This window comes from Hemiscyllium ocellatum, unplaced genomic scaffold (genome assembly GCF_020745735.1).
Source record: "Hemiscyllium ocellatum isolate sHemOce1 unplaced genomic scaffold, sHemOce1.pat.X.cur. scaffold_1191_pat_ctg1, whole genome shotgun sequence".
NCBI lineage: Eukaryota > Metazoa > Chordata > Chondrichthyes > Orectolobiformes > Hemiscylliidae > Hemiscyllium > Hemiscyllium ocellatum.
Genome location: NW_026867702.1, coordinates 44475 through 116107, shown reverse-complemented (window position 1 = coordinate 116107; position 71633 = coordinate 44475). Strand labels below are relative to the sequence as shown.

At 47.6% G+C, this 71633-nt stretch overlaps 2 protein-coding genes and 1 long non-coding RNA gene across 3 annotated transcripts in view; 1 reads left to right on the top strand and 2 right to left on the bottom strand.

The window, feature by feature from the left end:
• The first annotated feature begins 15766 nt into the window (after positions 1–15766).
• LOC132809438 (zinc finger protein 271-like) lies at positions 15767–52971 on the top strand. Its single transcript, XM_060822557.1, has 4 exons — positions 15767–15793; positions 22835–24172; positions 39514–39534; positions 51300–52971. The coding sequence occupies exons 2-4, from the start codon at positions 23157–23159 to the stop codon at positions 52399–52401; spliced, it is 2139 nt and encodes a 712-aa protein (XP_060678540.1). The 5' UTR covers positions 15767–15793; positions 22835–23156; the 3' UTR covers positions 52402–52971.
• Positions 52972–57069: 4098 nt separating this feature from the next.
• LOC132809440 (zinc finger protein 239-like) lies at positions 57070–57698 on the bottom strand. The gene has a single exon (XM_060822558.1). It carries the CDS (start codon positions 57696–57698, stop codon positions 57276–57278), a length of 423 nt encoding a protein of 140 aa, XP_060678541.1. The 3' UTR covers positions 57070–57275.
• A 2493-nt stretch (positions 57699–60191) lies between these two features.
• The window catches only part of LOC132809436 (uncharacterized), a 13356-nt gene continuing 1914 nt past the window's right edge, over positions 60192–71633 (bottom strand). Inside the window, exon 2 of the long non-coding RNA XR_009642311.1 lies at positions 60192–62000. This is a non-coding gene — a long non-coding RNA (uncharacterized LOC132809436). The remainder of the gene's footprint in view (positions 62001–71633) is intronic.

Sequence of the window (71633 nt, the reverse complement as noted above, 5' to 3'; positions counted from 1 at the left end):
ATGTTAGTAGTACGAACCATTCAAGGAAGTGGGCAAAATCACTTCACTACGCTGTGCCAGAATTATGCTAAACAAGAGGGACTTGCCGACTGTTGGGTCTGTGCAGAGGTCCCACACCATGGCGAATCTGGAATCCCCACCTCAGTAATACTGCTCACTAAAAAGAAATATACGATGTACAATAATTTGATGTGGGTTCAAATAATACAAAGTGGAGATCTGAAAGGAGCAATTATAACTTTGCGGGATGGTTCCCAAGGCCAGCCCCGAAAAATCAGGGTGCTACTGATAGTCTTAGAGTTTCCCCACCGAAAGGAGCAGTGAATCCCACCTGTTTCTGTGATCAGAATGATGCTGCACCTTTCCAACTGGGAACATCATCTTGTGTCCACACCAGTTAAGCCACTGCCACGACCACTCCCCGAATATTAAATGGAACATATTGGGTATGCGGTCTGAAGGCCTATCCATTTATTCCCGGGGAAAAATATGTTGGTGTGATTGAATGTGTCATGTTATGAAGTTGACGAAACACTTCCTCAAAACCAGAAAGGTTGGAGTGGCTGCTGTTACCTCGCTTATATAGTCCCTCACCTCCGAATAGGAAAGCATGAGCCCAACCTGAGAAAGGAGACGGGGGATAAGACATAAGACCCGAGAGGTCTCAGAAGGAGACCGTCTACTGTGGACACTACTCCCAAACTACGGCACTACAAGGGCAGGGGTGGAAATACAGAAAGTGGCGGCTGCCATCGGTGTGATGGGAGAAACTCCATCCCAAATATCGGCCATAACCACCGAAATGATTGCCACAAGACTGACAGCTTTATGGAATTGAATGGCTTTAGACTATCTTTAGGCCAAAAAGGGGGAACCTGTGCTCTGATTGGTAAAGAATGCTGCACCTTCATCCCAGACACCTCTTCCATAGTGGAAGGTAAGGCAGAAATAGTAAAGAAAAAGATAAGCAATATAAGAGAAATTGGAGATGAACTCCGAAAAGATGAAGGATGGGTATGAGGTAACCCGAGATTGACCGGGTGGGAAAATGGTGAGTGAATTTAGGCATTTATGTGCTTCTCATAATTGTAGGTTTACTGATAGGGTTTAATGTGTTAAAATGGATAATGACTAAGCTAGTAATGTCTTTGGGAGGACAACAACCAATAATGATACAAACTTAGAAGGACAGAAATGACGAGATTGTGAACCTTGACGCCATAGGGTGAAAAGAGGGCAGAAAATAAGATTGCAAAAACAACAAAGGGTTAAGAAAAGAAATGGGAAAATTGTTAGAAATGGAGTAAAGTGTTGTTTTTGCAGATATAGAAAAAGCATACAGAAAAGAGGTACAGCAAGAGAACTATTAACCCTGCAGGTATTGAGGGACTTTTCAGTGTATAATTGTGGTTAGTTAAATACTAACTTTGGTGTGTAATTACGATAACAAAAAGTTCTTTTTGTAAAATTATGCTTTCAGCAAAAAGCTGAGATAACCGAAATGCTTGAGCTATACAAACCGATACAAGTTAATGAAATGTCCAAGGATGGAATGTACCAGCAGAATTGATACAAAATGTTAAACCAGATCTTGACAAAATAAATGTGTATGTCAGCATTTACAGAAAGGAAGGTTGCCAATCTGGGGAAGGGGGAAGTAATAAGGGTGGAGCGCAGCTGGGCAGTGGTCTGGTACAGTAAGAGAGACTGGGTAATTAGGAGTCTGGAGAAATGATCTCACTCAGCTCAAAGGGTATAATTGTACGCCCTTTCTTGCAAGATTGTAGAATAAATTGTCTTGTTTCCAGTTTTGGTGGTCTTGTCTAAATTTTATTAAACTTGTTTTAACAATACTAACGCTCCTGACTAATACACCTAACCTGCACATCCCTGGGCACTATGGGTAATTTAGAACTGCCAATCCACCCTAACCTGCACATCCCTACACACTATGGATAATTTAGCATAGCAAATCCCTCCTAAAATGGATAAAGTTAATAATCACACCACACCAGGTTGGCGACCAACAGGTTTGTTTGGAAGCACTAGCATTTGGAGCCCTGCTCCTTCTTAGGTGGTTGTAGAGAATAAGGTCATAAGACACAGAATTTATGGAAAAACATGACAGTATCCTGCCACTGAAATGACATGTTAAACAACTCATTTTCGAATGGGTTGCAGGCATCATTAACATGCAAATCCCAGAACTACATGTAAGGCACCTTCTCAAGAGAACTTAAAGTTTTACAACAAAAAGTGACATTTCAGCCCAGCTTTGCAATTATAATTTTGCAAACATACACAAACAAGTCACTGGAGTGAATGTGTGTGTGTGTGTACATGGCAGAGAGAAAATGGCTATTTCCATCCTGTATGTCTCTACCTATTTGAGAACAGATGCCTTACTTCTGTTGGTGTAAGTATAGTGTAAATCATAGCTGGGTACTAATAGTTAGATACAAAGGGGAAGAGAATTCCTCAAGTAGGGCAGTATAAGAATCCTGGGAGAGCCCCATTTCTGGTTTACTTCCTAATGAACAAACATTAAACACAAGCACCTATTTATTTCAAATTTGGTTTCATTTTTCTTGTGTGATTCCTTACTGTGACGACACTGTGCCTGGATGGTTGACAGGCTGGGAGATTGTGGGTTGGGCCTTGATTGACTGAATGTTTTATTGTTTCAGAAGGTGTAGAATGGAACAGGGAGATCAACAGAGGACAGAGAAATCAGAACCTGAAATCCAAGCTGAACCAGACTACCCTGTGGTCAGTGCTTTGATGAGCAGTGCCAACCCTCCACCTTTACCGAGCTTCCCATTTGGGGACACCCTCAATATTAAAGATCCAATCCTTGTCATTCTGAAGCCATGTCTCTGTAGGGAGTGTCAGATTGCAATTATTCACTTCAATGTGTGTAGTTAATTCCTTCACTTTTGTCACAATGCAGCACACATTCAGACACACCATTTTTAGTTTCAATTTTTGTGATGTTTAGAATCCAGTTTTGATTGCTGGTACATTTATTCCCCTTGTCCCTTTCAATTGTTCTCTGATGTTCATTTCCCACATCACTACATTACTCACTGGCCTTGAGTTGGATTGGCCATAATATCCAGGGGCATGCTGGTTAGGTGGGTTAGCCATGGGAAATGCAGGGTTATAGTTTCAGAGTAATAGAAGCAGGAGTTGGCCATTTGGCCCATCCAGCCTGCTCTGCCATTCATTAAGATCATGGCTGATCTATCCATCATCTCAGCTCCTCCTCCCTGCATTGTCCCAACTACCCTTAATTCCCCTACCATTGCAAAAACCCATTCAACTGTGTCTTGAATATACTTAATGAAGCTGCCTCTACTGCTTCTTTGGGCAGAGAATTCCGAAGATTCACTATTCTCCAGGAAAAGCAGTTCCTCCTCATCTCTGTCCTAGACTTACTCCTCCTAATTTTGAGGCCTGGTTTCATTCACCAGCAGAAACGACTCAATAAGTAGAGCTTCATCCCCACAGTGCAATGAATTCCCACTTTCCACCAAAATCCTGGATGTACTCACTCACTTAGTTGTTGTCTCACAAATGCAGGATTTCATTGTAACTTCTTCTGCTCCCATTAAGGGCAAAACATCTTTGAAAGCTGCTCTGAAACTCCAGCCTTCACAATCACACTTCTGCTTTCACTGAAGAAGATTAAAGTCATACAGCACGGAAACAGACCCTTTGGTCCAAGTTGTTCAGCCAAACAGATATTCTAAATTAATCTACTTCCAATTTGCCTGCATGTGGCTCATATCCCTCGAAATCCTTCCTTTTCATCTACCCGTCCAAATGCTTTTTAAAATTCCCCCTCACCTCAAACATATGCCTTGGACTCTGGGGAAAAGACCTTGGATATTCACCCTATCCATCTATAAGGTCACTCCTCAGCCTCCAGTGCTCTAGGGAAAATATCCCCAGCCATTTGAGCCTCTCCCTGTAGCTTGAACCCTCCAACTCTGACAGCAGCCTTATAAATCTTTTCTGACCCCTTTCAAAGTTTCACAACATCTTTCCTATAACAGGGAGACCAGAAATGAATGCAGTCTTCCAAACATGGACTAACCAATGTCCTACACAGCCACAACATCACCTCCCAATTCCTGTATTCTCTGCTCTGACCAATAAAGGAAAGCCTACCAAATGCCTCCTTCACTATCCTGTCTACTGGTGACTCCACTTTCAAGGAACAATGAACCTGCACTCCAAGGTCACTTTGTTCTGCAACATCCCCCTTAACTGTGTCAGTCCTGCCTGGATTGCTTGACCAAAATGCAAACCACACACTTCTCTAAACTAAACTGCTATTCCTTGGCCCATCAGCCCACCTGATCAATTCTCATTCATAGTGAACTTTCTTTCCTCTCTTATTCCTTTGAAGGTGAAAATCTCCACCCCACACCCTCTCCCTCCATTCTCAGTTTGCTGAACCTAATCCCTGCTGTAACTCATCCTGAAGGGTCTGCTTCATGCTGATTAACAGGCCCACACTCGGTGGGGGACCTAATTGAAACAAGGAATACCGAACAGCTGGGACAGAGTGGAAGTTGGAAAGGTGTTTCCATTGGTTGGAGGGACTAGAACCAGTGGGCACAGCCTTAGAGTAAAGGGAAGACCTTTCAGAATGAAGGTAAGGAGAAACTTCTTCAGCCAGAGAGTGGTGAATATATGGAATTCACTGCCACAGAAGGCTGTGCAGACCAGGTCACTGAGGTTATTTAAGATTGAGATGGATACGTTCTTGAGTCTCAAGGTGATGGAGGGTTACGGAGATAAAGTGGGAGAATGTGGCTGAGGAACCTATCAGCCATGATTGAATGGCAGAGCAAACCTCGAATGTAACAATTTCTGCTCCGATGTCTTATGTTCTCTTGCTGTCCTGGACACACACACAGAGCACATCAGAAGCAGGAGTAGACTGTTTGGTCTTTCAAGCCTGCACCAACATTCAACAGATTGTTGGCAGATTCACAACCATCGAGATGAATAGGTTGGGACTTGTTCACTGGATCACAGGAGGTTGAGAGGTGACCTGACAGAGGTTTATAAAAGCACGAGGGGCATAGATGAGGTGACCATTGGGTATCCTTTCCCTAAGGTGGGGGTTTCAAGATTAGGCAGCAAATTTGAAGGTGAGAGGAGAAAGATTTTAAGAAGGCAGGGAGGGGCACTTTTCTTTTTACACAGAGTGGTTTGTATGTGGGATGAATGTGGACGCAGGTTGAGTAACAACGTTTAAAAGACATTTGGATAAGTATATGAGTAGGAAAGGTTCAGAGGAATATGGGACAAATGCAGGCAGGTGGGACTAGTTTAGTTTGTGAATATAGTCGGCCTTAGACTAGTTTGACTAAAGGATCTGGTTCTGTTGGTGTCTGACTCTATACTGGTGTTAAATCATTTACTTGCCTTCCCCCAGAAACACCCACTTCTTTGGTGTTCAAAAATCAGACGAACTCAGCCTTGGATAATGTTCAATGAGCCCCTAACGCAGGGAGACATCCCCACTTCTGAACTCAATTCCTCTCGCTAATGTACCCCATGCCTTGCTGATTGCTTGCTGCACCTGTCCAGGCAAAAGTGAGGACTGCAGACGCTGGAAATCAGAGTCTAGATTAGAGTGGTGCTGGAAAAGCACAGCCGGTCAGGCAGCATCTGAGGAACAGGAAAATCGACATTTCAGGCAAAGGCTCTTCACCTGCTCCTGTCTGACAACTGGCAGTGACTGGTGTAGAAGGACGCTGAGGCCCCTTTGCACATCCACATATCATTCCTGATGGAATGCTCGGGACCGAAATGTCGACTCTCCTGGTCCTCGGATGTTGCCTGACCTACTGCCTTTTTCCAGCACCACACTTTGACTCTAATCTCCAGCATCTGCAGTTCTCACATTCTCCACATCCCAATATATCACCATTTAAACAATACACCGCCTTTCTGCTTTTTTTTCCACAGCAATGGCTATAACTTCACATTGAGATACTGCATTTGCCACGTGTTTGTAAATTGTGGTCTTCTCTACATCGGGAAGACCGAGTGTAAACTTGGGGAACAGCTGGCACGCGATGGGCATCCCCCAGAGTTTTGCTGACACCAGTGGGCATGCGTACTGTGTTACTGACACCGGATAACATGCGCAGTATGCTCACTGGGCATGCAGGTGTTCGTGTCAGATTTTAAGAGTCCAAATGCCAAAAGGTAAAAAAGGGGTAGAGCCACAATTTGTTTTTCCCTGTGGTTCGACACTTCATTACTTTTGCATTCTGTCTGGCTGCTCAACTTTTGTATGTCTTTTCCCCACGTTGGGGGGCGAGTCCAGAACTGGAGGGCATGGGTTTAGGGTGAGAGGGGGAAGGTTTCTGAGTGGTAATCTTTTTGCACAGACGGTGGTGTGTGTCAGCCAGAGGAAGTGGTGGAGGCTAGTACAGTGATAATATTTAGAATGCATCTGGATGGGGATATGAATAGGACAGATTGAGGGATAAGGGGTCAAATACTGGCAAATGGGTCACTGGATTAATTCAGGATATCTGGTCGGCACAGGATTTCTGGTCGGCATAGACCGAAGGGTATGTTTCTGTGCTCTGTGACACTATTTCTAGATAGTTGGAACAACTTCACTCAGCCATTCACCCCTTACAATCAAGATCAGAGTGGTGCTGGAAATGCACAGCAGGTCAGGCAGCATCCAAGGGAGCAGGAAAATCGACATTTCAGACAAAAGCCTTGAATGCTGCCTGACCGGCTGTGCTTTTCCAGCACCACTCTAATCTCCAGCACCTGCAGTCCTCAGTCTCGCCCATTCACCCCTCCCAGCCTCTCCTGAGCAGTGGCCTGACTGCGCTTATTTCAGTGAAAGTTTCAGAAAGATTTCAGCAGCTCTTTGAAAAACTTGAACGTGCATTCTGACTTTAATGATGTTTCTGAAGATATCATTTTAGGTATTCTCAATTTTGAAGATCAGCCATTTCTCACCAATCCCGACTCCCAGGTAGAGTCATCATCATCCATTTTGTGTGTGTGTATGTGTGTCCTTTGAAGGGCTTGATCCAGCGGTCAAAGCTGGTTCGAGGCACGAGAAAGGACAAGTGTGGTGGGGGCTGTGGAGAAAAGAGACAGAATGGATGTGGGACAGAGGGGGAGAAAATGGACGGTGTAGAGAGAAACTGTGTGTGTGTGTGTGGAGGGGTGGGGAAGAACAGAGAGAGAGAAAATGAGTGGGTTTGATAGCGAGATTGGGCAGGGGAAGAGAGAATGGACGTGGCGGAGAAGTGGGCGATGGCACAGGGCAGGGTGACACTAGGCACACGGATACACAGGATGGCCACTGAGCCATCAGTTGGCCAACTTGACACACAAGATGGCCGCCGGATCACAATACTGACAGAAACAGCAGAGCAGATACAGACACTGCCTGGGGGCCACCAGAATGCCAGCACAATGGACTCACAACCCAGGTGATTAGTTTAAGGCGGGTGGGGGAGAGAATACACATGAGTATTGAACACTGCCCGACGAAGTGAATGGGTCCGGCCAACACCTCTTACAGAAATGCTAACACCTTGATACAGACTCAATCCCAAATGCTAATAGCCAGGGCTGCAGGAATCCTCCTTCTCAGGAAGAGCAATGAGCGCCCATTACTACAACAATGGATTTCCATGCAGACATTGAAATGGACAATGTCTTCACTGAAACTGACAACGACTGTGCGGAAATTAACAAAGGCTGTGCCTGAACTGACAATGATTGTATCAACTATCAACGATTCTGCAAGGACTACTATAAACAAATCATGTTACAAAGACAATAATCTCATCCCTGACCGATTGTATCACAAGATGTGTAAAAGTTTCTTGACGTGTGCTCCGGGTCGAGAGAAGTCTCGCTGCTGACACTGTGCTGTTGGTGTCTTTCTCTCCCCGGAGCCCCGGGATTTCCTTGTGCAATCAACTCTGTCATTGAACCGCAATTCTGACTCCGAGCCTGGTGTTTTTCCCCACAACAGGGGAGAGAGAATGGGCGGGGGTGGCAGATGGTGGAGGGGTCGAGAGAGAGAGAATGGATGGAGAGAAGATGGTGGGGGCTTGGAAAAATAGAAATGGGTCAGAGGGTGTGGTGGAGAGAGAATAGATGGGGGCAGAGGGCGTGGTGGTGACAGAGAATAGATGGGGGCAGAGGGTGTGGTGGAGAGAGAATAGATGGGGGCAGAGGGTGTGGTGGAGAGAGAATAGATGGGGCAGAGGGTGTGTAGAAGGACTGGTCAGAAGTCAGAGGGTGAGGAATGAAACGACAGGGTTGCAGAGGGTTGCGTGAGAGAGAATGGACAGGCTGTTTGGAGTATAGAGGGAGAATGGACAAGAAGCTGGGGATGGAGAGAGAATGGACAAGGGGCGCTGTGGATGGCGGGGGAGAATAGACACTGGGAGCTGTGGGTGATGGGGGGAATGGACAGGGGGAGCTGTGGGTGATGGGGGGAATGGACAGGGGGAGCTGTGGGTGATGGGGTGAATGGACAGGGGGAGCGGTGGCTGGCCAAGATCAAAAAGGTTGGTGACAGTCAACACTTATCAGATTTTTTCTGTTCCAGAAACACTTACACTGGAGTCTCCCAGAAGAGGGGAGTCTCGTATGTATTCCTTCAATTTGTTTTAAAATAATTGCTGTGTATCTTAATTGTTAAGGTATATCTGGCACATAGAAAGGTGGCTGTGGTTGTTGGAGGTCAGTCATCTCAGTTCCAGGACGTCTCTGCAGGAATTCATAGGGGAGTGTCTTAGGCTCAACCATCTTCATCAATGACCTTCCTCCATCATAAGGTCAGAGGTGGTGATATTCACCAATAATTGTACAATGTTCAGCACGGTTCACAACTCCTCACAAACTGAAGCAGTTCAGTTTGAAATGCAACAAGATCTTAACAATACCCAATGGGCTGATGAGTGACAAGTAACATGTATGCCACGCCAATGCCAAACAATGACTCATCCCCAAAAGAGATAATCTGACCAAAAGAGATAATCTGACCACTGCCCCGTGATATTCAACAGTGTTACTGTCACTAAACACCCCACTATCAACATCCTTGGGGTTTACCAATGACTAGAAACTCAACTAGACTAACAACAGACACGATGGCAATAAGAACAGGCAACAGGTCAGGAATATTGTGACGAGGAACTCCCCAAACCCTGCCCATCTTCTACAAGACACAAGTCAGCAGTGTAATGGAATACTCTCCCACCAGCTTGGATGGGTGCAGCTTCAACAACATTCAAAAAGCTTGATACCATCCAGGACAAAGTCGCCTGCTTGACTGACATCATCTCCACATACATCCATTCCCTCTGCCCACTGTTAAGAAGCAGGAGTGTGTACGGTGTACAAGATGTACCATGGAAATTCACCAAAGATACTTAGAAAATACCTTCCAAACCAACAACCACTTCCATCTAGAAGGACCAGGGCAACAGATACTTGGGAACACAACGTCTTGCAAGTACCCCTCCAAGCCACTCACCATCTTGACTTGGAAATATATTGCTGTTCCTTCAGTGTTGCTGGGTCTAAATCCTGGAATACCCTCCATAAGGACATTATGGATCACCTTACAGCGTGTGGACCACAGCAGTTGAAGAAGGCAGGTCACCATTACCTTTCCAAGCGGAACTAAATGCTGGCCAGCCAGCAATGCTCATGTACCATGAGTATCTTTTAATAAATGGTTGGAATCTGCAAACTAAAAAAAAACAACGTTCAGTGGAACAGACGTCGGGCTTTGATTTGGTCCTTATTTGAAGACGGACAAAGAGCGATATGCTGAAACTGAATTGGAAATAGAATTTCGAGTTAAAAACCTGTAGTGTTTCACTCAGTGGATCAATTGAAAATCGATTAAAGATTGGCTCCTGACGTGTACGTCATGAACACATGAAAAAGGACGGTTAAGAAGGCATATGGGACTCCTGATTTCATCTCTTTCATGACTGATGTAGTACCCACAAGCCCATGCGACCCAGATACTGCTCTATCGGCTGTGAGCAATATTCGTGGTGCGCATGTGTGAGATCGGCATGGGGCCCCGCCCCTCGTCGTTCTGATGGACGGTGCGATCAACCTTTGGGAATCCCAGGAGGACCGGAAGGAGTCTGGTCCTCCTGCCAATTAAAACCCCCGCCATTGGCTGAATGCGGAAGTTCGACCATGAGCTTCTGAAGTTCTGTTGCTTCTCTCTCTCTCTCTGAATGAACTTCAGTACAGACTGCAACTTCCTTCCTCTGTTTAACATCTGGGAGTACCGCCCTCTCTTTTCTCGCCCACTTTCCCATTTCTTTTCTCATCCTTGGGTTCAGCTGTTGGTTGTAGGAGCTGAGGGAAAAAGGAAGTCAATCGAGGTGAAGGGACAGACTCTGGAAAAGGTTGGTTTAGATCTGTGCCTGTTAATGTTTGACAGGCTTTGTTTCCTGAGCTTGATACATTTACTTGTCTGGCAAAAAAAGGGTGGCCTCTTAATCCATGTTGGGGATGGAAGTGGATTATGCTGTGGGTGACTTGCTCGTAGTAGTCCAATAAGTATTGGATAAGTAATCATGACACACAGACCTTGACTATTTCTTCGGGAGCTCACGGGGAGAGTCAAGTCGACCTAACAGTCACAAGTCACTCCAACGAGAAACAGAGTTACGTGATTTATATAGGCCACAGTCATTTAACAATTTAGCAAACTGTTAATTGCAGGATATTGAGCAACAAAGTCACTTTGCCCAGCGACGTAGTGTCTGGATGGTGTTGCTTAGTAGCTGATAAGTGTGCAATAGGTCCTTGCAAAGAGAAGGATATTCCCATGGAAGGAAAGAATTTGTTTATCAGGTAGCAGTACAGCTGCAAGTCCGAGTGTCTCTGAGTCTAGGAATTAAGGGTAGTTGGGACAATGCAGGGAGGAGAAGCTTGGACAATGGATAGATCAGCCATGATCTTAATGAATGGCGGAGCAGGCTGGAAGGGCCAAATGGCCTATCCTTGCTTCTATTACTATGAAACTATAACCATGCATTTCCCATGGCTAGGAGGAGAAAGTGAGGTCTGCAGATGCCGGAGATCAGAGCTGAAAATGTGTTGCTGGAAAAGCGCAGCAGGTCAGGCAGCATCCAAGGAACAGGAAATTCGACGTTTCGGGCATCAGCCCTTCAGGAATGAGGAAAGTGTGTCCAGCAGGCTAAGATAAAAGGTAGGGAGGAGGGACTTGGTGGAGGGGTGATGGAGATGTGATAGGTGGAAGGAGGTCAAGGTGAGGGTGATAGGCTGGAGTGGGGTGGGGGCGGAGAGGTCAGGAAGAAGATTGCAGGTTAGGAAGGCGGTGAAGCCTTCCTAACCTGCAATCTTCTTCCTGACAACTTCCCATGGCTAACCCACCTAACCTGCCACATCCCTGGACACTGTGGCCAATTTAGCATGGCCAATCCAAATCATGGCTGGTGAGCAATGTAGTGACGTGGAAAATGAACATCAGAGAACAACAGAAAAGGACAAGGAGAGTAAATGTATCAGCAATTGAAACTGAATACTAATATCACAAAAATTGAAATAATACATGGTGAGTCTGAATATGTGCTGCATTGTAACAAAAGTGAATGAATTGACTGCACACATTGAAGTGAATAATTATGATCTGAGACTCCTTACAGAGACATGGCTTCAGGATGGCAAGGATTGGATCGTGGATATTGAAATGTAGTCAGATGGGAAGCGAGGTAAAGGCAGAGGGTTGGCATTACTAATCAAAGCGCTGAGCACATGGTAGTCTGGTGTCAGCTGGGGTTTCAGGGCCTGATTTCTCTGTCCTCTGATCTCCCTGTTCCCACAGAGTAAGATGTCGGTCTGTCCTCAGCTTTGCTGGACTGCTGCTGAAGCTTTCACGCCTCTTTTACAACTTCCAGAACAAGAAAACATTCAGTCAATCGAGAGCCAACCCACAATCTCTCAGCTTGTCACCCATCCAGGCACAGAGTGTAGTCACAGCAGGGAATCAAGCAAGAAAAATGAAACAAAATCAGAAATAAATAAATGCTTAACGTTTGTTCATTAGGAAGTAAACCAGAAATAGGGGTCTCCCAGGATTCTGAGAGTGCCCTACTTGAGGAATTCTCTCTCCCTTCGATGTAACAATTAGTATTGTTGGGACAAAGTAACTCGTGTGTCAAATCGTTTAAAGCAAAGTAGTCAGGAGAGGAGACCTTGAGTAATTAACTAGCTTTATTCGTTGCCATGGGGAATACCTCTTTGTTCAAAACAATGTCTGACTTATTCTAATAAAAAACTGAATGTTACAAGTTTTATGCTAAAGCACAAGCCCCACTCTCCATTAATCATGCAACTGAGGGGCAGTTGTAAGGTTCACATACATTGTCCAGATGTTTACTTTCTAATGTCTGCAAAACTGAATGTTTTCTTATACTGCAGGTTCAGCTAGGCTCGAATTACTAATAAGGGACAGAGAGAACCAATCCATCATTCTATGAAGCAGCACAGTCTAATGGCCTGAGGAGGAGAGACAGACTGCAGCTACAAGGTTAGGCTATCAAAACAGAATTCCTTAGCCAGGGCTCAGACAGCATTATGTTAACAGGCTACATTTTCCTCTAAACATTGCTTTGTGATAAAATGGCTTCCATGCAGTTTTGTGTCAATTTTGATCAAATTCTCCCACAATCCCTCCTTTTTTATTAAAAATAGGAGATTGTGGGTGTCAGCAAAAGGGGGATTATACCCAGAGCAAGGGGGATTGTCAGGAGGTGGTGTTTGGAGATCGGACTGTTAGTCCTCTGGTTCAGTAAGGACAGGGGCATAAGGCTCCTGGGATTGGAAATCATCATCAGGGGTTCCATCAGGAAGGGGAAATCTCGGCAACTGGGAGTTCGCTGGAGAGGAGGGCCACAACAGTGAACTGAGCTGAGCACGGGATTGTCTGCGGGGTGACTTTGATTTCCAATTGAGCAGTTCCAAAGGCAGGGGGAAAGAAAGCTTCAAGTCACTCAAATTGCATAAGGGCTCGCTTGGTCCGAGTTCAGGATGGATGGGGATATAGGCACATAGCCAGCAGCTGGAGTGGTTGACCTCTGTGCATAAAGAAAAGTATTAAACTGTAATTTCTGTTTACTAGAGGTTATCAGGCCCAATCAAACATAGTTAGTGAAAGAAAGATAAGAATGAGTGCAGTAAAAGGCAGAATAATCAGGCTAAGCCATTCATGGATGAAGGCTGAAAACGTGGCCCTGGTGTTCCTCCAGGAGGCAGTGCTCATTTGCATTGTGTTGTGTGTGTCCATGCGGCCTCCCCATGACTAGATTAGATTACTCAGTGTGGAAACAGGCCGTTCGGACCAACGAGTCCACACCAACCCACCGAAGCGCAACCCACCCAGATCCATTCCCCTACACCTAACACTGCAGACAAGTTAGCATGGTCAATTCACCTAACCTGCACATTTTTGGACTGTGGGAGGAAACCGGAGCAACCAGAGGAAACCCACACAGACACAGGGAGAATGTGCACACTCCACACAGTCTGTTGCCTGAGGTGGGAATTGAACCCAGGTCTCTGGCGCTGTGAGGCAATAGTGCTAACCACTGTGCCACCATGCCACCCATGACCTTGACTGCTGAACGAGTAACCAGTAGGACTAGGAATGGGCCGTTCCATCTCAGCTCCAATATGCCCCAGTCCTAATGCTGAGTCTTGGCGGACCCGTGAATGTAAACTCTGAAGAGTTTTGGTTAACTGATGCAAATATTTCCCACTTGTCCAACACTAGAGTGTCAGCTGTTTCAGCCATTGGGATGGTTTTGATTCATCTACGAAATACATCTACTCTTATTAGACAATATTCATAACAATGTACGTGAGGTGATTCTATAAAAGCAGGTTGTAGACATGGAAAAAGGCTGACCAGGCAAGGAGGTGGTTATCTCTCTCTCTCTCTCTCTCTCTCTCTCTCTCTCATGCGCATATGCACACATAGAAGTCCAAAGCAGTGAATGTGTATCTGCGATACATTCTATTTTGCTCAAAAAATGCACAATCTGTAAGCAGTCAATACATGCAATATTTTGTGAATTTTGCTTTGGAAATAGAATCAGTCTGACTCAAGACCGGGACAGAGAAGACTCTGACCTCACACCTTTAATGCATTGTCTGAGTTGAGATGTCACATTTTGCTGTAAAACCTTGAGTTACCTTGAGAAGGTGACAGACAGAAAATGTGGGATTTACACAGTAATGATACCTCAACCTATTTGAAAAGATGAAAAATTTAGCAATCCAGGTTTGTTCCATATATCATTTCAGTGGCAGGATACTAGAATGTTTTGCTATAAATTCTGTGTCTTGTGATATTATTCTCCATAACCACCTGATGGAGGAGCAGCACTCTGAAAGCTGCTGGTTCCAAAGAAGCCTGTTGGACAAAACCTGGTGTTGTGTGGTTTTTAACTTTGTCCAGATTAGGGTGGGTTGACCCTGCTAAATTACCCATAGTGCCCAGGGATGTGTAGGTTAGGGTGGATTGGTCATGCTAAATTACCCATAGTGCCCAGGGATGTGTAGGTTTGGGTAGATTGGTCATGCTAAATCACCCATAGTGCCCAGGGATGTGCAGTAAAGGGTGGATTGGTCATGCTAAATTACCCATAGTGCCCAGGGATGTGCAGTAAAGGGTGGATTCGTCATGCTAAATTACCCATAGTGCCCAGGGATGTGTAGGTTTGGGTAGATTGGTCATGCTAAATCACCCATAGTGCCCAGGGATGTGCAGTAAAGGGTGGATTGGTCATGCTAAATTACCCATAGTGCCCAGGGATGTGCAGGTTTGGGTAGATTGGCTATGCCAAATTCCGCATAATATCCAGGGATGTGCAGGTTAGGTGTATTACGCAGGGTTAAATGTAGAGCAATGGGGGTGGGGGAATAGGTGTGGGAGGGTCACCCTTGGGAGGGTCACCCTTGGGAGGGTCACCCTTGGGAGGGTCACCCTTGGGAGGGTCACCCTTGGGAGGGTCAGTGTGGACTCGTGGGACAGAATAGCCTGCTTCTACACTGTGCGGATTCCCTGAAGGGACGCTCTCTGGGCGGTCCGAAACCTGTTGATCTTCCAGCTGAAGGGGCTGACCCCGAATGAGTGTTGCAGACTGGCACATTCCAAGGTCCAGGACGACGTGTTGAGGGACGCACTGAAGCTTGGGGCAGCTGCCGCCAAGGGACGGTGGGGAAAGACCACCGTGTAACATATGCCTGCCTAACGAAGAACAGGGGGCCCACACAGTCATTTGGGCTCTGCTGACGCCTCAGCTAATTGTATGGGCATATGATTGAAAAATGTACAGACCTGTATAAAATGATAAATTCTGATCTCTGTATGTAAATGTTTACATATGTATGGCATGACCAATTGTACAGACCATCAAATTATTTTATGAATAAAGTATACCTTTGAAATAAAAAAAGTGGGGATTCCCTGAAGGGAAGGGATTCTCCTCCCCTTCTGCTGCAGGGCCGCGCAGGTGCAGTGAGGGGGCCCGCTGGCAACCTCGCCCCGCCACTTTCCCGCCCCTTTAGTGACGTCACGAGGCGGAAGTGGCCCTGTCAGTTTGAGTGACACCCCCTCCCTCTGGGCAACTCCTCATCCTGGGAGGGCCGGAGAAACGGCAGGAGGGGAAGTGTTGCAACTGGAGTGAATTCAGGGAGGGAGCAGCCTCTGCAAACTCAGGTCGGTTTCTTAATTACCCCAGTGAAGAGGGACGGAAGGATAGAGGTTGGGAAGGGAGAGGGCTGGATATCTTTTCTGTTTTGATGTTTAAAATGCACCCGATTCCCACCATTAACTGCAACAGGTACAAGTACAGCACATGCAATATTCCTCATTGCAGCTTCAAGCCGGTTTTGCATCCTCTGTTCTTCCTCCACCTTGGCTCCAGCACATTCAGCTTCCTTTCCTCATTCCCATCCCCCCGCCTGACGTCCAAGCTGACCCGTAAAAGTTCCTCCATTCTGTCTCCAGTGTCTTGTAGGTTTTGAAAACTTTCTCAATCCTTTAATTGAGTAGATGAGTTGGGAAGTTATGTTGTAGCTGCACCAAGTTAGGCCACTTTTGGAATGTTGTGTGCAGTTCTGGCCTTTCTGCTAGAGGAATGATGTTGTGAAACCAGAAAGGATTCAGAAAAGATTGACAAGGATGTTGTCAGGGTTTGAGTTGAACAGGGTTGGGCTGTTTTCCTTCGAGGGCCAGAGGCTGAAGGGTGACTCTACTGATTTCTATAAAATCATGAGGGGCATGGATAGGATAAATAGACAAGGTGTTTTCCCTGGGATGGAGGAAGTCCAGAACTACAGGGTAATAGGTTTAGGTTTAGGGTGAGGGTGTGGAGAAGATTTAAAAGAGACCTTTGGGGCAACGCCTATGTTGAGGGCAATGCATGTAAGGAATGAGCTGCCAGAGGAAGTGGTGGAGGCTGGTATGATCACAACCAGATTTAAAAAGCATCTGGATGTGTAAATGAACAGGAAGGGTTTATTATTTTTTATTAATTGGCAGCTCTGAGTGAACAGGATGTCTGTCACTCCTTTTTATTTTTAATTTTTTTTTCCTTTTAATCCCCACGCTACCGCCTAATTGCAGTAGTGCTTATTTTTTCCCCAGCACCCATGTTGTGTGTGTGCAGGTGTGAGACACAAGGTGTACGAATCTTTATTCAATTTCCAACACCAGGAAGAAAGGAAACACCCGAGTGGCCAGTGACGAGCAGTGCCCTTCACAAACAGGAAGGGTTTACAGGGATATGGGCCAAGTCCTGGTAAATGGGACCAGATTGATTTAGGATATCTGATCGGCATGGATGAGTTGGGCCTGTTTCTGTGCTGTACATCTGGTAGACAATGGTCCTCAGAATTCTGTTCCCATTAGAGTCTCCCTTAGCTCTATTGCAAGTGATCTTGGTGACGTTATGAGCTCTGAAAAGAAAAATGAAGCATAAATGCGCAAGGGAAGGATTCCGTTCCGAGTCCGTACATGGAGATGGGTAGAGTTACTTATGCCGCATAAGACCTGCTGTATCCCAGCCAGTGGAACGCAAGCTGTTTGTCTATACGGGCAGGAGGTATATGGCCCCTTTGTCTTACAGGAGTGGGTGAGACAAGTCTCAAATAGGCAGGAGATGTTATGTGGAACATGTACACCCATAGCTGGTTCCATTAAAGCAATTCTCATACGACCCTGCAGTAGAGTTAAAAAACATCAGCAAACAGGTGGCAGGAGGGCTCATACAGTATTGCAAAAGTTATCCTTTAACATTTTGACTAAAATGTTTAATTTTGAATTATACAACACATTTGCTGCACAATAGAAAATAGGCAGGAAGAGTAAGACAATTAAGAATGTTTGCCTGAACATCAGTGAATCTGTACAAACAGGACACCGAGTGATAACATACACGGCTGTTCCTTTGTGAAATTAATAACAATGTTTGATTCTGACCTCAAAATGGAACTCCCTATCAATTGACTTCTCCCTTGAATTATTGTCCTTCACTATTATCTGTCTAGTTCAGAACATGCAGTGCTTTTGTTAACTTTTTGTGTTTGTGACAGTACAGCCTATGTAAACTTGTGTATAAAGGTAGTCTGGTTGTGATAGTACAACAGAGTAGCCTGCCAGGGCTCTTGAAGGAAGAACAATGTCCTACTCTCCTGGGTTATTAGAATCCAGTTCGCCTGGCTTATAGGTATCAATGTTGTGTTGTAACAGTGATGCTGTTGGTAAATGAAGGGGATGATTGAAATTAAACTAAAACTGTCTGCAAGAGTTTTTTTAAATTCCAGACTACCAAAGGTATGATCTCCAGGATGAACCAAGAGAGGCTTGCAAGTTGAGTTCATAAGGAATTCCTTGGGCTGTCTCAAATCTGTACTTTATCAAGAGTTCTTCATTACTATTACCAACAAAGTGCGGTCCATTGTCCAAGCTAATGCACGCAGGTATACCGAAGCAGGGAATAATTTCCTTAAGCAAAATCTTCACCACAGTCTCAGCAGCAGTGTTAGGGGAAGGGTAGGCTTCAATTCACTTAGAAAAGTCATCAACAAGAAGCTAAACATATTTATAGCACTGACATTTCTGAAACTCAATGAAGTCCAGTTGAATTGTCTCAAAGGGACCCTCCTGCAAGGGAGTTCTACCCGGAGTGCAAGGCAAGCCTTTTCTGGGGTTATGTTCCTGACAAATAAGACACCGGCGGCTAACCCTTTGAGCTCGTTGTTGGAGGCGAGGATGTCACCAAGCCGTCAGGTGAAAGTCGGCGACCAAACGGGCGCCACTGTGAATTGCATAATGTACACAGTCAGTATCCCATACAGCGAAATCATCAGACATACAAGTTTAACTGACGGGAGGAGTCCAGAGTTGGAATTGTCTTCCTGCCTATCAGACCCCCCTTCTATTGTCTAAAAAGAAAAGTTGGACCATGAGCTTCTAAAGCTGCCATTGCTCCCCTCTCTCTCTCTGAATGAAGATTGAGCTTCACCCCAGACTGCAAAGCCCCTCCCCTGTCCAACATCTCTGAGCACGGTACTCTCTTTTCTCACCACCTTTTTCCAGAGTGGTGAAGGGAGGTGATTTGAAATTGGAGAACTCAATGTTGATCCTCAGGGCTGCAGACTGCCCAGGCACAAGATGAGGTGTTGTTCCTCCAATTTGCAGTTTGCTTTGTTATGGCAATGGAAGAGGCCAAAGATGGTCATATTTGGAAGGGGAATTAAATTGGGTGGTAACTGGGAGATCCAGTCGGCTTCTGTGGACCCAGCTGCGATGCTCGGCGAACCGTTTCCCAAGTTTATGCTAAGTCTCCACAATGTAGAGAAGACCACAGTTGGCAAACACATGGCAAATGGAGTGCCACAATGTCAAGTTACAGCCTTTGCTGTGGAAAAAAAAAGCAGAAAGGAGGTGAATTTCTGATGCTGGAGATCAGAGTCGAAAAGTGTGGTGCTGGAAAAGCACAGCAGGTCAGACAGCATCTGAGGAGCAGGAGAGTTGATGTTTCAGGCACCAGCCCTTCATCAGGAATGATGTGTGGATGTGCAAAGGGGCCTCAGTGTCATTCCACACCAGTCACTGCCAGTTGCCAGACAGGTGCAGCAAGCAATCAGCAAGGCAAGTGGTATATTAGCAAGAGGAATTGAGTTCAGAAGTGGGGATGTCTTCCTGCAGTTAGGGGGTCATTGAATGTATTCAAGGCTGAGTTCATCTGATTTTGAAACTACAAAGAAGTGGATGTTTGTGGGGGAAGGCAAGAAAATGATTTCAAGACCAGTACAGAACAGTTAGTCAGACAGCACAGAAACAGACCCTTCAGTCCAACTAATCCATGCTGACTATATTCAGAAACTAAGCTAGTCCCACTTAGATTGGGCCATATCCTTCCGAACCTTTCCTATTCATGTACTTATCCAAATGTGCAGTTTCATAGTTCCTTGAGAGTGGAGTCTCAGGAAGATAGTGAAGAAAGCGTTTGGGATGCTTTCCTTTATTGGTCAGACAATTGAGTACAGGGATTGGGAGCTGTACAGGACATTGGTGAGACCACCTTTGGAATACTGCATTCAGTTCTGGTCTCTCTGCTAGAGGCAAGATGTTGTAAAGCTTTGAAAGGAGTTGGAAAAGGTTTACAAGGCTGTTGCCAGGGTTGGAGGGTTTGAGTTACAGGGGAGGGTGGATAGGCCAGGGATATTTTCCCTGGAGCATGAGAGGCTGATGTTTAGCAGTAAGGATAAATTATACAAGAGGGATGGGTTGCGCCTTAATAGGTGGGGGACCAGCATTCTGGCAGGTAGGTTTGCCACTGCAACACAGCTGTGTTTAAACTAAATAGCGGGAGGGAGGGGACAAACTGGAAGTTTAAGAAGAAAGTTAGAACAAGAGAAGTCAAGAAAGACAATGGAATCAATGGAGCAGAAAACTCAAAAGGATCATGCCGTAAGGTCATGGAAATAGGGATTGATAGGAAGGGTGAGGGGAGTAACAAATTAAAAATATTAAATATGAATGCACAAAGCATTAGAAATAAGGTGGATGAGCTTGAGACTCATTTGGAAATTGGCAGTTACAATGATACGGTGATAACTGAGATGTGGCTTCAAGTGGACAGAGCCTGGGAAATGAATATTCAAGGTATACGTGCTATCATAAGGACAGACTAACTGGCAGAGAGGGTGGGGTAACCCTGTTGGTAAGGAATGATATTCAGTCCCTTGCACGGGGAGGACCTAGAATCAGGGGATGTAGAGTCAGTATGGCTAGAACTGAGAAATTCTAAGGGTAGAAAGACCCTAATGGGAGTTATCTACAGGCCTCCAAACAGTAGCCTGGATGTAGTATATAAGTTGAATAAGGAGTTGAAATTGGCCTGTAGCAAAGATATTAGTACAGTTGTTATGGGGGATTTCAACATGCAGGTAGACTTGGAGAATCAGAATGGTACTGGGCCCCAAGAAAGGGAGTTTGTGGAGTGCCTCCGAGATGGATTCTTAGAATAGCTTGTGCTATAGCCTACCAGGTGTTGTGCAACAAACCGGATTTGATCAGGGATCCCGAAGTAAAGGAGCCATTAGGAGGTAGTGACCACAATACAATAAACTTTAATCTGCAGTTAGAAAAGGGAGAGGGTAGAATCAGAAGTGAGAATATTTCAGTTGAATAAGGGAAACTGGCCAGCTCCTCCCCCATACCGCCAATGTTCAATGGTGCAATCCCCTAGCAGGGATGGCAGTGGAGGAACAATGGCAGGTATTTCTGGGTATAATGCAGAAGATGCAGGATCAGTTCATTCCAGAAAGGAAGAAAGGTGAGGCAGGGGTGGCCGTGGCTAATGAGGGAAGTTAAGAACCATGTAAAGACAAAAGGGAAAAAGTATAACAAAGATGAGTGGGAAATTGGAGGACTTTATTATAGACCTAACTGGTCTATAATTGGGAAATTATAGACCAGTTAGGCTGACCTCAGTGGTGGGAAAAATGCTGGAGTCAATTATAAAGGACAAAATTACGACATCTGGATAGCAGTAACAGGATAGGTCAGAGTCAGCATGGATTTATGAAGGGGAAATCATGCTTGACTAATCTTCTGGAATTTTCTGAGGATGTAACTCTGAACATGGACAAGGGAGATCCAGTGGATGTAGTATACCTGAACTTTCAGGAAGTCTTTGATAAAGTCCCACATAGGAGGTTAGTGAGCAAAATTAGGGCACTTGGTATTGAGGGCAAAATGCTGACATGGACTGAAAATTGGTTGGCTGACATGAAACAAAGAATAGTGAGAAACGGCTCCCTTTCAGAATGGCAGGTGGTGACCAGTGGTGTGCTGCAGGGATCAGTGCTGGGACTGCAGCTTTTTACAATGTACATTAATGATATAGATGAAGGTATTAAAAGTAATATTAGCAAATTTGCTGATGACACAAAGCTGGGTGGCAGGGTGAAATGTGAAGAGGGTGTTAGGAGAATACAGGGTGACCTGGATAGACTAGGTGGGTGGACGGATGCATGGCAGATGCTGTATAATGTGGATAAATGTGTGGTTATCCACTTTGGTGGCAAGAACAGGAAGGCAGATTATTACCTCAATGGAGTCAAGTTAGGTAAAGGAGATCTAGGTGTTCTTGTACATCAGTCAATGAAAGCAAGCATGCAGGTACAGCAGGCGGTGAAGAAAGCTAATAGCATGCTGGCCTTCATAACAAGAGGAATTGAGTATAGAAACAAAGAGGTCCTTCTGCAGCAGTACAGGGCCCTGGTGAGACCTCACCAGAATATTGTGCACAGTTTTGGTCTCCAAATTTGAGGGAAGACATTCTGGCTATTGAGGGAATGCAGCATAGGTTCACAAGATCAATTCCCAGAATGGCGGGACTATCTTACGCGAAAGATTGGAGCGACTGGCCTTGTATACACTTGAGTTTAGAAGGCTGAGAGGGGACCTGATTGAGATCTATAAGATTATTAAAGGATTGGACACTCTGGAGGCAGGAAGCATGTTTCCGCTGATGGGCGAGTGCTGAACCAGAGGACACAGTTTAAAAACAAGGGGTAGGCCACTTACAACAGAGTTGAGGAGAAACTTCTTCACCCAGAGTGTGGTGGGTGTATGGAATGCTCTGTCCCAGAAGGCTGTGGAGGCCAAGTCTCTGGATACTTTGAAGAAAGAGTTGGATAGAGCTCTTAAGGATAGTGGAATCCAAGGTTATGGGGATAAGGCAGGAATAGGGTACTGATTGTGGATGATCAGCCATGATGATGCTGACTCGAAGGGCAGAATGGCCTACTCCTGCACCTATTGTCTATTGTCTGATGGATTTTCATAAGGGGCATGGATTGGGTGAATATCCAAGGTCTGTTCCCCTGGGTATGGGAGTCAGAACTAGAGGACATACGTTTGAGCTGAGAGGGGAATGATTTAATAGGGACCTGAGGGGCAGACCTGCTCGCTCTCAGCAGTATCCCAGTGTTGTGAAAGGTATTAACTTTCAGGTGGATTTATCTTGATATTAGTCTTGACGTTTTTGCTTTAATGCCCCTGTAAGATCCTGAATCAGCATCTTCAGGAGAATTAGTTAGAGCAGAGTGAGAACAGAGGTGGAGAGAGAGTGTGGGATGGTGGAATAACGAAAGAAAAAATATTCCGCAGAAAGTAGAATTCCTTGTTCTGAATTTCTACACCGCACTGACAATGATTACTTTTGTAATCTCTTTTCAACAGAGTATTGGACAATCAGAAGACAGAAGTTTCAAAATCAACAGATGAAGGACTCTCCATTGTTTGCAGTCCTCGCTTTGACATCAATGTCTGACAGTCACTCATTCCATCGGAACGACAATAATTTTCCAACTATGATTCTGTGAGAAAGAACAAAGCTTTTTGGTTCCAGTTTGAGTACGTTTTCAGCATCAGTGGGACTGGATGAGAGACCATACTGTTGCAGCGCACTGTGTGGAGCCTGAAGCATTTATACGACCTGGAAAAAGAAATTCACAGTGGGGAGGGGCTCCACACATGTTTGTGCGTGGCTGAAGCGTTGGCCATGGAGAAACCCGAGGAATCCTGCCCCGTAGAGAAACTGTGGAAGTGTGGCGACTGCGGGAAACGTTTCCATGTCCCGTCTGTCCTGGAGACTCATCGGCGCAGCCACACTGGGGAGAAGCCGTTCTTCTGCTCTGTCTGCAGGAAGGGCTTCAGCAATTCTTCCACCCTGCTGAGGCACCAGCGGATTCACACAAGGGAGAGGCCCTTCAGCTGCCCCGATTGCGGGAAGGGCTTCAGCGATTCCACCAACCTGGTGACCCACCAGCGGATTCACATGAGGGAGAGGGCCTTCAGCTACCCTGAGTGCGGGAAGGCTTTTCGTGATTCCTCCGCCCTGCTGACCCACCGGCGGATCCACACAGGGGAGAGGCCCTTCAGCTGCCCCGAGTGCGGGAAGGCCTTCAGCAATTCCTCCACCCTGCTGACCCACCGGCGGATCCAAACAGGGGAGAGGCCCTTCAGCTGCCCCGAGTGTGGGAAGGCCTTCAGCAATTCCTCCAACCTACTGACCCACTGGTGGGTTCACATGGGGGAGAGGCCGTTCAGATGCCCTGAGTGTGGGAAGGCCTTCAGCAATTCCTCCAACCTACTGACCCACTGGTGGGTTCACATGGGGGTGAGGCCGTTCAGATGTTCCAAGTGCGGGAAGGCCTTTACCCAGGCCTCCAACGTGCTGAGACACCAGCAGATTCACTTGGGGGAGAGGCCATTCCCCTGCACAGAGTGCGGGAAGGCCTTTAGCAATTCCTCCAACCTACTAATGCACCGGCGGGTCCACACGGGGGAGAGGCCATTCAGCTGCCCCACGTGTGGAAAAGCCTTTACCCAGGCCTCTGCCCTGCTGAGGCACCGGAGGATCCACACGGGGGAGAGGCCATTCAGCTGCCCCAAGTGCGGAAAGGCCTTTACCCAGGCCTCCACCCTGCTGACCCACCAGCGGATCCACACGGGGGAGAGGCCTTTCAGCTGCTCAGAATGTGGGGAGGGGTTCAGTCAGCTGAGCCACCTGCGGAGGTACGAACGGCTCCACTAGGGGGAGAGCCCCTTCAGGGGTCCCAAGTGCAGGACGGGGTTCACCTGCTCGATTAAGCTGCTGACCCATCAGTGGCTCCACACCGGGGAGAGGCCGTTCGCCCGCTCTCAGTGCGAGAAGGGCTTCACCTGCTCCTCCTAACTGTGGACGCACTGAAGGGGCGACGGCCGAGTGCCATTATCGACTGGACTATCAACCCAGTTTTGGGGCTGCTGGGTTCGAATCCAGCCGCGGCAGATGGTGGAATTGGAATTTGGTCAGAAACTGGAGTTCAGAATCTAACGGTGAAACCATTATTTGTGGGGGGGGGGGGGGGGGGGGGGCGGTGGTTGGAGAAAACCCTCATCTGATTCACTCACATCCTTTTTAGGGGAGGAAACTGCCTTTGTGGGAAAGGATTCACTCAGTCGTTCCAGCTGCATCCTTTACCCGGTCTGGCCTACACGTGACTCCAGACCCACAGCAGTCTGGTTGACTCGACACTGCCCATCCAACTTACTTGGATACAGGTTGAAATTACTGAGTGAGGCAATACTTCCCACAGGTTAAGGCTGTACCAAGGATCCAATCACAAAGGGACAACTCGGTATTGACCAATACTAAGGAAAGTGTGGGTGTGGGGGGATGTGTGTGCACTTTGGTCTTGAGCTGTTTGAAAAGTAGCTACTTTTTCTCTACCTTTTTGCTGGGGGAGATCTGAAGCTGTAACAAAGTTGGGTCACAATAAAGATTACCTGAACTTACCACCGGGCTTATATTCTCATTGAAAGTTTTGAGCTCCAAGAGTTTTTAGTATTAAAGCTGCTCATTTCTTTCAGCCTCCTGCACTAAGTTCCAATGTTGTGTATCAGATGGAGCAGTGAATGAGTAGCTAGTATCATTAGAAATTGTAAATTTTTCGTGAGTGCAGGTGCTGTATCATTTCATCAGCATTGTAAAGTTTCCTGGCAGCACTGGGACGTTTGGGCTGTGTTCACTAGATGTGGAGGTGCCGGTTTTGGACTGGGGTGGATAAAATATAAAAACTCTCACAACACCAAGTTTATTTGAAAGCACCAGCTTTTGGAGTACTGCTCCTTCATTGGGTAGCTGTGAAGCAGGATCAAAGACATTGCTATAAAATGTAAAAGATCACCGTGTCATGCAACTGATAGGATATATTGAACAAACCTAGATTGCTGTTACCTCTTTCATCTTTTCGAACTGGTTGCAGGTTTCAGTTCGTTAGTATGTAAATCATAAGAACATCTTTCAAGTCATGTTCTTGAGATGATTTTAAGGTTTTATTTTTTTAAAAAGTCACATCTCAGCTCAGACAATGCCTTTAAAGGTGTGAGGTTCGAGTCTGTCAGAACCAGTCTGATTCAAGGTTGGGATACTATTTCCCAAGTAGAAATTTATAAAATATTACATGGATTGACTGCCTGCAGACTGTGTGCTTTTTGAGCAAAATTGAATATGTCTGCAAATATAGTTCTGCCAATACAAATTCACCCCATGGTTGTGCGTGTGTGCATGCAGGAGAGTGTGTGATTGTGTGCATGTGAGTTTGTGCGTGTTAGAGTGTGTGTATGTTTGGTAAAGTGAAAGTGTGGTGGAGTATAAGTCTGTGAGAGTGTTGGTGTATGTGTGTATGAGACAGGTATGAATGCAAGGGTTTACATTTTACTAAAATAAGGAAGAGCAGGATGTGTACAGTTAATTGTAAGACCCTGGGTCATGTTGTAAAAGAGAGAGACATAGAGTCATAGAGATGTACAGCATGGAAACAGACCCTTCAGTCCAACCTATCCACGCCGACCAGATATCCCAACACAATCTAGTCCCACCTGCCAGCACCCAGCCCATATCTCTCCAAACCCGAGACATGGAGAGGTGGGGTTTAGGTACGTAGTTCTTTGAAAGTTGTATCACTGGTAGACAGGGTGATTTAGAGTACTGGATACAGTTCTGGTGGCCCTGTAATACGAAGAAGACTATTAGAGGTGATTCGGTAAAGAATCACTAGGACATTGCCAGGACTGGAAGGTTTGAGTTATCAGGAGAGGCCAGGACACCTTTCACTGAGCACAAGGAGGTTGAGGGGTGACCTCATCGAGATTTATAAAATCATGAGGAGTGGAGGTTCGGTGAATAGCAAAGGGCTCTTCCTTCGTGTAGGGGAGCTCAAAACTAGGAGGGCATATTCTTTCAAGGTGAGAGGAGAGAGATTTAAATGGAACCTGAGGCACTGTTTTGACGGAGGGTGGTTTGTGTGTGGAATGAACTTTCTGAGGAAGTGGTAGATGCAGGTACAGTTACAACATTTAAATGACATTCGGATGGGTACATGAATAGAAAAGTTTAGAGGGATATGGGCCAAATGCAGGTAAGTGGGACTAGTTTAGTTTGGGAATCCTGGTCAGCATGGACGAGTTGGACCGAAGGGTCTATTTCTGTGCTGTATACCTCCACGAACTGGAGGTGATCTTATTGAAACCAGTAGAATTCTGAAAAGGGCTTGATAAGATAGATGCCGATAAAATGCTCTTTTTTGGGGGGAGTCAATAGAATCCAGACAATGTGGAGGCAGGCCATTCGGCCTATCTATTGCACACTGGCCCTCTGAAGAGTGTCCCACCCATATCCATCCCCTCACTCTATTTCCCCATCCCCCACCTCACCCCAGCTCCAAACGTCGAGCTCAGCACTGTCCCCATGACTTGTCCTACCAGCCTATCTTCCTTTCCACCTATCCACTCCACCCCCCTCTGACTTATCACCTTCATCTCCATCCCCATTCACCCATTGTATTCTTTGCTACCTTCCCCCCACCCTCCTCGCTGACCTATCCCCTCCATTCCCATCCCTATTCACCCATTGTACTCTATGCTCCTTTGTCCACACCCCCACCCCACATCCTCTCTTCTCTCATTTGTCTCTCCACCCTGCAGGCACTTTACCTGTATTTGTGATGAAGGGCTTTTGCCTGAAACGTCCATTTTCCAGCTCCTCGGATGCTTCCTGCACTGTTGTGCTTTTCCAGTACCACTCTAATCAAGAATCTGGTTTCTAGCATCTGCAGTCCTTGATTTTACCCAGTATTTCCCATGGCTCATCAACCTGAAATCTACCCATCCTGGAGCACTATGGGTAATTTAGCACGGCCAATCCACCACAACCTGCCCATCCCGGGGCACTATGGGTAATTTAGCACGGCCAATCCACCACAACCTGCCCATCCCTGGGGCACTATGGGTAATTTAGCACGGCCAATCCACCATAACCTACACCTTAGTCTATCAATTAGCTTAGTCCGCAAGCGTGAAAAATACAAGGATTTTAAAAAATCAGTGACGGTAAAAAGCACAAGCACAAGGTGAGTGACGGGGGTCTGCCCCGGGCCGCACGGCGCCATTTTCCTAACGGCCGCCGCTTCCCCGCTCGAGCGACTTCTCCTCCCAACCGCCTTCGCCCCCGCGTGACGTCTGCACGGGGGGATGGGCGGGGCCGGGGGAGCCTCACCGTCACCAAGCAACAGCCACCTCGCGCTACAACTGCTCATTCACAAAAACAAACTCTCCTGTCTCGCTCTGCAGCTGCAGGGGGGACACTGCCACGTTTCGAGGAGCCCTGTCTACATTGGGAAAGCTCACAGCTCCATTTAAACAGATATTCCGACATCTAATACAACACAGTTCCTCCTGAAGTAGAGATGTACAACACAGAAACAGACCCTTTGCCCCAACCCTCCATATCCTCAACTAATCTAGCAAATGGCCCTATCCCTCCAAACCCCTCCTTACACAGATACCCAAGTGGATGCCTCTTAAATGTTGCAATTGTACCAGCCTCCACCACATCCTCTGGCAGCTCATTCCATACACGTACCACCCTCTGCGTGAAAAGGTTGCCCCTTAGGTCTCTTTTATATCTTTCCCCTCTCACCCTAAACCTATGCCCTCTCGTTCTGGACTCCCCGACCCAAGGGAAAAGACTTTGCCTATTTATCCTATCCATGCCGGTCATAATTTTATAACCTCTATAAGATCACCCCTCAGCCTCCAGGGAAAACAGCCCCAGCCTGTTCAGACTTTAGCTCAGACCCTCCAACCCTGGCAACATCCTTGTAAATCTTTTCTGAACCTTTTCAAAGTTTCACAACAGCGGGGAGACCCAGAAATGGAAAAGACTGAAGGGGGAAGTCAGCGGTAAATCTTTTGAAGAGGTTACAAAGGAGAGACCTCTGTCTGCAGCGGGAATGACCCCCACAGTAGCAGGTCGAGGTGGACGGCATTTAAGGAGAAGCTGGATACAGACGTCAGGGAGAAAGGAACTGAAGGGAATGCTGCTGTAAGGGAAATCAAGTGTGAGCAAGTGAAGGGGAGGTGCGTAGAGGCTCACATGGGTCAGAAATACTGAGAGAGACCAGTTGAGCTGAAGGACCTCACTGGAGACTCAATGGGACAGAGAGTGAAATCTTGGATCCACCTGCAAGAGAAGGAGAAACACGAGATTTACCACCCAGGATTAAGCAAGTCCCGCAGATTCTGCAGATCACTTTATTGGCTAGAGCACTGAGTATAGGGGTTGGGGTCTGGACAGGATGTTGGTTAGGCCACTTTTGGAATACACAGGAACCTCGATTATCCAAAGGACACATGCAGGGTGTATTTCAGTTGCTTGACGATTAGATCCCTCACAGTGTGGAAACAGGCCCAACCAGTCCACACTGACCCTCCGAAGAGTAACCCACCCAGTCCCATTTCCCTCTGACTAATGTACCTAACACTACGGGCAATTTAGCATGGCCAATTCACCCTGACCTGTACATCTTTGGACTGTCGGAGGAAACCCACGCAGACACAGGGAGAATGTGCAAATCCCACACAGACAGTCACCTGAGGCTGGACTGAAACCCGGGTCCCTGGTACTGTGAGGCAGCAGCGCTAACCACTGAGCCACCGTGCTGGTTCATCTAATTCCGGATAATTGAAGTTCCTCTGTATTATGTGCACTTCTGGTCTATCGGAAAAATGTTGCAAAACTTGAAAGGGTTCAGAAAAGATTTGCAAGGATGTTGCCAGGGTTGGAGGGTTTGAGCTACAGGGAGAGGCTGAACAGGCTGGGGCTGTTTTCCCTGGAGCATCGGAGGCTGAGGGGTGACTTTAGAGAGGTTTATAAAATCATGAGGGGCATGGATAGGGATAGACAAAGTCTTTTCCCAGAATTAGAGGGCATAGGTTTAGGGTGAGAGGGGAAAGATTTAAAAAGGGTCCTAAGGGGCAACATTTTTCACACAGAGGGTGGTGTGTGTGCGTGTGGAATGAGCTGCCAGAGGAAGTGGTGGAGGCTGGTACAATTGCAACATTTAAAAGGCATCCACTTGGGTATCTGTGTAAGGAGAGGTTTGGAGGGATAGGGCCATTTGCTAGATTAGTTGAGGATATGGAGGGTTGGGGCAAAGGGTCTGTTTCTGTGTTGTACATCTCTACTTCAGGAGGAAATGTGCAGTCGCAGGCTCGCAGAGCCACTGGATGCCAAGGGGATGAGAGCACAGCAACTGCAGTGACCCTCCCCCCTCCCACCCAGGGTTCAGCCCTGGGCGGTGACTCACAGCGGCTGGCCCCGTCACTTGTGCCCCCGCTGGTGCCGCAGCAGGTGCTGGGACTGAGTGAAGCCCCTCCCGCAGACGGGGCAGGTGAATGGCCTCTCCCCGGTGTGGACCCGGTGGTGCGTCCGCAGGTTGGTCAGCCGGGTGAAGCCCTTGCCGCAGACGGAGCAGATGAAAGAGCGCTCACCACTGTGAAGCCGCCGGTGCGACAGCAGGTTGGAGGAGTCGCTGAAGCCCTTGCCGCACTCGGGAAAGGTAAACGGCCTCTCCCCGGTGTGGACCCGCTGGTGGATCTGGAGGCCGGACGAGTGGGGGAAGCCCTTGCCGCAGACCAGGCAGGTGAAGGCCCCCTCCCCGGTGTGGACCTGCTGGTGCCGCAGCAGGGTGGACAAGTGGGTGAAGCCCTTGCCGCACACCGAGCAGGTGAAGGGCCGCTCCCCGGTGTGGACCTGCTGGTGGGTCAGCAGGTTGGATGACTGGGTGAAGCTCTTGCCGCAGACCGAGCAGCTGAACGGCCGCTCGCCGGTGTGGACCCGCTGGTGCGAGAATAGGTTGGACGACTGGGTGAAGCCCTTGCCGCAGACGGAGCAGGTGAAGGGCCGCTCCCTGGTGTGGACCCGCCGGTGCTTGAGCAGGCTGGAGGAGTCGCTGAAGTCCTTCCCGCACTCGGAGCAGGCGAACGGCCTCTCCCCGGTGTGGAAACGCTGGTGGGTCAGCAGGATGGACAGCCGGGTGAAGCCCTTCCCGCACTGAGAGCAGCTGAACGGCCTCTCCCCGGTGTGGACACGGCGGTGGATCTCCAGCATGGACGGGTAGCGGAATCCTTTCCCGCAATCCCCACACTTCCACGGTTTCTCCATGGCGCGCGGAATGCCTCCTGAGACTTCCTTTCCCCACAGTGGGCAAACTGGCTCAGGCACGTACCCTTGTGCTTCAGGAAGAGACGATACTTTAAGGGCCTACTGAAGCAGACAAAAACGTTCAAAGAATTTCCCCCTTCTGGACTGAAAGAGGGACGTCTCTCCTGTCCCACGAATCAAGGGGCTCTGTCAGACCTTCACATGGTACTCCGTTGGGGAGCTCTACCTGCAAAGCTGCACTTCTCATATCCTGTGAAAAGGGGATTACAAAAGTTATTGCTGCCTGCACACGATAGGAATTCAGAACAGATCATTCTAGTTTCTTGGAACTTCCCTAAAACAACCAAGTTACAATATGCAGATGCCAGTGTTGGGCTGGGGTGTACAAAGGTAAAAAAAATCACACATCACCAGGTTGTAGCCCATTAGATTTGTTTAGCAGTTTGAGCTTTCAGCGCTCTGCACCTTCATCAGGTAGCTAGTAAAACCTCCAGGCGAAAAAGACAGCAGATGCTGGAAAAGCACAGCAGGTCAGGCAGCATCTGAGGAGCAGGAAAAATCAATGTTGCGGGCAAAAGCCCTACATCAGGAATGAGGAAAGAATGAGGACACTTTCCTCATTCCTGAAGAAAGGCTCTGGCCTGAAACGTCGAATCTCCTGTTCCTTGGATGCTGCCTGACCTGCTGCACTTTTCCAGCAACACATTTTCAGCTCTGATCTCCAGCATCTGCAGATCTCACTTTCTCCTATAACCTAGAGTTGTGTGATTTTTAACTTTAAAAAGTGTTGCGGGGGGATCCAAGATGGCGGCGACCCAGCAAGACTGAGTCCACAGTGCTCTACCCAAAACTTGGGAAAAGTGGGCTATCCACCCCCACCACATTCACTAAACCATTTATAATAGTTGTTAACCTTAAATAGTTACCTATTAGTACATTTAAATAGTCTAATACTAGCTGGAAAATGAGTAAAGGGAAGGAACAGGCGGCTCTAAGAAAGCAGGGACCCCTCCCCCACCCTCTCCCTCTTCAGCTGCAACAAAGGTGTCTTCAGCTACTTCAGGAGATTTACCAATGAAGATGAGCTTTGAGGAGATGTTTGCCAGGTGGGAGGCGAAGATTGATGCTTTTATCGATGAGTCTCGGCAGAGCAGAGAAGCACTATCAGCCGAGCTGCAGAAGCAGGGCAGAGACATTCAGGAATTGGAGTGCCGAGTCAGAGAGGTGGAGTCGAAGGCCGCAGCCTCAGACACTGGGATAAAATCAACAGCCGACCACATCCGTTTTCTCGAGAATCGAGTCCAGAACCTAGAAAACCACATTGATGACCTCGAAAATCGATGTCGTAGAAAAAATATTCGGTTGTTGGGCCTGCCCGAGCAGGAAGAGGGAGGCCAGCTGACAGCATTCTTAGAGCATTGGCTGCCACAACTTTTAAATCTGCATAATGGATCAGGCCAGGTAAGGGTAGAATGGGCCTACTGGGTCACAGTACGTGGGCCCGGCTCAACCCAGCGCCCATGCCCGGTCCTGTTCCAGCTGCAGAGCTATAGGGAGAGGCAGATGCTCCTGGAAGCCTCAAGAAATCTGGGAAAAGATCCCCAAGCTATGACCCACAAAGGATCCAGGATCATGCTGTTCCAGGACTTCTCCCCAGCTTTGGTCCGAAAGAGGAAGGCATTCGATGAGGCGAAGAAGCGTTTAAGGGACTTAAATATCCAGTACTCCTTACGATATCCAGCGACGCTACGCCTTAGCCACGAAGGATCCATATATAACTTCGGATCACCGGAGAAGGCTAAGGAATTCTTGGACTCTCTTAAATAAACTGTAAGAGATTGTGGACGCTGGTCTGCCTTTCCCATTATTTTGGTTTACATCCCTTCATCTTTTCTTATCTTTCCCCCCATGTGTGTGTGTATGTGTATATATATATATATATTGGGGCGTTTGGTTAATGTTGATGGGGAGAGGTGGTTACCTTATTCTATTTTACTTCTGTTTTTAGGAGCGGGGTTGTTTTTCTTTCCCCTGTTATTTTGTGGTATTATATTTAAGTATTACATGTTGAGATTGTAATCTTATAGTTATATATGGTATTCATATTCCCAAATATATTTAGGTGTGGGTGGGGGTGGGGTGTTCACTGTTAACTCTAGCTTTATATTATATTTTTTTTTGGGTAGATTAGACTTACAGTGTGGAAACAGGCCCTTCGGCCCAACAAGTCCACACCGACCCGCCGAAGCGCAACCCACCCATACCCCTACATTTACCCCTTACCTAACACTACGGGCAATTTAGCTTGGCCAATTCAACTTCCCTTTGAAAATTCTAAATCAGATAAAAGACGAATCTGGACGATATATTTTGATTAAAGCCCTCATAAATGGAGAGGAATATGGGATCTTAAATGTATACTGCCCCCGGCACACCCCTTTAAATTCATAACGGAAGCTTTTTCAAAACTGATGGCCTTTGGTGCCCGTCATACAATTATAGGGGGAGACTTTAATTGTATTATGGATCCGGAAATAGACAGGATTCCCAAGAGTGCCGCTGGAGTATCTCCCAGATCTAGACAACTGGTGGACCTGAATAAAGAATTAGGATTGGTAGATGTATGGAGATGTCTCCATCCACAGGGTAGAGATTTTTCTTTCTACTCTAATCCACATAAATGTCACACAAGAATTGATATGTTTTTTGCCCCATCGATTTTTCTAAACTCTATAGCAACCTGTAAAATAGGTACTATAGCAATCTCTGACCATGCCGCTGTATACATGGAAACTAAGGTAAAGAACAATGGGACATCTGCTCGGCATTGGCATATGGACCCCTTCCTGATAAAAGATAGCAAATTTTTAAAGTACTTCTCCCAAGAACTTAAAACTTTTTTAGAAATTAATACTGGTACGGCTAGCAATCCGTCAATGATGTGGGAGACCATCAAAGCTTATGCACGAGGTTTGATCATCTCCTATTCAGCGACCCAGAGGAAAATGAAGGGAGAGCAACAGCGTCTGCTCGAAGCTCGCCTAAAAGCAGCCGAAACAGCATACGCTGATAGACCTTCTATCACAAAATTGCAGAGGATTACAGCTCTTAGGACAGCTTTAAACACCGTGCTTACTCAAACGGCTAAAAGGGAAATATTATTTGCGAAACAAAGATTATATGAATATGGCGACAAACCGGGTAGATACTTAGCATTTCTTGCAAAGAAAAAGAAAGCCCCTCAAACTATTCCAACCATCAAGGAAAGTACAGGTACCCTGACTCATGATCATAAAAAGATCAATGCGACCTTTAAAGAATTTTATTCTGAACTATATAGATCGCAGGATTGTGAAGATAGGATTAGGAGGATGCAGTCATTTTTTAAAAATTTGACCTTCCCGGGCCTGACTCCGGAACAGGTGTCGGCCCTAAATATCCCTTTAACAGTCCAAGAAATACTTGAGGCAATTAGGCAACTTCAGAGCGGAAAAGCACCGGGCCCGGATGGTTTTCAAGCTGAATTCTATAAAGAATTTACAGGAATATTGGTTGACCCACTTATGGATATGTATAATTTTGCGCATAGTCAGGTCTGTCTCCCGCCCATGCTGAAAGAAGCAAATATTTCTCTTATCCTCAAAAAAGGAAAAGACCCAGAAGATTGTGCATCTTACAGACCAATATCCTTACTAAATGTAGACTTTAAAATTCTCTCAAAAATGTTAGCACTAAGACTAGAAAGGGTACTGCCATATATTATAAAGGAGGACCAGACGGGATTTATTAAGGGCCGCAGATCATCCAATAATATCAGAAGGGTCTTGAATATGATCCAAGCCTGTCATCAGGGAAAGATACCAGGAGTAGTAATTTCATTGGATGCGGAAAAGGCATTTGATAGGGTTGAATGGTCATATTTATTTTACACATTGGAAAGGTTTGGCGTTGGACAGGTGTTTACCAAATGGGTTTCAACATTGTATAGTGACCCCAAAGCAGCTGTTATTACTAATGGGTTAAGATCGGATGGCTTCAGTGTGGGTAGGGGCTGCCGTCAAGGATGTCCTCTCTCACCATTGTTGTTTACACTGATAATCGAACCATTAGCAGAAGCCATCCGGACTGATCCTAATATAACGGCCCCGAGGATTGGTACAGGTAAACACAAAATTACCCTCTATGCAGATGACGTTCTCTTATTCCTCAGTAATCCTTTAATGTCAGTGCCTCGTCTAATTCAAGTTATTAATACATTTAGTGCATTCTCAGGCTATAAAATTAATTTTTCAAAATCGGAAGCCATGCCAATGGGTGGTCTGGCTATGATACCCCACTTAATGGACGGATCCCCTTTTCCCTTCCGTTGGTCCCTGGAGGGCTTCTTATATTTAGGTATTTTTATCACGCCAGTATTTGATCAGCTGTATAGGGCTAATTTTGTACAATTAATGGAAAGGATAAGGCAGGACCTCCAGCGATGGAGAGACCTTCCGATTTCCTGGGTAGGGAGAATAGCATTAATTAAAATGAATGTTCTGCCCCGTCTCTTATATCCTATGAGAATGCTCCCGCTGATGCTGCCAAGGCTAGCCCTACGTAAATTATATGGCTGGTTGGGCTGCTTTATTTGGAACCATAGACGGCCCCTTATTAAGCTGAAGAAGCTACAGCTTCCACAGGCAAGGGGAGGACTGGACTTCCCAGACTTTAGGAAATATCAGTTAAGCTCCCTACTAAGTTACATAGCTGATTGGGTTTCATCTGATCCACAATCAATTTGGCTGGATATCGAAGCCTCCCAAGTAAAATACCCACTTATTAACCTTTTATTTTCAGATAAGAGGAAAATCATTACAGACCACTGTAAAAATCCCATAATATTAAACACAATTAAGGCCTGGAATATAATGCGGCAAAATGAGGGTAACTCACATAAAACATCCCCCCATGCACCAATAGTAGGCGCATGGGGATTCCAACCGGGGATTACAGATGCCACCTTTAAACTCTGGAGATCCAGGGGCATCTCATGCTTAGGGGACCTATTTAAAGATGGGATCCTGATGTCCTTTGAGCAGCTGCGTCTGAAATTCGGAATACCTAATGGGGATCTCTTTCGATACTTCCAAGTTCGAGATTATATACAGAGGAAGACTACATTAATAGATAGTCTTTATAAATCAGACAGAGAACGTAATGTCTTACGACCAGCGGGGGCATCCTCCGTTAGTACTATATACCATTTGCTACATGATGGAGTCTCAGGAGACATGGATGACCTGCTTAAAACATGGGAGCAGGACTTGGGGCTAGAAATCTCTGAGGATATGTGGAATGACATTTGGGAAAATGCTAGAAGAATTGCTATCTGTAACAGAACTCAGGCTATCCAACTAAAGATACTTCATAGGGCCCATATAGCTCCGGCTCGACTGGCAAAATTTAAGGCAGGAGCATCTCCAATGTGTCCTAAATGCAAAATAGAGGTGGGTACTCTTGTACATTGTCTGTGGACTTGTCAGAAAATCCGCAGATACTGGACTAAAGTGGCAAATACCCTGACAGAAATTTTAGGAACGGACATTAGGGTGGACCCTGTATCTCTCCTTTTGGGCTTTTCGAACCTCTCATCTCTGGATATGCATGGGAAGAGACTATTTTCTATTCTCTCTTTCTGTGCAAGGAAAAATATTTTGGTGAACTGGGTGGCTGAGGGCCCCCCTGGACTTTCAAATTGGCACAGATTAATTATGGAATATATCCCCCTTGACTTCCTCACAAATATGGTGCACCGAAAGACTGAATTATTTTATAAAATATGGCAGCCCTTTTTGAATTATATAAATGCAGATATTTCGGCTATCCTAACAAGGGCTTTTATTTAGTGAAGATTTCAGACCGGGCTGCTCCGGGGCCCCTTGGGAGAGGAATCCTGCGCGAATACGGGTTTTATTATATTTGATGTTTATACATTCCGAGCATGTAAGAGACTTAGGTAGACACTCTGGTTAGTTATAGGTTAGATTAGTAGAAAGTTGAGTGTTTTTTTCTTTCTTTTTTCGTTTGTTTTTCTTTTTTTGTTTTCTTTCTTTCTCTTTTCTTTGTTAAATTATGACTATTGTATATATGATTTAATTGTACATCAATGTTTGTATTTGAGAGTTTTGTTTATTTTTGTAAATTTGCAAAAATGTTAAATTTCAATAAAAAATCTACAAAAAAAAGTGTTGCAAATCTCCACCCCACACACACACACACACACACACACACACACTTCAATTCTCACTCTGCTGTGTCTGATATTACCCATCCCCCAGTATTGTGCAGAAAGGGACTTATTACCTAAAAAAGCTGTAAATCTCCATTCCACACACTCTTTAACTCTCGCTGTACCTAATTCCCACCTCCCTCCCCCATGCTCCAGCAGGGTCTGACTGATGCTCATTGACTGAGCCACACTCACCTCGTCCTGGACACAGACACCCTCCAGACCAACACAACATCAGCTCCCCTTAACCCCCCGCAACGGCGCATGTGCAGGAGCAACCGATCACGTGAATCGAGGGACCGCCGTCGTCACAAAGGCCGCGCGTTGATTGGACGGAGCGCCCGCCCGTGCGGCGTTCCAGCCTTTCCCATTGGTCCACCGCGCAGCGCGTCACGCGGCGGCGCTGTTCTTTGTGACGCCCACGTGACCTCTCTCCCGTACTCTACCTACCGCGCCCCTCCCTTCACCTCGACACGGGGAGGCATGACCAATGGGGAGCTTTGGAGGACCGGAAGGAAGGCTGGTCCTCCTACCAATCAGAGCATCCCGTCATTGTCTGAATGTGGAAGTTGGATCATGAGTTCCTGCTGCTCTCTCTCTCTCTCTGAATGAAGATTGAGTGTTACCCCAGACTGCACCAACCTCTGAGTACAGCACCCTCTCTTCTCACCCCTCCTATTCCATTTCTTTTCTGGATTAAACTGTTGGTTTGTAGGAAGTGAAGTGAAAGGAGGTGAACTCAGGAAAGGTGCATATGCTGGATGCATTGGTCTAGGTCGCTGTCTCTGTCTCTCTCGCTCTCGTGTCCTTCATCAGGAACAGTAGTGTTATGGATGCGGATCATTAGCTGTCTTCCTGTTTGTCCTATGTAGTGTTTTGTGCAGTCCTTATTGTGTACAAAATCCCATGCAAGGCCTGCACAAAACACTACATAGGACAAACAGGAAGACAGCTAACGATCCGCATCCACGAACACCAACTAGCCACGAAACGACATAACCAGCTATTCTTAGTAGCCACATACGCAGATGACAAGCAACATGAATTTGACTGGGACAACACTACTATTATAGGACAAGCCAAACCGAGAACAGCCAGGGAATTCCTAGAGGCATGGCACTCATCCACAGATTCAATCACTAAGCACATCGACCTGGACCCAATATACCGACCACTGCAGCGGACAGCTGGAACTGACAACCGGAAGCGGCAGATTCAAACCACTACAAATGCCGGAGGAAAGATCACAGAAGCGCTTCACAGGAGGCTCCCAAGCACTGAGGATGTCACCTAGACCGGGGACGAAACGTCTGCAACACAAACTCCCAGCTCGGCGAACAGAACCACAACATGTTATGTATTTCCAGTCATACCCGTTACAGGACAGGAGAATACTGGGCTCAATGCTGACTCTGTGGATGAATGTAGTCAGACTCATTCCTCTCTATATCCACAGAGTCCTGTAAGTGTATTCCTCTATAGGGTCCCTCCAGTCTCACTTGGGTATTGATCGACTCCACTACAGTCATCCTCAGAGCGAGCATGTTCTAGGTCTTGTTACCAAAGCAAAGTTCTTGCTCTGATTCTCTTTCCCCTCCCCCCCCACATCTTGGTCTGTCAATATGGTAGAGAGAGAGGGGGGGGGGCAGATAACTAGGTTAGCAAACTGCATGAGGGTGGCATGATGGCTCAGTAGGTAGCACCGATGCCTCAGTGCCAGGGACCTGGGTTCAATTCCAGCCTCGGGCGACTCTCCGTGTGGGTTTCCCCCGAGTGCTCCGGTTTTCTCCCACAATCCAACCTTGTGCAGGTGAGGGTGGGTTGGCCGTGCTAAATTGCCCAGAGTGTTCAGGGATGTGTAGCTTAGGTGCACGTGTCAGGGGTAAATATAGGGGAATGGGTCTGGGTGGGATACTCTTCACAGGGTCGGTATGGACTTGTTGGGCCGAAGGGCCTGTTTCCACACTGTAGGGGCTCTAATTCTTAAATTTTCTTGGAGCCAGATCTGCCAAATGTCAGGAATCAGAAAAATTGGGAGGGAGCGTATTAGGTACGGCAGTAGGGAGAGTGTGTGGGATGGAGACTCACAGGTTTTGGGTTATGGGCGTGGAATGAATATTCCGTGAAATCGATCTGTTAAACTCTGAGATTCTACGTGATACTGACAGCGATGACTTACTAATTTACAGGCTTTCACAGGAGGATTTATCTGCACATCTCGAACAAATTGCCTCAGCCAGCTTGACTCATTGGGACTGGAATTTTATCGATCTTTTGAGTGGAGAAGGAGGATTGTCCCGCCTGCTTCCAGAGATCTGACTGGTAAAGCACTGAGATGCCGCTGTTCGAGGGTGGAGGGAGCTTTACCGGAGCGGAGAGTTAGCCAGCCGGCCACCCGCAGCAGAGTGGGACGTCAGAGGGAGCGTCGAACCTGGAGGGAGCCCGCGCCGTGGGGAAACCTTGGAAGTGTGGGGAATGCGGGAAGGGGTTTCGAGTCCCCTCTGAGCTGGAGATCCACCGGCGCGGTCACACCGGGGAGAGGCCGTTCTCCTGCCCCGAGTCCGGCAAGGCCTTCATTGGGTCCTCCAAGCTGCTGAGGCACCGGCGGGTCCACACCGGGGACAGGCCGTACCCCTGCCCCGAGTGTGGCAAGGCCCTTCACCCAGCTGTCCCACCTGCAGACGCACCGGCGCCTCCACACACCAGGGAGAGGCCTCTCACCTGCCCCGGGGGCGGCAAGGCCTTCAATCGATCGCCGACCCTGCGGACGCACAGGCGCCTTCCCAACGTGATCGCACGGAGTTGAAGTCTGCAGGGAATCCCACCCAGGACTGGGGGGATCGTGCCCGTGGGGGGATTGTGCCCCGTTCGAAGGCAGTGGGTGAAGCGGGAAGGTGGCGAGGCTTCCTTTCTGCCGGACTGGCCGCTCTCGCTCCCTTTGCTTCCCGTGGGACCGATGCTGTTTGAGGCTGGGACTGCACGTTCCCCGTGCCAAAGATCTGCAGGAGCTGAGGAAGTGCACTCCTTTCACACCGGATGGTAAATCATGTTTGTCCCATCTATTTCAGTCTTAAATACCCTCCGTGACCTGGCCTCCCAGCCTCCTGTGGCAGTGAATTCCCCAGATTCCCCACTCTCTGTCTGAAGAGGTTTCTCCTTATCTCCGTTCTAAAAGGTCTAAGGCTGTGCCCTCGGCTCCTGGTCTCTCCTACCAATGGAAACATCTTCCCAATGGCCACAGATAGATCAAAGTCAAATACAATAGCCTCTATTCCATTGAGTGTCCAGCACACTTTATAACACTTTGTAAAATCAGGAGGGCCATTGATGAGGTGAGTGGCAGGTGTCTTTTCCCGATAGAATAAAGAATATTCCAGCACAGGAACAGGCCCTTCGGCCCTCCAAGCCTACAACGATCCAGATCCTCTATCTAAACCTGCTGCCTATTTTCTCAGGATCTGTATCCCTCTGCTCCCTGCCCTTTCCTGTATCTGTTGAGATACATCTTAAATGACGCCATTGTTCCCGTCCCTACCATCTCCGCTGGCAACACATTCCAGGTACCCAGCACCCTCTGCGTAAAGAACTTTCCATACATATCTTAAATCTTTCCCCTCTCACTTTGAACTCATGACCCCAGGTAACTGAGTCCTCCACTCTGGGGGAAAAACATTTCTTGCTATCCACCCTGTCTATACCCCTCATGATTTTGTTGGCCTCAATCAGGTCCCCCCCCACCCCAACCTCCATCTTTCCAATGAAAATAATCCTGATCTATTCAAACTCTCTTCATAGTTAGCATTCTCCATACCAGGTAACATCCTGGTGTACCTCCTGTGCACCCTGTCCAAAGCATCCACATCCATTTGGTAATGTGGCGACCAGAACTGTACGTGGTATTCCAAATCTGGCCGAAACAAAGTCTTGTATAACTGTAACATGACCTGCCAACTCTTGTACACAATACTCTGTCCGCTGAAGGAAAGTGTGCCATATGCCGCCTTGACCACTCTACTGACCTGCATTGCCATCTTCAGGGAACAATGGGCCTGAACACACAGATCTCTCTCTACATCAGTTTTCCCCAGGACCTTTCCCATATGACCTCACTGCTCGAGTCCTTCATAGTGCCCTCCTTCAGCACAGCTGTGATAGCCTCTCTGACCAGTAATACAACTCCTTCACCTCCCTCTCCATCCCACCTGAAGCATCGATATCCTGGGATATTTAGTTGCCAATCTTGTTCTTCCCTCAACCAAGTCTCAGTATTAGCAATAACATCATCCTCCCAGGTACGACTCCAAGCCCTAAGTTCATCTGCCTTACCTACTACACTTATCGCATTAAAACAAATGCACCTCAGACCACCTGTCCCTTTGTGTTCATCATCTGTTCCCTGTGACTCTTCCCCTTTGTCACACTGACTTTATTATCTCGCTCCTTACAGGCTTTAGTTACTACCTCCTTCCTGACCACGAACCTCCTCATTTGTTTCCCATCCCCCGCAACATTAGTTTAAACCCTCCCCAGCAGCGTTAGCAAAAGCAACCCCAAGGATATTGGTTCCAGTCTGGCCCGGGTGTAGCTCGTCTGATTTGTAATAGCCCCTCCACCCCCAGAACTGGCCCCAATGTCCCAACAATCTGAACCCATCCCTCCTGGAATTTTATCGGTTCCCATGCGATTCCCCATCATTCTGTTCAAACCTATTGAATTCATTGCCAATCGACTCGATCCCTCCTGATCCATGAATCCTCTCCTCTCAGGAATCAATTTGATGAACATTTGTTATCTTCCGTGTATTGAAGAACTTCTCTTTTCAATCCTCCCACTTCCTCCAAACTAAAGGAGTTGCCATGGGCACCCGCATGGGCCGCAGCTATGCCTGTCTCTTCGTAGGATATGTGGAACAGTCCATCTTCCGCAACTACACTGGCACCACCCCCCACCTTTTCCTCCGCTACATCGATGACTGTATCGGCACTGCCTCGTGCTCCCACGAGGAGGTTGAACAGTTCATCAACTTTACTAACACCTTCCATCCCAACCTCAAATTCACCTGGACTGTCTCAGACTCCTCCCTCCCCTTCCTAGACCTTTCCATCTCTATCTCGGGCGACCGACTCAACACAGACATCTACTATAAACCGACTGACTCCCACAGCTACCTGGACTATACCTCCTCCCACCCTGCCCCCTGTAAAAACTCCATCCCATATTCCCAATTCCTTCGTCTCCGCCGCATCTGCTCCCAGGAGGACCAGTTCCAACACCGCACAGCCCAGATGGCCTCCTTCTTCAAGGACCGTAGATTCCCCCCAGACGTGATTGACGATGCCCTCCACCGCATCTCCTCCACTTCCTGCTCCTCCGCCCTTGAGCCCCGCTCCTCCAACCGCCACCAAAACAGAACCCCACTGGTTCTCACCTACCACCCCACCAACCTCGGTATACAACGTATCATCTGCCGTCATTTCCGCCACCTCCAAACGGACCCCACCACCAGGGATATATTTCCCTCCCCTCCCCTATCAGCGTTCCGCAAGGACCACTCCCTTCGTGACTCCCTCGTCAGGTCCACACCCCCCACCAACCCAACCTCCACTCCCAGCACCTTCCTCTGCAACCGCAGGAAATGTAAAACTTGCGCCCACACTTCCACACTCACTTCCCTCCAAGGCCCCAAGGGATCCTTCCATATCCGCCACAAGTTCACCTGTACCTCCACACACATCATCTATTGCATCCGCTGCACCCGATGTGGCCTCCTCTATATTGGGGAGACAGGCCGCTTACTTGCTGAACGCTTCAGAGAACACCTCTGGGACGCCTGGACCAACCAACCCAACCACCCCATGGCTCAACACTTTAACTCTCCCTCCCACTCCACCGAGGACATGCAGGTCCTTGGACTCCTGCACCGGCAGAACATAACAACACGACGGCTGGAGGAGGAGCGCCTCATCTTCCGCCTGGGAACCCTCCAACCACAAGGAATGAACTCAGATTTCTCCAGTTTCCTCATTTCCCCTCCCCCCACCTTGTCTCAGTCAGTTCCCTCAACTCAGCACCGCCCTCCTAACCTGCAATCTCCTTCCTGACCTCTCCGCCCCCACCCCGCTCTGGCCTATCACCCTCACCTTGACCTCCTTCCACCTATCACATCTCCATCGCCCCTCCCCCAAGTCCCTCCTCCCTACCTTTTATCTTAGCCTGCTTGGCAAACTCGCCTCATTCCTGATGAAGGGCTTATGCTCGAAACGTCGAATTTCCTATTCCTTAGATGCTGCCTAACCTGCTCTGCTTTAACCAGCAACACATTTTCAGCAGAGCTCAGAAATACGAAGGGTGCAGTAACAATGTTGGGGCTATACTACAGGCCTCCCAATAGTGAGCGTAAGATTGAGGTACAAATATGTAAACAGATCATGGAAAGATGTAGGATAGGTGGTGGTGAGAGGAGATTTTAATTTTCCCAACATTGACTGGGATTCACTTACTGTTAGAGGAGCAGAATTTGTAAGGAGAATCCAGGAGGGTTTCCAGAGTAGTATGTAAATAGTTCAACTCGGGAAGGGGCCATATTGGACCTGGTGTTGGGGAATGAACCCGGCCATGTGGGTGAAGTTTCAGGTGGGGATTACATTGGGGATAGGGATCACAATTCCGTAAGGTTTAGAATACTCATGGACAAAGACGAGAGTGGTCCGAAAGGAAGAGTGCTTATTGGGGAAAGGCCAACTATACCCAAATTCAGCAGGCGCTGGGGAAGTGTGGATTGGGAGCAGCTTTTTGAAGGAAAATCCATATTCGATATTTGGGAGGCTCTTAAAGAGAATTGATTCGAGTTCAGGAGAGAGATGTCTCTGTGAAAATGAGGGATGGAATTGGCAAGATTAAGGAACCATGGATGACAGGTGAAATTGTGAGACTTGCTGAGAGGAAAAAGGAAGCATACATAAGGTCTAGGCGACTGAAGACAGACAAAGCTTTGGAAGAATAACGGGAAAGTAGGACCAATCTGAAATGAGGAATTAAGAGGGTTAAAAGGGGCGATGAGATATCCTTAGCGAGCAAGGTTAAGGACAACCCCAAAGCCCTTTATTCATATATAAGGAGCAAGAGGGTAACTAGAGAAAGGGTGGGCCCACTCAAGGACGAAGGAGGAAAGATGTGTGTGGAGTCAGAAAATGGGCAAGATTCTTAATGAGTACTTTGTGTCAGGTTTAACTGAGGAGAGGGACAGGGTGGATGTTGAGGTTAGGGATAGATCTTTGAATACTCTAGGGCAAGTCGGCATAAGGAGGAGGAAGTGATGGGTATTCTAAAAAGGCATTAAGGTGGTCAAAGTCCCCAGGTCCTGATGGGATCTATCCCAGGTTACTGAGGGAAGCAAGAGAGGAAATAGTTTGGGCCTTAACAGATATCTTTGCAGCTTCCTTGAACACAGGTGAGGTCCCAGAGGACTGGAGAATTGATAATGTTTTCCCCTTGTTTCAGAAGGGTCGCAGGGATAATCCAGGTAATTACAGACCTGTGAGCTGGATGTCAGTGGTAGGGAAGCTGCTGGAGAAGATACTGAGGGATAAGATCTGTTTACATTTGGAAGAAAATGAGCTTATGAGTGATAGGCAGCATGGTTTTGTTCAGGGAAGGTCATGTCTTAGCAACTTAATACAATTCTACAAGGAAATGACACAATTGATTGATGAGGGAAGGGCTGCAGATGTCATAGACATGGACTTTACTTGGGCATTTGACAAGGTTCCCCACGGTAGGCTGATGGAAAAGGTGAAATCACATGGGGTCCAGGGTATTCTAGCTAGATGGATAGAGAACTGGTTGGGAAACAGGAGACAGGGATAGTATTGGAAGGGAGTTTCTCAAAACTGAGACGGTGACCAGTGGTGTTCCACAGGGCTCCGTGCTGGGAGCACTGCTGTTTGTGATATATCTAAATGATTTGGAGGAAGGTGTAGGTTGCCTCATTAGCAAGTTTGCAGTTGACACTAAGACTGGTGGAGTAGCAGATAGTGAAGAGGACTGTCAGAGAATACAGCAGAATGGAGAATAGACTGGAGAGTTGGGCAGAGAAATGGCAGATGGAGTTCAATCCAGACAAATGTGAGGTGATGCATTTTGGAAGATCCAATTCTAGAGCAAACTATACAGTAAATGGAAAAGTCCTGGGGAAAACTGATGTAGAGAGAGATCTGTGTGTTTAGGCCCATTGTTCCCTGAAGATGGCAATGCAGGTCAGTAGAGTGGTCAAGGCGGCATATGGCACACTTTCCTTCATCGGACAGAGTATTGAGTACAAGAGTTGGCAGGTCATGTTACAGTTACACAAGACTTTGTTTTGGCCAGATTTGGAATACCACGTACAGTTCTTGTCGCCACATTACCAAATGGATGTGGATGCTTTGGACAGGGTGCAGAGGAGGTACACCAGGATGTTACCTGGTATGGAGGATGCTAACTATGAAGAGAGGTTGAATAGATCAGGATTATTTTCATTGGAAAGACGGAGGTTGAGGTGGGACCTGATTGAAACCAACAAAATCATGAGAGGTATAGACAGGGTGGATAGCAAGAAATGTTTTTCCCCAGAGTGGAGGACTCAGTTACCTGGGGTCATGAGTTCAAAGTGAGAGGGGAAAGATTTAAGATATGTATGGAAAGTTCTTTACGCAGAGGGTGCTGGGTACCTGGAATGTGTTGCCAGCGGAGATGGTAGGGACGGGAACAATGGCGTCATTTAAGATGTATCTCAACAGATACATGAAAGGGCAGGGAGCAGAGGGATACAGATCCTGAGAAAATAGGCAGCAGGTTTAGATAGAGGATCTGGATCGGTGTCGGCTTGGAGGGCTGAAGGGCCTGTTCCTGTGCTGGAATATTCTTTATTCTATCGGGAAAAGACACCTGTCACTCACCTCATCAATGGCCCTCCTGATTTTACAAAGTGTTATAAAGTGTGCTGGACACTCAATGGAATAGAGGCTATTGTATTTGACTTTGATCTATCTGTGGCCATTGGGAAGATGTTTCCATTGGTAGGAGAGACCAGGAGCCGAGGGCACAGCCTTAGCCCTTTTAGAACGGAGATAAGGAGAAACCTCTTCAGACAGAGAGTGGGGAATCTGTGGAATTCACTGCCACAGGAGGCTGGGAGGCCAGGTCACGGAGGGTATTTAAGACTGAAATAGATGGGACAAACATGATTTACCATCCGGTGTGAAAGGAGTGCACTTCCTCAGCTCCTGCAGATCTTTGGCCCGGGGAACGTGCAGTCCCAGCCTCAAACAGCATCGGTCCCACGGGAAGCAAAGGGAGCGAGAGCGGCCAGTCCGGCAGAAAGGAAGCCTCGCTCCCTTCCCGCTTCACCCACTGTCTTCGAACGGGGCACAATACCCCCCACGGGCACGATCCCCCCCCCCCCAGTCCTGGGTGGGATTCGCTGCAGACTTCAACTCCGTGCGATCACGTTGGGAAGGCGCCTGTGCGTCCACAGGGTCGGCGATCGATTGAAGGCCTTGCCGCCCCTGGGGCAGGTGAGAGGCCTCTCCCTGGTGTGTGGAGGCGCCGGTGCGTCTGCAGGTGGGACAGCTGGGTGAAGGGCCTTGCCACACTCGGGGCAGGGGTACGGCCTGTCCCCGGTGTGGACCCGCCGGTGCCTCAGCAGCTTAGAGGACCCAATGAAGGCCTTGCCGGACTCGGGGCAGGAGAACGGCCTCTCCCCGGTGTGACCGCGCCGGTGGATCTCCAGCTCAGAGGGGACTCGAAACCCCTTCCCGCATTCCCCACACTTCCACGGTTTCCCCACGGCGCGGCCTCCCTCCAGGTTCGACGCTCCCTCTGACGTCCCACTCTGCTGTGGGTGGCCGGCTGGCTAACTCTCCGCTCCGGTAAAGCTCCCTCCACCCTCGAACAGCGGCATCTCAGTGCTTTACCAGTCAGATCTCTGGAAGCAGGCGGGACAATCCTCCTTCTCCACTCAAAAGATCGATAAAATTCCAGTCCCAATGAGTCAAGCTGGCTGAGGCAATTAGTTCAAGAGATGCAGGTAAATCCTCCTGTGAAAGCCTGTAAATTAGAAAGTCATCGCTGTCAGTATCACGTAGAATCTCAGAGTTTAACAGATCGATTTCACGGAATATTCATTCCATGCCCATAACCCAAAACCTGTGAGTCTCCATCCCACACACTCTCCCTACTGCCGTACCTAATACGCTCCCTCCCAATGTTTCTGATTCCTGACATTTGGCAGATCTAGCTCCAAGAAAAGTTAAGAATTAGAACCCCTACAGTGTGGAAACAGGCCCTTCGGCCCAACAAATCCATACCGACCCAACAAGTCCAGACTGACCCTGTGATGAGTATCCCACCCAGACCCATTCCCCTATATTTACCCCTGACACGTGCACCTAAGCTACACATCCCTGAACACTCTGGGCAATTTAGCACGGCCAACCCACCCTCACCTGCACAAGGTTGGACTGTGGGAGGAAACCGGCGCACTCGGGGAAACCCACACGGAGAGTCGCCCGAGGCTGGAATTGAACCCAGGTCCCTGGCACTATGAGGCATCGGTGCTACCTACTGAGCCATCATGCCACCCTCATGCAGTTTGCTAACCTAGTTATCTGCCCCCCCCCCGCGACTTGGACCCAATATACCGGCCACTGCAACGGACAGCTGGAACTGACAACCGGAAGCGGCAGAGACAAACCACTATAAATGCCGGAGGAAACAACACAGAAGTGTTTCACAGGCGACTCCCAAGCACTGAGGATGTCACCTAGACAGGAGACGAAATGTCTGAAACACAAATTCCCAGCTCGGCAAACAGAACCACAACAATGAGCCGCCGAGCTACAAATCTTCTCCCAAACTTTGAATACATAACATGGCTACAACACTATGATATAACTAGAAATAATTATAAATCAAATTTATACAGTCGTAAATAAATACATATTGCATAGTAACACTATGATATATCCCTGTCCAGTATGACTTTTACTGTACAGTTAAACGAAACTTGAAAGGGTTCAGAAAATGTTTACAAAGATGTTGCCAGGGTTTGAGCTATAGGGAGTGGCTAAATAAGCTGGGGCTGTTTTCCCTGGAGCATCGGAGGCTGAGGGGTGACCTTTTTGAGGTTTATAAAATAATGAGGGGCATGGATAGGGTGAATAGACAAGGTCTTTTCCCTGGAGAGTCCAGAACTAGAGGTGAGAGGGGAAAAGACATAAAAAGGACCTAAGGGGCAACTTTGTCAGTCAGAGGGTGGTGCGTGTATGGAATGAGCTGCCAGAGGAAGTGGTGGAGGCTGGGACAATTGCAACATTTAAAAGGCATCTGGATGGGAATATGAATGGGAAGGGTGTGGAGGGACGTGCTGGCACATCGGACTAGATCAATTTTGGCTATGTGCTCGGCATGCACCAGTTGCACATAGGGTATCTTTGTGTGCTATACATCTGTATGACTCTCAATGCTGTCCAGGCGAGTCAGTGATGTTATAACAACAACACTGGACCAGCAATCCAGAGGCCCCAGGCAAATAATCTGGGCTCATGGGTTCAAATACCAGTAAAAACAAACCTTGGGGAAATTAAGTTTATTTTTTTTAAATCTGAATTGAAAACTAGTCTCAGTCATTGAGAGAATGAAACTTTTCTGAAAACCCATTTGATTCAATAACGCTCTTCAGGGAAGGAAACCCGCTAGCATTAACTTGGTGCTGCCTGCATATGATGGCTCACGTGCTTGACTTTTAAAATGCCCCCTAAAGTCTGGCAATCCTCTTGTCTGAAGGGCAGTTAGGGACGAAAACATTGTTGGCCTTGCCAAAAAAAAAGCCCACATTCCATGAAGGAGTTTTTCTCAAATGTGACTTCACATCTGCGAATGGGTCACATCAGAACATCCAGACAAATAAGCACCAAAATGTCTGGTGCTGCAAGAGTACAGCAGGTCAGCCAGCATCTGAGGAGCAGGAGGTTTGATGTTTTGGGCATAACCCCTTGATTAGGAATGTGGGGTGGGCCCAAAGGGACTGAGAGATAAATGGGAGGGAGGTGGGACTGGGGGAAGGGAGCTGAGAATGCTATGGGTAGATGAAAGCGGGGGAAGAAGGTGACAGGTCAGACGGAGGGTGGAGCAGATAGATGGGAAGGCAGATGGATAGGTGGGACAGTTCAAAAGAACAATCCCAAGTTCGAGGGTTGTATCAGGGATTGGGCTGGGGGGGGGGCGGGGGGGAGAGGAAATGAGGAAACTGGTGAAATCAATATTGATCCTGTATGGTTGGAGGGTCCCAATGCAGAGGCATTCTTCCTCCAGGTATCAGGTGGCCTAGGACCCTGCAACCACATGGCATCAACATCGATTTCACCAGTTTCCTCACATTCCCTCCCCCCTCCCACCCCAGCTCCAACCCTCCAACTCAGCACCACCCTCTTGAACTGTCCCACCTGTCCATCTTCCTTCCCACCAATCTGCTCCACCCTGTCGCCATCACCCCCCCCAACCTGCATCTACCTTACCCCCAGCCCCACTCCCACCTTCCTATTTATCTCTCAGCACCCTTTCCACCCCCCTCCCCCTCCGCAATTCCTGATGAAGGACACGAGAGAGACACAGACACACACAGAGACAGAGGGACAGAGACAGCGATCTAGACCAATGCATCCAGCATATGCACCTTTCCTGAGTTCACCTCCTTTCACTTCACTTCCTACAAACCAACAGTTTAATCCCAAAATGAGAAAAGAAATGGATTAGGAGGGGTGAGAAGAGAGGGTGCTGTACTCACAGAGGTTGGTGCAGTCTGGGGTAACACTCAATCTTCATTCAGAGAGAGAGAGTGAGCAGCAGGAGCTCATGATCCAACTTCCGCATTCAGACAATGAGGGGATGCTCTGATTGGTAGGAGGACCAGCCTTCCTTCCGGTCCTCCAAGGCTCCCCATTGGTCATGCCTCCCCGTGTCGAGGTGAAGGTAGGGGCGCGTTGGGGGTGGTGGAGGAGGAGAGAGGTCACGTGGGCGTGGGCGTCACAAAGACCAGCGCCGCCGCGTGACGCGCGGCGAGGTGGACCAATGGGAAAGGCTGCAACGCCGCACGGGCGGGCGCTCATTCCAATTAACGCGCGGCCTTTGTGACGACGGCGGTCCCTCGATTCACGTGACCGGTTGCTCCTGCACATGCGCCGTTGCGGGGGGGCGGTTAAGGGGAGCTGATGTTGTGTTGGTGTGGAGGGTCCCTGTGTCCAGGAAGAGGTGAGTGTGGCTCAGTCAATGAGCATCAGTCAGACCCTGCTGGAGCATGGGGAGGGAGGTGGGATATTAGGTACAGCAAGAGTTAAAGAGTATGTGGGATGGAGATTTACAGCTTTTTTAGGTAATAAGTCCCTTTCTGGACAATACTGGGGGATGGGTAATATCAGAGACAGCAGAGTGAGAATTGAAGTGTGTGTGTGTGTGTGTGTGTGTGTGTGTGTGTGTGTGTGTGTGTGTGTGTGTGTGTGTGTGAGAGGGAGAGGGGGGTGTGTGTGTGGGGTGGAGATTTGCAACACTTTTTAAAGTTAAAAATCACACAACTCTAGGTTATAGGAGAAAATGAGGCCTGCAGATGCTGGAGATCAGAGCTGAAAATGTGTTGCTGGAAAAGCTCAGCAGGTCAGGCAGCATCCAAGGAACAGGAGATTCGACGTTTCGGGCATAAGCCCTTCTTCAGGAATGAGGAAAGTGTCCTCATTCCTGATGAAGGGCTTTTGCCCGAAACGTTGATTTTTTTTGTTCCTGCTCCTCGGATGTTGCCTGACCTGCTGTGCTTTTCCAGCACCACTCTGATCTCCAGCATCTGCTGTCTTTTTGGCCTGGAGGTTTTACTAGCTACCTGATGAAGGTGCAGAGCTCTGAAAGTTCAAACTTCTAAACAAATCTAATGGACTACAACCTGGTGATGTGATTTTTTTTTTTACCTTTGTACACCCCAGCCCAACACTGGCATCTGCATATTGTAACTTGATTGTTTTAGGGAAGTTCTACAGAAACTAGAATGATCTGTTCTGAATTCCTGTTGTGTGCAGGCAGCAATGACTTTTGTAATCCCCTTTTCACAGGATATGAGAAGAGCAGCTTTGCAGGTAGAGCTCCCCAACTGAGTACCATGTGAAGGTCTGACAGAGCCCCTTGATTCGTGGGACAGGAGAGACGTCCCTCTTTCAGTCCAGAAGGGGAAAATTCTTTGAACGTTTTTGTCTGCTTCAGTAGGCTCTTAAAGTATCGTCTTTACCTGAACCACAGGGGCACGTGCCTGAGCCAGTTTGCCCACTGTGGGGAAAGGAAGTCTCAGGAGGCATTCCGCGCGCCATGGAGAAACCGTGGAAGTGTGGGGATTGCGGGAAAGGATTCCGCTCCCCCTCCGTGCTGGAGATCCACCGCCGTGTCCACACCGGGGAGCGGCCCTTCACCTGCTCCGTCTGCGGCAAGGGCTTCACCCAGTCCTCCCACCTGCTGACCCACCAGCGGGTCCACACCGGGGAGCGGCCCTTCACCTGCTCCGTCTGCGGCAAGGTCTTCTCTGACTCGTCCCACCTGCTGTCCCACCAGCGTGTCCACACCGGGGAGCGGCCCTTCACCTGTTCCGTCTGTGGCAAGGGCTTCACCAAGTCGTCCAACCTGTTCTCGTACCAATGGGTCCACACCGAGGAGAGGCCGTTCAGCTGCTCCGTCTGCGGCAAGGGCTTCTCTCACTCGTCCCACCTGCTGACCCACCAGCGGCTCCACACCGGGGAGAGGCCGTTCACCTGCTCGGTGTGCGGCAAGGGCTTCTCTCACTCGTCCCATCTGCTCAAGCACTGGCGGGTCCACACCGGGGAGCGGCCCTTCACCTGCTCCGACTGCGGCAAGGGCTTCTCTCACTCGTCCCACATGCTCAAGCACCGGCGGGTCCACACCGGGGAGCGGCCCTTCACCTGCTCCGTCTGCGGCAAGGGCTTCACCCAGTCGTCCCACCTGCTGCAGCACCAGCAGGTCCACACCGGCGAGGGGGCCTTCACCTGCTTCGTCTGCGGCAAGGGCTTCACCCAGTCGTCCACCCTGCTGACCCACCAGCAGGTCCACACCGGGGAGCGGCCCTTCACCTGCTCGTTGTGCGGCAAGGGCTTCACTCGCTCGTCCGCCCTGCTGCGGCACCAGCGGGTCCACACCGGGGAGCGGCCCTTCACCTGCTCCGTCTGCGGCAAAGGCTTCACCCAGTCGTCCAACCTGCTGCGGCACCAGCAGGTCCACACCGGTGAGGGGGCCTTCACCTGCCTGGTCTGCGGCAAGGGCTTCCCCCACTCGTCCGGCCTCCAGATCCACCAGCGGGTCCACACGGGGGAACATCCTTCCGATAGACCAGAAGTGCACATAATACAGAGGAACTTCGATTATCCAGAATTAGATGAACCAGCACGGTGGCTCAGTGGGTAGCGCTGCTACCTCACAGTACCAGGGACCCGGGTTTCATTCCTGCCTCAGGCGACAGACTGTGTGGAGTTTGCACATTCTCCCCACGTCTGCGTGGGTTTCCTCCTAGTGCTCCGGTTCCGTCCCACAGTCCAAAGATGTGCAGGTCAGGGTGAATTGGCCATGCTAAATTGCCCGTCGTGTTAGGTACATTAGTCAGAGGGAAATGGGTCTGGGTGGGTTACACTTTGGAGGGTCAGTGTGGACTGGTTGGGCCTGTTTCCACACTGTAAGGGATCTAATCGTCAAGCGACTGAAATACATCCTGCATGTGTCCTTTGGATAATCGAGGTTCCTGTGTATTCCAAAAGTGGCCTAACCAACGTCCTGTCCAGACCCCAACCCCTATACTCAGTGCTCTGACCAATAAAGTGATCTGCAGAATCTGCGGGACTTGCTTAATCCTGGGAGGTAAATCACGTGTTTCTCCTTCTCTTGCAGGTGGATCCAAGATTTCACTCTCTGTCCCATTGAGTCTCCAGTCAGGTCCTTCAGCTCAACTGGTCTCTCTCAGTATTTCTGACCCATGTGAGCCTCTACGCACCTCCCCTTCACTTGCTCACACTTGATTTCCCTTACAGCAGCATTCCCTTCAGTTCCTTTCTCCCTGACGTCTGTATCCAGCTTCTCCTTAAATGTCGTCCACCTCGACGTGCTACTGTGGGGGTCATTCCCGCTGCAGACAGAGGTCTCTCCTTTGTAACCTCTTCAAAAGATTTACCGCTGACTTCCCCCTTCAGTCTTTTCCATTTCTGGGTCTCCCCGCTGTTGCGAAACTTGGAATGGTTCAGAAAAGATTTACAAGGATGTTGCCAGGGTTGGAGGATCTGAGCTACAGGGAGAGGCTGAACAGGCTGGGGCTGTTTTCCCGGGAGCGTCGGAGGCTGAGGGATGACCTTATAGAGGTTTACAAAATTATGACCGGCATGGATAGGATAAATAGGCAAAGTCTTTTCCCTGGGGTTGGGGAATCCAGAACTAGAGGGCATAGGTTTAGGGTGAGAGGGGAAGATATAAAAGAGACCTACAGGGCAACGTTTTCATACAGAAGGTGGTTTTCCCTGGAGAGTCCAGAACTAGAGGTGAGAGGGGAAAAGACATAAAAAGGACCTAAGGGGCAACTTTGTCAGTCAGAGGGTGGTGTGTGTACGGAATGAGCTGCCAGAGGATGTGGTGGAGGCTGGTACAATTGCAACATTTAAGAGGCATTTGGATGGGTATATGAATAGGAAGGGTTTGGAGGGATATGGGCTGGGTGCTGGCAGGTGGGACTAGTTTGGGTTGGGATATTTGGTCGGTACGGACGGGTTAGACCGAAGGGTCTGTTTCCGTGCTGTACATCTCTTGACAAAGCCTTGTCTGAGGGTGAAATGTTGTCATTCCCGTTGATGCGGGTGGTCCCCTGTCTGTTGTCCTTTTTGTTTCCTTTCTCGGAAAGGACGTCGCGGACATGGGCAGCGTTCCCGAGCCCCGCTCCGGAACGGGCTGTTCCGTCCTCTTCCAGCCCCTGGGGGGGGGAAGGGGCAGCTTGAGTGTATTGGGAGAGTGGGCCGTTTACCGGGAAGGTGCCAATGGGGCGAGGGGGAGATGCCTCAGACCGCCAGAAACACTGGGGCAGCTGCTCGCGTGCTCCTTTTGGATCTCACAGCACAGGGAGGCCTTTCATCTGATTACCTCCCGGTCTCTGTCTCTGTCTCTGTCTCTCTGGCTCTGTCTCTGGCTCTCTGTCTCTGTGTCTCTCTCTCTGCGTCTGTCTGTCTCTCTGAGGTGACAGCGGATTCCAGCATATTGCTGCTTGCTGGGTAAACCTGTTTTTCCTCTGTTTTCCCCCTCTCTCTCCTGCTCAAACCCCTGAACTTCAGGCCGCCCCTGACCTTGTCACTATCAGTGAATAGGGAACAGCTTTTCTTCCTCCACCTTATCTGAACCTATCACAATCTTCCCCACTTTCACCAGTTGTATCTGTGTGTGACCCTCTCTTTCTGTGTCTCTTTCTCTCCTAAGCCCCCTCCCTCACCACATCCCATTTACCCACCCCCTCCTGTCATGCTCCCACTTTCAAACGGTCTCGTTGTGTTTTCACTGCCTCTTCCCCATCGTTTCCGTCAAGCACCTCATCTCACGCTTAGAACCCCTGCAGTGTAGGAGCAGGCCCTTCAGCCCATCCAACCCACACCAACCCTCCCTCACCCAGACCTCTGCCCGTAACCCTGCAATTCCCATTGACTAACCCACCTAGCCTACACATCCCTGGGCACTATGGGTAATTTAGCATGGCCAATGCCCCCTAACCTGCACATCCCCAAACACTATGTAATTTAGCATGGCCAGTCCACCCAAACCTGCACATCCCTGGACACTATGGGTAATTTAGCCTGACCAATCCACCCAAACCTGCACATCCCTGGATACTATAGGACAATTTAGCCTGGCCAATCCTACACTAAGGGTGGATTGGCCATGCTAAATTACCCATAGTGTCCAGGGATGTGTAGGTTTGGGTGGATTGGTCAGTATCCCTGGGTACTGTTAGGATAAAATAGGTCAAGGGAGGGTGGAGCTATAGCTGCTGTTTGGGGAATCGAAACTGTAGCTGTAGCTGCTGCTTGGGAAATTGAAACTGTTGCTTACGTGGCCAGCTCAGCTGCCAACGCCCAAATGAGCTCAATAACAGGAAACGCCTAGCAAACGCGAAATGTCCTAATAAGGCAATGCTTAGTAGCTCCGCGAAGCTCTGCTTAGCAAAGAGTATATCAGGAGCAGATTTGGGAGGGGAAGGCAGAACGCGCCTTCTCCAGTGAATGCATGGTGATTCACTGTATCAGCTACGATTCTGCAATAAAGCCTGCTTGTGCCAAACAATTGAGCGTCTGTTGTCTCTCCTCCTAAAACGAACATGCAAGGACAAATTCCGTCCTAACAGTACTATGGGTAATTTAGCATAGCCAATCCACCCTCACCTACGCATCTTTGGATTGTGGGAGGAAGCCGGAGCACCCGGAGAAAACCCTCGCAGACGCAGGCTGGAAATGTGCAAACTCCACACGGTCAGTCGCCCCTGAGGCTAGAATTGAACCCGGGTCCCTTGGCGCTGTGACCACTGAGCAACCCCTTATAATCCGCCTGCGTTAAGTTCCACCTGGAGGAATGTTACAGGGGGGAGCGGGGTTTAAGTCTTTTCTGAGCTGAGAGAGGACACAGGAGATGCTCCTCATCATGCTTTCATGTGTCACGTTGCATAATTCTTAGATTTTACATGTAAATGTCTAGTTGGGGTTAGAATTCTTGTAAATATAGACAAACGGAAACACTTGTTGAGACATTTCACCAAACCCCAAGTCAGCAATTGACATGCCCGCCCCTGAAAAGAGAACCTTTCGTGGGGTCAGAGTTGACATTGAGAATAGCGAAATGAACACTGTCCCCGTCGTGTTTGTATTTTTGCTGACAGAAGGGCAGTTTGCAGTCAGCAGGAACTGTGGGACTACAGGCTGCGGGCCAGGTCTGCGCTCGGGATCGTAAATCCCAACGGGAACCAGAGGCGTTGCTAACGTTTAAACCAGCTGAGCTTAGCAAGAAAAGGCTGCGACCCTGTGCTTGAACTGATCAGCCGAAACTTTGGGCGTAGCCAAGGAGATCTGAAGGCGAAGCTAACGGGAGGGTCTCCTTTCTCAAAAAAACCAGAAAACATGAGGGATACCAGGAACATTGGACATATTGTGACCCACAATTTATATAGCACTGTCGATATTATAGGAACAATTCATAAACTAGATTTGTCATTGAGTCACTCAAGTAGATACTAGAAAGGAGAAAAAACTCCCAACATGTGCAGGATGCTAATGAAAAGTCAGCAACCTGAAATGGTAACAGGAGCAAGTGAACAGCCCCAATCAGGAAACTCATCCTCTGACGTCCACTACAGTACCTTGTACTATTCTTCACTGAACACTGCAATTGCTTTCCTTTTCAGTTTAATTATCCACCTCTATTTTGAATACCGTAATTGAATCTGACTCCAATACACTCTCTGGCAGACAGTTCCAGAGATCAAAGTATTTTCAATCATGAATGAAGTAAGTTTTGGATCCGTCCCAAAGACAATTCCGATGGACTTTTGCTTCCAAACATTTACACTAAGTTCTTGTTATGAACACATTTACAACTTAGTAGGTTTATTCAAATTTTATAACATATTGGGATAGCACACTGCTAAGCATTGCTACCTCACAGCATAAGGGACCCAAGTTCAATTCCAGACTCCGGTAACTGTCTGTGTGGAGTTTGCATGTTTTCCCTGTCTGCACAGGTTTCCTTCCAAAGAGGGGCTTCGGTACATCTGTGTGGACCTCCTCCAGTTAACTGAGGGCAATGAGGCACTGTGAGGATCAGTAGATCAGACAATCAATCAGTCAGCAAGTTCTCTCCGGGAGACTTGTGTCAAGAAAGGCAGCGGTTTCTTATCTCATCCATTCTCCTACCCTCCACAAACTCCACACAGACAGTTGCCCCAAGGGTGGAATTGATCCTTGGTTCCTGGTGCCATGAGGCACCAGTGCTAATCACAGTCACCATGCCACCCCTGAGTCACCATGGGGTTGCAGTCCAACCGAAAACAAATACAGTGCACCAACTCTCCCACTGCACCCACTGTCAGGAGAATCAGTCCTGGGGGGGACTCACAGCAGCGTCAGCGGAGGAATCCGCTTGTTGTGAGCGCTGGTGCCCCCACTGGTGCTTCCGCAAGTTGCGGGAAAACGTAAACCTCTTCCCGCACTCGGGGCAGCTGAATGGTTTCTCCCCTGGTGGGTCAGCAGTGTGGAGGAGCGGGTAAAGCCCTACCCGCACTCTGGGCAGGAGAATGGCTTCTCTCTGGTGTGGACACGCTGGTGCCTAAGCAGGGCAGAGGAATCGCTGAAGGCCTTCCTGCACTCGCGGCAACTGAATGGCCTCTCCCCTGTGTGGACCCGCCGGTGGGCCACGAGGTGGGAGGAAACAGCAAAACCCTTCCCACACTCGGGGCAGGAGAACGGTCTCTCGCGGGTGTGGATCCGCTGGTGGGTCAGCAGGTTGGAGGGCTGGGTAAAGCACTTTTCGCACTGGAGGCAGGAGTATGGCCTCTCCCCAGTGTGGACTCGTTGGTGCCTCAGCAGGTGGCAAGACCTGCTGAAGGCCATCCTGCACTCAGGGCAGCTAAAGGGCTTCTCACCCGTGTGGACCCGCAGATGGGTCAGCAGAGCGGAAGAGCGGGTGAAGCCCATCCTGCACTCAGGGCACGAAAACGGCCTTTTCCTGATGTGGACCCACTGGTGCCTCAGCAGGGTAGAGGAATCACTGAAGGTCTTCCCGCACTCAGAGCAGGGGAAGGGCCTTTCCCCAGCGTGGACGCGCTGGTGGGCCAGCAGGTGGGAGGAGTAGGTGAAGCCCTTCCCACACTCAGGGCAGGAGAATGGCTTCTCCCCAGTGTGGACTCGGCGGTGGTCCAGCAGGTGGGAGGAGCAGGTAAAGCCTTTCCCGCACTCGGGGCAGGAGAATGGCCTCTCCCCGGTGTGACTTCGCCGATGAATCTCCAGGACAGATGGGGCATGGAAGCCTCTCCCGCAGTCGCAACACTTCCACGGTTTCTCCACAGTGTGGGATTCCTCTGGTTTCACCATGACCGCAGCTACAGACCCGTGTATGGTCCCTGCCCACAGTAAATTCCTCTTTCCTGGCTGTATAACTGTTTCAGGCTTTACACACAGTGTGCTGTAACAGTACAGACTCTCATCCAGTCCCGCTGATGCTGAAAATGGTCTGAAACAGGAACCAAAATGTTTTGCTCCTTCTCACAGAATCATAGTTGAAAATCGTGGAGGTCCCGATGGATTGAGTGACTGTCAGACATTGATGTGAAAGTGGGGACTGCAGAGGCTGGAGAGGAGTTGAAAAGTGCGGTGCTGGAACAGCACAGCAGATCAGGCAGCATCCAAACAGCAGGAGAATCGACGATTCAGGCATAGGCCCTTCATCTGTTGATTTTTAAACTTCAGTCTTCAAATCTTCAAATACTCTGGAAAAAGAGATTACAGAAGTCATCAAGGTCAGTCCAGGGTAGAAATTCAGAACAAGCTCCTCCACTTTCTGCAGAACATTTTTTTCTTTTGCTGTTCCACAAAATTGAAAGCATCCCACTCTCTCTCCTCCTACTCCATTCTCACTCCGCTCAAATTAATTCTCCTGAAGGTGCTGATTCAGGATCTTACAGGGACAGAAAAAGCAAAAACGTCAGGACTGACATCTTCGAATTTTGGATAACACCACGTGAAAGTTAATATCTTTCAGGATATTGCTGAGAGTGAGCAAGTCTGATTTTGGGAAGCAAAAGAAGTGTAAATTCAGGTTGAACCTGCAATACAGCTTCTTGATAAAAAACAGACATGAATTGGTTATCGTCCCTGTGGTGGGTGGTGGGGGTGGTGGTGGTGGTATGTGGTGGGTGGAATGAGACATCGAGACATTGACACAGACAACCAGAGAGAAACTAAACATACGGACATGGCAAATGTTCGTGGCAAGCCAGAGTCAGATTTACAGCACAGAACAGCCCCTTCGGGCCATCCAGATATCCTGGCCTAATCTAGTCCCATTTGCCAGCACTTACCCGTATCCCTCTAAACCTTTCCTATTCATATACCTATCCAGATGCCTTTTAAATGTCATAGCTGTATCAACATCCACCACTTCCTCTGGCAGCTCATTCCTTCCACACACCACTCTCTGCATGAAAAGGTTACTCCTTAAGACCCTTTCAAATCTTGCCCTCCTCCACTCTAAACCTTTTGCCCTTTGGTTCTGGACTCTCTCACCCAGGGAAATGTCCTTGTCTATTTACCCTATCCATGCCTCTCATGATTTTATTAATGACTCTCAGTCACCCCTCAGCCTCTGGTGCACAAGGAAAAACAGCCCAGCCCATTCAGCTCAAACCCTGACAACATCGTTTTAAATGTGTTCTGAACCCTTTGAAGTTTCACAATATCATTCTGATAGGAGCGAGACCAGAATTACACACAATATTCCAAGTGGTCTACCCAATGTCCTATCAGCCACAACATAACTTCCCAACTCTTATCCTCAGTCAGAGGATTGGGAAAGTTTTCAAAACCCACAAAAAGACAACCAGGAAAGAATGCAGGGACAAACCAAATTTGAGGGTCAGTTTGGAAGCATCAATGAGAAAATGGCGCACTGGGTTTATTGTTACCCGTTCTTGAGTACGTATACGTATTTCTCTTCTGCCCATCGCAGTTCCTCTGTGCTGCAATGTGTGGTGCCTTGTTGAATTAATCTCCTGATGCAGCTTCGTTTGTGGGTGTTGGGATGATTGCTTCTGTAGTTAAGTATTTGATCCGTGTGTATTGTTTCCTGTAGACGCTAGTTTGAAGTTCTCCTTAACTGTTTGCTCTACTGTGACATCTAGGAATGGCACTTTGTTGTTCTCCTCTTCAAACCAGGAGCTCCCCTCAGGCCCACAGTCTCACTACCTGGAACACCACTATACAGACTAGTCAAAGAACTCCAGTGAAGACTAAAAAACTGAGTAGAAGATTCACGCCACTCCATTCACTCCACCCAAGAATTCCTGAACACCAAACACACAAGGTAGAAGAGGATGAAATAATGCTGTCCTTTGACATACAGCCCTGTTCATATTGTTAGGACAGAAATTTGTACTTGCGTGTTCATTTAGAGGAGAGACCACAGACTCTCAATTAGTTGGCACAAGGTTCTTTATTTCGCAGAATCGTAGCTGATTACAGTGAAATACATGCTTTCACTGGAGAAGGTGCACATTCTGTTTTTCCCCCAGAAATCCACACTCGATATATTTTTTGCTAAGCTACGTAACTACTCGCACACGTGATCTCTCGCACACAAAGCGTCTCCTGTGACAGAGCTCATTCGGCCTTGGCAAATATCCACGAGACGGTTCCAGTCTGGTAAACAACAGCTCAGCCACCTGTTATGGCCTTGGCAGCTACGCTGAGAAGAGCCTGCCATTGTGCTGCCTGACCTTGGTAGCTGTCTACGAGACAGTTTCAGTCTCGTAAACAGCAGTCCAGCTGCACAGGCAGTTTCGGTCAGCAGTCCAAACAACCGCTCCGCAGCGCCCCCTGATTCCCCAAGCAGTAACTACAACTCTACCCTCCCTAGGCCTATTAGATATACATCCCAACATTCCCTCCCTTGGCCTCTACTGAGGCCACATCAACCCATACCGCTACAAACGCAATGTCGCACGGCAACCGGGGCCGGGTGTGTCGGTGGACGCCCCCCAAACGTCCCTTTGGCTTCTCCGAACACGTTATCTCAACCAGGCCGACCGGTTCTAGGGACACATTAGTTCAGGGTGAAGGGGTCCCTAAGCAGCATACCGCTACAAAACAAGCAACAAGCGAAAATTAACAATTAGTAGGCAATTCTAGGTTATTTCTTTTAAAAGAAAACAACTAAAAAAAAGCTATCTCAAAACTAACAAAACGATAAAAAACACAGTGAAACTGAGCATGATAACAAAAGGAAGAGAACCAGGGAAAACACAAAGTGGATGAGTTAGGATGCCTGCAGAATGAAGGTCTGTTTTCCAAAGAACATCTAATTGTACAACGACTCATTAAAATCGGTCATATTAGATCATGACATCCTAAAATAATTTTAAACTACTGAAATCGTGTCAAATCTTTTGTAATAGGATTCAATGTGCTTTCCTTCCTTCCCAAAGGTTTGTTGTTAAGTCGGTTCTGGAAGCTGCCACAAAACTGGCATTTTCATCTGTCCAAAATACTGTGAATACAATGTACTGAGTGCACGATTTTCCTTCTATCAAGCTGCTTTGCCAGCCAGAAACTTAATCAGATTCCCGACACGGATGCAAAGACCAGGGATCTGCTAAAGCCACATGACCACAGGCCACTATTCTGAAGGCCAATGCACGACTGTGCCTGTCTTAGGTTGTTCCTCGCTCGAGGAATCTTACCCATTACTGGCTAACCAGTCTTCTTCACTGACCAACAAAAACCCACATCCATTTCACAGACGTTAAGGATGGACACGGGCAGTGGCAACTGGCTTATTACTGTGATCAGTGGCTTTCGAGACCAATCGAAGCCATTTAGGAATACCAGATGATGGCTAGGAATCTCTTGGGTGAACAATAGTTTCTTGAGTCTTGAGGCATATAGCACTTCACAATCTCTAACTGCAGCATAAAAGCACAAATTTATCTGTTGCAAATTTAAACGGGAAAAATATACAACTAGGGGGTCCTTGGACCACAGCCCTCACATTCTGAGGCCCTAAAGGAGAAGGATTAGAAATGAGTGACACAGTTATAAAGCAAAATCATATATTGTCCCGCGTTTCTCTCTCAGGCATAGCTCCTCCATTCCCTCTGGTTTCGATCCCGTAATCTTTCCTTGGGGTGCCCCCATCACAGGCTCCTCCAGCACCGCTGCCTGGTATGCGGGTGGGGGTCATCCTTTCCCGTCAGGGCACGGTCAATCGGTCGTGTCACAAGCTTCCTGATACATGGTATACAACAACCACCACAGGTAATAAAGATAGCAACAGAGATGCATAAACCAAGGGCCAGCTGTCCCAGCACAGTTCCCTATCTATCGAATGTGCTATTCAGCCAATCTATGACTGGGTTGTTAACCCCTGACTGCTCAGAAATGATGCCAGTTGTTGTCCCCCTCCCCGTCGTTATCAAAATCATAAGCGGAATGGCTCTTTCTTCCCTTTATAGATCAGGACACTCCCGCCTAAAATGCCCTATCTTTCCACAATAATGGCATCCTGCCTGTGGAGACCTTCATCTCTGCCCCTGTCGCTCAAACCCTCTACCAAATGCTCCTCCTTGTCTCTCCCTATCCCCTTTCCTCTCTGCCCTCCATGCTGTCACCCGCTGCTCCGGTTGCTCACTCTTGGTTCCATTCTTCTCCTAATTACCTCATCAACCGCAGCGACCGTCATTTTCGCCTTCTGCTTCTGTCTCTCGTCCTCTCTCTTTACAAACACTTTCTGTGCCTCTCCTAACAATTCATCTAATGGGTTTTTCCCACTCCACCCTTCTATCTTCTGTATCTTTCCCTGTCCAGCATCCCCATATAAGTCCCCTCTCTTCCCCAGTAAATAGTATATTCAAAATAGACATTAACTCAGCCCACATATACAGACTGGGCCTCAAAAATAGATCAATTTGTTCTGACAATCCTATCTCAACCAGGACCGTCATTTCCTTTTAGATGTTCCGACCTCCCCACTGGTGAGGGGGACACACACAAACCCAATCTCCTTGTCCCCTATTGGTACTTCCCAAAGGGGACAGGTCGTTACGTTCTTCCCTTTTTCTTTCTTTTAAGAAACATTGCAATGTTCCTAGCTTCCCATAACTTCAAACACCAATTTATCAATTCATGCTTGACTAACTTTAAAGCCTGTTCCTACCTTGTAAACTTATTTATATATTTACGTCCATTTATTCAGTATTTAATATTTAAAATGTAAAATGCATACAGTTCTCAATTTCGAAATTCACTGTGATCACCCAGTTTTAGTCCCCTAATTTAGATCCAAAATTAGTTTTCTTAAGTACTACTGGCCAATCATTACTCAATTACAATACTTTAGGTCGTAAAATAATCAGAGCTGTCTTACAATAATTTGTCAATTCAAGTTTAAAAAAAACTTCTAATGGCCGAATCCGAGGTCACAGATAATAACCATGGAAGTTTTCGTTTTTTCAACAACCTACTGTTGAACTGAAACTTCAACTGTCCTCCATATATTGCTTTTATGTAAAGATAAAAGAGATTAGTTAGAATCGGATAGTAAGGCAGTCATGACTTGTAAAAGAACAGAAGTTATCAACTTTAAAAAATCATGTTAAGTTTCCATAAAAATCACATTTAAAACAGTCCTGGAACTCAGGCTCCAGGGAATAAAACTTACACATTCAATCACCAACAAACAAATGTGCATTCAAACCAGATCACAAAGGGTTAAACTTTCTGCTGGCTGTACACTCACTCTCTCTCTTTCTCCGTAGGCTGCCAGGACATATCGGCTTGCTTTCTCTCTCTTAGTCTCCTTACCCCTAACCCTTATTTCTCGCAATCCTTTTTCTCTATCCTTCCCTCTTGTTTTCTCTTCCCTTTGTCTCTATCTCTATTTCTCTCTCTCACTCTCTCTGCCGTTCTTACCGCAAACTGCTGTCAAAAATAAAACTTCAGCTTTCCTCCTTATACTGCTTCTATGTAAAAAATAAAAGGAATCATCCAGAAACGGGGTTCAACACTTCCAGTTTCTAACTAATCTCTCCCATCCCCACTCAATCTCAATAAAATCCCCAAACTGAAAAAAAATCATGTTAAGCATCCATAAAAATCACATTCAAAAACCAGTCCAAAGACTCAAGCTCTAGGTGATAACACTCAAACATTCAATCACTAACAAACAGATGAATTCAAGCCAGAACACAAAGTGTTAAAATGTCTGCTAGCTGAACAGCTTCCGTTACTCTCTCGCACTCTCTCTCTCTCTCTGTGGGCCCTTACACACACAGACCTTCTTTCTCTCTCTCTCTCTCTCTCTCTCTCACAGACACACACACACATACAGTCCGTTATACTAGCAGCTCTCGTTCGCTCTTTCTCTCTGTCAGTCTCTCTGTATCTGTTTTAAAGTCTGCGCGTCGGAGCACCTTGTTACCTCCAGAAAAAAAAACACACTTCGGAGCACCTTGTAACCTCCGAATCAAACTCACCGGAGCACCTTGTTACCTCCAGAAAAAAACACACTTAAAAAAACACCACGTGGACAGAAAAAAAAAGTTAAAATTCTTACCAGCCAAGACTCTGCCCTCCTGTGGTCAAATTAAATTAATTTGGGTTGGTGGGGATCAGAAAGCAGACAATGTCTAACTCAAGAGCTAACTACTGGAAGCCTTAGATTTGACAGGCGCTTCCTCACCTTAAAATTTTCGGCCGAAAAAATTGTCTGCTGTTGTGGTTCTGGTCCCACAAAAATTGTCTGCCCCCTGACCTGCCAACCTGCAGTCTCTTCCTCCCCGTACGGGGTCACCAGATGTTAGGACAGAAATTTGTCCTCGCGTGTTCGTTTAGAGGAGAGACCACAGACGCTCAGTTATTTGGTATAAGCTGGTACTTTATTATGCAGAAACTTAGCTGAAATTCAGTGAAGGACATGCGTTCACTGGAGAAGGTGTACACGTTCCGAAATCTTTCCAAAAACCCCTCTTTGATATATTGTTCGCTAAGCTAACGCTACGTAATCACTCACACACGTGATCTCTCGCACACAAAGGCCTCCTGTGAACAGGCCTCGGCCGAGACGGTCTGTCTCGTAAACAAGGTCTCCGAGTAAAGCCTGCCATTGTATTGGTCTGACCTTGGTAGTCCAGCTGCACAGGCAGTTTCGGTCAACAGTCCAAACAACGGCTCCGCAGCGCCCCCCGATTCCCCAAACAGTAACTACATCTCTACCCTCCCTAGGCCTATGATATATCCATCCCAACAGAGGTATGGGCTGTGTTCACCAGAAACGATGTGGAGGTGCCAGTATCGGACTGGAGTGGATAAAGTTAAAAATCACTCAAGACCAGATTATAGTCCAACAGGTTTATTTGGAAGCACTAGCTTTCGGAGTGCCGCTCCTTCCACAGGTAGCTGTGGAGCAGGATCCTAAGATACAGATCTTATAGCAAAATTCACAGCGTCATGCAACTGATATCTTTTAGAGTGGGTTGCAGGTTTCGGTTCATTAATATGTAAATCCAAGAACAACATCTAAGTCATGTTCTTGATCACTTATGGTTTTATATTTTTAAAAACAAAGTGACATCTCAGGTCACACAATACATTAAAGTTGTGAGATTCAAGTCTGTCAGTATCCCAATCTTGAATCAGACTAGTTCTGTTTTTAAAGTAGGAATATATAAAATATTACATGGACTGACTTCCTATAGATTATGTGCTTTGTGAGCAAAATTGAAAGTATCTGCAATTATAATTTTGCCAATAAAAATTCACTCCATAGAGTTGTATGTGTGTGATGTGAGTTTGTGTGTGAGAGTGCATGTAAGAGTGTGTGCATGCTTGGTAAAGTGTAAGTGTGATGGAGTATAAGTCTGTCAGTGTGAGAGAGCGTTAGGGTGTGCGTATATGAGAGAGGTATGAATAAAAGCAAGGAGTTGCATTTTGCTAAAATGAGGAAGGACAGGACTTGTATAGTTAAAACAGAGACATGGGAGAGTTCATGTACATAATGATGCAACCTGCAAAGAACTGGTAGACTGGATGGTTAAGAAGGCATTTAGCACCATTGCCACCCAGACCCACCCCCTTCGTATTTCTCATAGCTAATCCACCCTACAGTGCATATCCTGAACAATAAGGGTAATTTAGCACAGCCAATCCAGCCCAACCTAATCTAAACTGCAAATGTGTTGCTGGTCAAAGCACAGCAGGCCAGGCAGCATCTCAGGAATAGAGAATTCGACGTTTCGAGCATAAGCCCTTCATCAGGAATAAGAGAGCGAGCCAAGCAGGCTAAGATAAAAGGTAGGGAGGAGGGACTAGGAGGAGGGGCGATGGAGGTGGGATAGGTGGAAGGAGGTAGATGACCTGGGGGGTGCAGGCCTAATCTAAAAACTACCTTCTCAAGAATGTAATTTAAATGCAAAACATTTCTAAGAAAAATGTCCCTCTGACTCAACATTGGGACCCAGAGAGAATTCACACCTATTGTTATAAAAGCTCTGCATTTGAATGACTTTCTTGAGAAGGTAATTAAAAACCAGTTCAGGAATTAACATGCCAAAGAGCAGAAACCCATTCTAAACGATGGAAGATTTAATCTCAAATTGTTTAATATATCACATCTCCATGGACACTGGACTCCTTTGGCTATAAATTCCATGATCATGATCTCATTCTCCACAACCAACCTGATAAAAGAGCGGTGCTCCAAACGTTAGTGTTTCCAAATAAATCTGTTGGTTTATAACCTGGTGTTGTGAGATTTTTAACTTTGTCCATGGGAAACGTGTTGTGGGACTGGTAACGGTTGTTATTTTTGTGATTTGTTCCTCCTGAAATTTCTCCTCTGCGCAGACATAGGTGAACAGTCTGTTTTTGTGCTTTGTGCAAGATCAGGCTAGCAGCTTTTAAATCCTTATGTTCAGCAGCACAAGAAAACTGTAGGTCAGTAATCATATTTCGAGAGTGGTACTTCCAGCTCTGGTAGTCCTATTGGGTCACCAGAGAGGGAGGGAGGGAGAGAAGCAAACCGAAAAGTTGTTTTGTTTGTTCTGTCAGTTGAGTTGGTTCTGCACTCAGATGAGACTGGATACTGATTTTAATGGATCAGAATTGAACACTACAATGGAACACCTTAAATTTCAAAAACGTTGAAAGGGCAAATCAAACTGTAACCTTGAAGAGATATGCTTCCATTTCTAACCTTGGGTGAGCCAAATGAGACATTTTTACTGATCACTCCATTTCAGAGTGCTGCTCTTTCATCAGGTGGTCGTGGACAATAAGATCATGATCACAGAATTTATAGCCAAAGGAGGCCACGGTCATGGAGATGTCCTTCACTGAACAATTTTAGATTTAATCTATTCATATTTTAGAACGGGCTTCTGTTCTTTGGTACGTTAATCCCAGAACTTGTTTTAAATTACCTTCAAGAATGTCATTTAAATGCAGAGCTTTTCGAACAACAATGTCAGTCTGACTCGATATTGGGACACAGACAGAATTCACACCTATTGTTAGAAAAGCTCTACATTTAAATGACATTCTGAATTGGCTGATCTTTAACATTGATATATTCAGAAACAATGTAACTATTCTCATTGTTAAAGTCTGAAAGCATGTTCACTTTTTGGAAAGAGCTGCTGAAATCTTTCTGAAACTTGCATTGAAATGTGTGCAGTTAGGACACAGCCCAAGACAGGCTGTAAAGGATGAATGGCCTAATCCTAGTTTTGTGAAATTGGTTCTGACTATGTAGAAATAAAGCACAGAAGCAAACCATTCAGTCCAGGCAACCAAATATCCTAAATTAATCTAGTGACCCATTTGCCAGCATTTGGTCTATATCCCTCTGATTCTTTTCTATTCATGTCTCCAACCAGATGCATTTGTTTCTTCTTCAGCTAATTGAAGCTGGAGAAGCCTGAAATCTTTAAAGAATTTCCTGAATAAGAGTTTTTTTTTCAAGATTTGGCTCAGTGGTGGATTTTCTGAAGCTTTGCTATTGTAGTTTTCAATTTGCCAAAAAAACATTCAGTTGTTGTTGTCCAAGGCAGAGTAGATATTCATTTAAGATATAATTGAGATGTATATATTCTTTACAATGTTTTTCCATCATTACCAGTGATTGTCTATAATTTGGTACATTAAGCATCATCTTTTTGTGATTCAACAGATTTGATTTGAAGTGAATTCTGCAAGATACTTTTGTATTTTATCTAACTTTGCTTTGTGTTAAAGATTTCCTTTGTGACATTTTAATTAAAACATCTCAATGTATCATAATGAAACAGCTAATTTATTCTAAAATTATTTCAATGAGTTGGTCGATTGCCAACTAATAGCTGCATAACTGTTGTAAATATTGACGCCCAGGAAAGATATTTCCTTTGTAAAGATTTTATAAAATGACTGTATTTTCATGAAATAAAATTGTGTTTTATTAAATGGTTGAAAGTAACTTTGCACTTAATTGCTCCATTTGGGATTAAACATAGATTATTTTTATCGAAATCATATTCACAATTTATGGTGAGTGTATTAACAAACAAATGTTGCCATTTGCCATTGAATTGCCTTAAACACAATTTGAATAAGGGAGACATTGTGAATATTTATTGCGCATTTCTGAAATTCTCTGCCCTGCCATTGTAGTTGGTTAAACAAGATATTTATCTCTCCTCATAACTTTGAATTTCTTTTGATATTTCATTTGCTATTACTTTTGCCCAAATAACTTCAAATGCCAAAACTTATAAATAGGGCAACGTCTCTTCGAAATGTAGATTCATTTAGATATTACTGCGTCATTTTGCATATTAAGATATTCCTTTGAATGTGCCTCCATCCTTTTGAAATGTAATCTTGTCCATTTCAATCTATTTGCAGAAATAGCCCGTTAAATGTCCATGTCCCTTTAAAATGCAGATTTCCCGCTTCAGGGAGCAGCAGTTGTAGCGCGAGGTGGCTGTTGCTTGGTGACGGTGAGGCTCCCCCGGCCCCGCCCACCCCCCCGTGCAGACGTCACGCGGGGGTGAAGGCGGTTGGGAGGAGAAGTCGCTCGAGCGGGGAAGCGGCGGCCGTTAGGAAAATGGCGCCGTGCGGCCCGGGGCAGACCCCCGTCACTGGTCACCGCCGCCTTCCTGGTGCAGCTGCTGTGTCACGGCCACACCGGCCGGCTGTACAGCAGGCAGGAGCCGGTGACCATTCTGGAGGCGGATGTTCCTCAGTCATTGAAGGGACAGGACCTGTTGAGAATGGTTAGTGAAGTGTGTGGTAACTAAACCTTATTAACATGGAGATAGTTTGTAATTTGTCAAAGTATACATTTTATTATTTAGAGTGGTAGAGATGTACAGCACAGAAACAGACCCTTCGGTCCAACCCGTCCATGCCAACCAGATATCCTAAATTAATCCAGTCCCACTTGCCAGCACTTGGCTCATATCCCTCTAAACCCTTCCTATACATATACCCATCCAGATGCCTTTTAAATGCTTTAATTGTAGCAGCCTCCACCACTTCCTCTGGCAACTCATTCCATACACGCACCACCCTCTGCATGGAAACGTTGCCCCTTAGGTATGTTTTATATCTTTCTGCTCTCACCCTGAGCCTAGGCCTTCTAGTGCAGAACTTCACCCCCAACACTAGGGAAAAGACATAAGAAAGTTGAGCAGCCAGACAAGATGCAAAAGCCACAAAATATCGAGCCAGATGGGGATAAAAGTTGTGCTTCTACCTTTTTTTTTCTCCTATTGGTATTTGGACACTTCAAAATCAGTCAATAATACCAGCATTGCCACTGAGCATATTGCATACGTTCCTCTGTGTCAACAAACATTGCACATGTTCCTTGCTTTGGTGTCACCCTTGTTCAGGACTGGGGGTGGGTGTTGGGAGAGGTGCAGAATAAGGGTGTGCTGGGAGCAGGGTGGTGAATTGGGGATAGATGGAGACAGGCAGAGGGTACAAACTGGTTGGTCACTGGGAGGAAGGAATCTGGTTGGTGGCAGGGGAGGGGTGGGGGTGGGGAAGAACCTGGGGAGGGATTTGAGGAGTGGGGAAGGAGGTTATTTGAAAGTGGAGAACTCAGTGTTGAGTCCTCCAGGCTGTAGGCTTCCCAGGTGGAAGATGTTGGGTGTTCCTCCAATTTGTAGTTTGGTTTGTTGTGGCAATGGAGGTGGCCTAACATGGTCATGTCAGAAAGGGAGTGGGAAGGGGAATTAAAATGGGTGGTGATTGGGAGGTCTGCAGACCCAGCTGTGACGCTCGGCGAACCGTTCCCCACGTTTACCCTCTGTCTCCCGAAGACCACAATTGGCAAACACATGGCAAATATAGTACCCCAATGTGAAGTTAGAGCCTTCATGGTGTTTAAAAAAAAGCAGAAAAGAGGTGCATTGTTTAAATGGTGACATTGGGATATGGAGAAAGTGAGGAGAGCAAATGCTGGACATCAGAGTCTTAAAGTGTGGTGCTGGAAATGCTCAGCCAACATTCGATGAGGAGAAGAGTTGACGTTTCGGGCACAGGCCCTTCATCAGGAATGACGTGTGGATGTACAAAGGGGCCTCAGCGTCCTTCTACAACTGTCAATGCAAGTTGTCAGGTGCAGCGAGCAATGCAAGTGGTATATTAGCAAGTGGAGTAAAAAATGAGGTCTGCAGATGCTGGAGATCACAGCTGCAAATGTGTTGCTGGTCAAAGCACAGCAGGTTAGGCAGCATCTCAGGAATAGAGAATTCGACGTTTCGAGCATAAGCCCTTCATCAGGAATAAGAGAGAGAGAGCCAAGCCGGCTGAGATAAAAGGTAGGGAGGAGGGACTAGGGGGAGGGGCGATGGAGGTGGGATAGGTGGAAGGAGGTCAAGGTGAGGGTGATAGGCCGGAGTGGGGTGGGGGCGGAGAGGTCAGGAAGAGGATTGCAGGTTAGGAGGGCGGTGCTGAGTTGAGGGAACCGACTGAGACAAGGTGGGGGGAGGGGAAATGAGGAAGCTGGAGAAATCTGAATTCATACCTTGTGGTTGGAGGGTTCCCAGGCGGAAGATGAGGCGCTCCTCCTCCAGCCGTCGTGTAGTTGTGTTCTGCCGGTGGAGGAGTCCAAGGACCTGCATGTCCTCGGTGGAGTGGGAGGGGGAGTTAAAGTGTTGAGCCACGGGGTGATTGGGTTGGTTGGTTCGGGCGGCCCAGAGGTGTTCTCTGAAGCGTTCCGCAAGTAAGCGGCCTGTCTCACCAATATAGAGGAGGCCACATCGGGTGCAGCGGATGCAATAGATGATGTGTGTGGAGGTACAGGTGAACTTGTGGCGGATATGGAAGGATCCCTTGGGGCCTTGGAGGGAAGTGAGTGTGGAGGTGTGGGCGCAAGTTTTACATTTCCTGCGGTTGCAGGGGAAGGTGCCGGGGGTGGAGGTTGGGTTGGTGGGGGGTGTGGATCTGACAAGGGAGTCACGAAGGGAGTGGTCCTTGCGGAACGCTGATAGGGGAGGGGAGGGAAATATATCCTTGGTGGTGGGGTCCGTTTGGAGGTGGCGGAAATGGCGGCGGATAATACGTTGTATGCGCAGGTTGGTGGGGTGGTAGGTGAGAACCAGTGGGGTTCTGTCTTGGTGGCGGTTGGAGGAGCGGGGCTCAAGGGCGGAGGAGCGGGAAGTGGAGGAGATGCGGTGGAGGGCATCGTCGATCACGTCTGGGGGGAATCTGCGGTCCTTGAAGAAGGAGGCCATCTGGGTTGTGCGGTGTTGGAATTGGTCCTCCTGGGAGCAGATGCGGCGGAGACGAAGGAATTGGGAATATGGGATGGCGTTTTTACAGGGGGCAGGGTGGGAGGAGGTGTAGTCCAGGTAGCTGTGGGAGTCAGTCGGTTTA

Excerpts from the sequence above, each read along its gene's own strand:
- LOC132809438 (XM_060822557.1), top strand. The coding sequence starts at position 23,157 with ATGGAGAAACCCGAGGAATCCTGCCCCGTAGAGAAACTGTGGAAGTGT. Across the intron at positions 24,173-39,513 it reads CAGCTGAGCCACCTGCGGAG|GCACCGGCGGGTCCACACCG; the intron begins GTACGAACGGCT and ends CAAGCTGCTGAG. Across the intron at positions 39,535-51,299 it reads CACCGGCGGGTCCACACCGG|GGAGAAACCGTGGAAGTGTG; the intron begins GGACAGGCCGTA and ends TCCGCGCGCCAT.
- LOC132809440 (XM_060822558.1), bottom strand. The coding sequence starts at position 57,698 with ATGGGCTTCACCCGCTCTTCCGCTCTGCTGACCCATCTGCGGGTCCAC.